This window comes from Hevea brasiliensis, chromosome 1, assembly GCF_030052815.1.
Source record: "Hevea brasiliensis isolate MT/VB/25A 57/8 chromosome 1, ASM3005281v1, whole genome shotgun sequence".
Lineage (NCBI taxonomy): Eukaryota > Viridiplantae > Streptophyta > Magnoliopsida > Malpighiales > Euphorbiaceae > Hevea > Hevea brasiliensis.
In genome coordinates this window covers 36,458,494-36,521,084 of record NC_079493.1, presented here as the reverse complement: position 1 = coordinate 36,521,084, position 62,591 = coordinate 36,458,494, and the positions used below count along the sequence as shown (strand labels likewise).

At 34.0% G+C, this 62,591-nt stretch overlaps 1 protein-coding gene and 1 non-coding gene across 2 annotated transcripts; both read right to left on the bottom strand.

Annotated features, from left to right (window-relative positions):
• Positions 1 to 1,880: 1,880 nt before the first annotated feature.
• Positions 1,881 to 26,929, bottom strand: LOC131183143 (serine/threonine-protein kinase TOUSLED-like). The gene is made up of 9 exons (XM_058153235.1): positions 26,176 to 26,929; positions 25,115 to 25,204; positions 24,593 to 24,808; positions 23,096 to 23,146; positions 22,823 to 22,930; positions 22,708 to 22,752; positions 21,912 to 22,024; positions 11,226 to 11,292; positions 1,881 to 2,066 (listed from the first exon to the last, which is right to left on the bottom strand). Exons 1-9 carry the CDS (start codon positions 26,419 to 26,421, stop codon positions 1,881 to 1,883), a joined length of 1,122 nt encoding a protein of 373 aa, XP_058009218.1. The 5' UTR covers positions 26,422 to 26,929.
• Positions 26,930 to 33,181: 6,252 nt separating this feature from the next.
• Positions 33,182 to 33,288, bottom strand: LOC131169581 (small nucleolar RNA R71). Its single transcript, XR_009140495.1, has one exon. It is a non-coding gene; the product is annotated as a small nucleolar RNA R71 (small nucleolar RNA).
• Positions 33,289 to 62,591: the final 29,303 nt, after the last annotated feature.

Genomic DNA, 62,591 nt, shown 5'->3' with positions numbered 1-62,591 from the left:
GGGCATTTGAATGTTGAATGTTTTTCGATGCCGATCAATTTGGATCTAAGGTTGATAGGAGGTCAACTCTGGATATTGCGTTTTTGTTGGAGGAAATTTGGTGTCTTGGAAAAGCAAGAAGCGAGTGTAGTTTCTCGATCTAGTGCTGAATCCGAATACAGAGCCATGGCACAATCGTATGTGAGGTAATGTGGATATTTCAATTACTAGATGAGACAGTTTTAAGACCCCCAACTGCGAAATTGTGGTGTGATAATCAAGCTCTCCATATTGCTTCTAATCCGTATTTCATGAGCGGACCAAACATATTGAGATTGATTGTCACTTTGTTCGTGAAAAGATTCAACAACAGATCATCTCAACAGACATATCAAAACCGGAGAGCGGTTAGGAGATATTTTCACAAAAGCTCTGAATGGAGCTAGGATTGACTACATTTATAACAAGTTGGGCATGATTAACATCTATGCTCCAACTTGAGGGGGAGTGTTATGGAAAGTCAATCATTATATTATTTCTGTGTATATTCTGTATTCTGTATTCCTATTTAGGATTTCTTATTTAGGATTTCTTCCTAATTAGTATAACACAATTATAGGAATCAATTGTATATAAATACCCATGTACAGATTAATTGAAATCAATGAGAATCATCTCTTTCTACATCTCTTTCTACAATAATTATCATAATCAAAGCTATTAAATAATAAACCCTTGGTCCTATTTATAGAGTTTACAACCATAATCACATTAGGATTTAGAAACGCTAATCTATAAATTTACATGAAAGTTGATACTCTAAAGAGCTTGTCATTTGGTTCAAAATACAAAGATTGCCATTTGGCTTAACTTGATAATGACAAATGTCATTATAAGATTATGGTTACTACGAATACAACTCTCTTTACCAATAAAGCATTTCAAAAAAATAAAGTTAAAATCTAAGTAAATGATTAGATTGTTTTTTGAAAGTTATCTACTTTAAATATAAAGTCATAACAGATTTATTTATCTTTAACATGTGCGTCCAATAAGAAAACATCTTATTTGCTATCTATTATCCATAACATATGTTTATGTATTCATTATTTGACTTGGTTTTATCAAGATATCAGTCATGAAGGGCTTTATGCTATTCTTAAGATTAGGCCATACGTATGTGCAAAATGTACTTATAAGAAATTAATTTTATTTGAAAAAAAAAATTAAATTCAATCACTTTTTATTTATGGTACATTGTTAAATTCCTTTTTCATTAATTTTTCTTCACTATTTTCATTTCAGAGGATTTCCAGTTTGGTTCCATAGTTTGTATTTTATCATTAAAAATAATAATATCATTTGTAGATAAACAACATTGATTTATTACAAATTTGATCTATAAGAAATCAATAATTTTCTATAATAAAAATTCATTCATGTGACTTTCGACAAAATAAATAAATAAATATTTCATCACATTATGCCACCATATATATAACAAAGCCAATATTATTTCAGTAAAAAATAAAAAAATAAATAAATAAATGAGAGGTACAACTATTCTAAACTTTATGACAAATTTTAATTACATTCAACATATAAAATTTAGAATTTTACAACTATAAAAATTTGTAGTATGATTTTGAAAATGTAAAATATAAAATTATAAATATTAAATTATATTTTAAAATAAAATAATAAATAATCCATACAAAGCATAGGTAAAATACCTAGTTTAATTCTAATTAGGAATACTCTATCAAAATAAAATAGAAAATAATAAACTAATAATAATATAATATTAAACCTAATAAAACTCTAATTTTCCTAATTTTACAATAAATAAAATTCCTAAAAATTTCATCCAATACTGCATCATAGTTTTAATGCTTTGCCAACTAAAGACCAGATGATACTAGATGGCTATATCCCTTAATCCCAAGTTCCAAACAGTCACAAATAATACCGCTTGAGTAGAAAATATGCATAGCCAAATAAAACAAAATTGATGTTTTACCAGATTGTCGTTTCTTCAATAACTTCCTCTGCCGCTCAATTGCCTCCTTTGTTTCTAGTAAATGTCTCTAAACAGCATTAAATCACAGAATAAAAATGTTATTGACATAGACAATAAAAGAACTCCATTTGGACTTAGATTATTTGGCAAGCAGGGACAGATTGAGGGAGGCCCACCGAAGTAAAAAATAAATAAATAAATAAAATATAACATGCAAGTGTTATCCCATTAAAAATATAGAAAGCAATTTATCTTTTCTCAAAACTGCCCCACCCTGCCCCAAGCCAAGAATCTCTAAGTTTTGTTCCCACCACAGTAATCAACAAGTCACACTAGTAATTTTAAAAATAATACTTTAGAAACCACGCATTAGTACATCAGAAACCATGTAATTTGACTTTTAACTTTTGGTAACTCAATGCAAGAGGTAACTTCAATATTTCCTATTCAAAACTGCTTAAAAATAGGCTTAGAAATAAGAGGAATATTTTTTTTTTTTTTTTTTTGCAAATTGCTTGATTAATTTTATTGGGAGAACAATTAATGAAAAAACTGACATAAATTCAATTATAGATGAACATTACGATATTAAAGATCATCAAGCACAACTTCAATAAAATTTGCATAATTGTTGACACTAGGAGTGCAAATGGGCACGGGCTGCCAAAGTATGCACGAGATCTCAAGAGCTGGTCGCAGTATCATGAGGAAACCCCAGCTGATTTCTAAAAAGAGGGATGGTCGCTGACTGATTCCTATACCAAAGCAGTGTTATCAATAGGCTGTGCATGGTTTATGAGGGTCCCAAACCGAACTGAAGAACCGTACCGAACCGAACAGAAGCCGAAAAAGAACCGTTACTATAGGAACCGAACTGACCTTAATTTACTGTTTTGGTTTGGTTCTGATTCTTCGTGAAGAACAGTACCGGAACTAAACCGAAGAACCGATTTTATATATATATATATATAACTTAATTTATAAAACTAATGAAAATGTGCAGCAACTAAATGCTAATGAAACTAATGAAGGTAATATAACACAATTTACTGCACATCCTAAGTTGAAATCTAGGAGTGTGGTTTGGGTTCACTTTGAGAATTTGATTAATTCTAAGGGTAGTGAGATTGGTAGGGCTCGATTTGTATGGTGTAAAAAAGATCTAAGCTGTAAGAGTGAAAGTGGCACTTCGGGAATGTGGAAGCATTTGAGGGAATCTTGTAAAAAGTACCCATATAAAAAAAATTAAATAAAGAAAAGTCTCAAAGAGCATTGTCTTTTCATAAGTGTCCTGGGGGTGAGGATGTTAAGTTGACTTCCTGGCAATTTGATCAAGATGCTTGTAGGGAGGCTTTAGTTAAGATGATAATCAAAGAAGAACTTCCTTTTAGGTTTGTTGAGAAGGAAGGGTTTATAGAGTTCTTACAAGTTGCTATGCCACAATTCAAAATTCCATCTAGATATACAATAGCAAGAGATTGCTATTAGTTGTTTATTTCTGAGAAAAAGAAGTTGTCTGCATTCATTGCATCTCAATGTCAAAGGGTTTCTTTAACCACAGACACATGGACTAGTGTTCAAAACTTATCGTACTTATGTTTGACTGCTCATTTTATTGATTTTCAATGGAAAATGCAAAAACGCATCCTGAATTTCACTGTTATTAAGAGTCATAAAGGGGTTAATATTGGTAATGCCATTGATTTTTGCATGGAGGAGTGGGGTTTGTCTAAGGTTATGTGCATCACTGTTGATAATGCATCTTCTAATGATTCTGCTGTTTCACAATTGAAGAAAAGGCTACTTAAGAAAAATGCATTTGTATTAAGTGGGGATACATTTCATATAAGATGTTGTGCTCATATCATTCAATTAGTTGTGAGGGATGGACTTGATGCTGTGCAAGGTTCTATTAAAAGGATTAGGGATGTGGTGAAATATATAAGGAGCAGTCCACAACACTTTAAAATGTTTAAGAAGTGTTGTCAATTGGCAGGACTCAAGTCTAAATGCTCTTTGCAATTAGATTGTCCAACTAGATGAAATTCGACATATTTAATGTTGGAATCTACACTGACACATCAGAAAGCCTCTGATAGATTAGACAATATAGACAATCGACTTCAAGTTGAATTTGGGGATGAGTTGCCTAGTGAATTTGATTGGCATAATGCTAGGATTCTTTGCAAATTCCTTAAGAAATTTTATGATGTCACTTGCAAGTTGTCTAGGTGTTTGTATTCCACATCTAGCATTTACTTTCCTGAGATAATGAAAATTTTAAAAGAATTGCATAATTGAGAAAATAATGGAGCTGAGAGAATAATTGAAATGGGCAAGCAAATGAAGGCAAAGTTCGACAAATATTGGGGTTCATTAAACAAGATGAATGTGATGCTATTTGTAGCAGTTGTCTTAGACCCTAGATACAAGTTGAATTACATTAAAGCCAAATATATTATTTATTATTCTGAAAGTGAGGCCAAACTCTTTGTTGATAGAGTGGTAAATGCTTTAAAAGAAATGCGGAATGAATATATTAGTTCAAATGATCAAGCATGTATGGGTGATAATAGTTCTGGTCAAAATGCTAATGTTGAAAAATGTGATAATGCAATGATAGACGAAGGTGAAGAGATTGATGATTACTTTATTCAAATGGAGGAGCAAAAGTTGGCTTCTGAATCTGAGTTGGACAGGCATTTAGAAGAACTTCCTGAGAAGTTTACTTTGGATTTTGATTTATTATTATGGTGAAAGGTGAATTCAGTGAAGTATCCAGTTTTATCTAAGGTTGCCAAGGATGTTCTGGCTATTCAGTGTTCAACCGTGGCCTCTGAATCTGCATTTAGCACTGGAGGGAGAACTTTGGATCAATTTAGGTGTTCTTTGTTTCCAACTACTATAGAGGTCTTGATTTGCTGTCAAGATTGGTTGAGAAATGAAAAAAAGAACCCATCCAACTTGAAGAATCCATTGAAGAGCTCGAAAATTGGGAGTTAGGTATAACTATTGCAATAAATATTATATTATCTTAATTATTCATTGTTTGCAAATATTTTTTTCTTTTGACTTACTTTATTTTTTATGTAATGAAATTTAGAGATTATTCAAGATCCTGATGTTATGGAGATTATTATTTCAAGAACTAGAGTGGATTGCTAGGTATTGTGAGTTGTGAATTGACTTGATATTTTTTTTACCTTTAATTAATTAAAATTATTCATTTATTAACATATTTATTGTGTGAAAATGAAGGTGACATCATATTGAAGGAAGGCTTGAAAAAGTTCATTTTATGTGGAAAATGTAGCTAAAAGGAATGTGGAGGCTAGTTGTTGTTGTTGTCATTTTTTTTTTAACGAAATGTCAGAGTGAAACTTTATATTATGGTTTTTTTTTTATTATTTTGATACTAATTTGCTATTATTTTGTAATTTGGAATATGAAAAATATTAATGGGACGTATTATAGATTTTGGTATTATCATGTGTTTCTATGTAAGAATTATTAGTTCTATTTTATGTTACTTTATTGATATTTTATTTGGATATTAGTATTATTATTTTAAGATTAATATTATTATTTTTATTGGTGCTTTGATGTAATTATTCTTAAATATAAAATTTGAATGTAGGAATTGGAACCAGAATTGGAACCATAACCAAAATCGGAACTGAAAATAGAACCGAATCAGAACCGAATGCACTAAGAACGGAACCTAAATTCGATTCTGGTTTTGGTTCCTAAAAATCAAAAGAACCGAACTTTGGTTCCAGTTCCAGTTCCGGTTCCGGTTCCTGGTAGGAACCGAACTGGAACTGGAACCGAACACCCTTAGTTATCAAGGCGAAAAGCAACACTAAGGCGAAAGGGTATCCTATGGCCTTAGGCGCGAGTCGAGGCGAGGGCCTTTTTGAAGCAAGGCACCCATAGCCTAAATTGCCCAAATTATATATGTGTGTGTGTGTACTTCTAACATAAAAAATTCACACTTTTAAATAATTTAGCCTAAACCAAGAGAAGCCACATATGTTCATTTAGCTTAAACAATTAGGAAAAATTAAACAACAAATTAAAATAGGAAAAATTAACAATATCCATAACACAATTAACAATACCCATAATCCCACATATCACAATTTCACAATACCCATATATATCACAATATATAACAAACAATTAAAATAAAAGAAAATTAAAAAAAAATAAATAAACTGTTGTCTTTTAAAATATGGCGTGAGAGTGAGAAGTGCAGTAGGAATAGAAGAAGAGAGGAGGAAAGAAAAGAAGGAAAAAAGTAAAAACCAAAAAAAAAAAAAAAGGAAAACCATAGGTGGGTGTTGTCTTGTATGCTGTGTTGATATTCTTGAGAATGGAAGAAGGGGAGAAAAAAGAGAGGAAAGAATAAGGACAAAAGGGGGGAGAGTGAGAGAAAGAGAAAGGTTGACCATACCTTACTAGGAGAGACTGTTGGTTTTTGCGAGAAAGAGAAAGAGAGAAGCTATTGTGAGAATGAGAGAGAGGTCTTTTTCGATAGTGAGAGAGAAGTAGTGTGAGTGCGTGACAAAATAAAAGTGGTGACTTAGGGTTCTTAATTTGTTGTGTAAAAAAATTAAAAGAGGAAAAAAAATAGCATTACCTTCACTGAAGTGTCACTTCAGCGCCTTGTCGCTCAGCGCCTCTCTCGCTAGGGCGGCCACCACCTACCATAAGCAAGGCTAGGTAGTGACATGCGAGGCACTAGAGGAGCATCTCGCCTGGGCGCTAGAGGGGCGCCTCACCTCGATGCCTTCAACAACACTGTACAAAGGGAGCTTTTGGATGTCATCTTGCCATATGTTCAATGTTCACGGAGAAAAGAATCCAATTTCATAGAGTCTTGAGCCTCGGAGACCAGGAGGCAACCTAGAGCATCCAATGAGGCACCAAAGGGACTCTTGACCGATTGCGTATGACTGATAGGAGGCAAAGGGTCTCTTGGCTGATTCTTGTCTCTTTAGTGTCCCAAGCCCATATTACAACATGAGGTATAAGTTAGTTTGAGGCAATCAAAAATCAGAGCGAGGAGGGACAGAGTCTCAAAACCCTTAGATGTGCATTGGATGACTGGTGAGGGGCCTATAAAGACCTTGGAAAATTCCCATGAAGAGGGAATCACTCCTAGCCAATTTACACTGTTAAAGGTATCTTTGGTCATGTCGAGCCATGGTTTAAAGTTTCAAAACAAATGGATTTCAGCACGGCAAGATTCCAAATTCTTGAGCCTTCACATGTTTTTTGAGCAATCAAGAATGCAAAAGAGAAGCCTTTGGCCAATTGGAAAAAAAGAGGGGATACTTGGCCGATCATGACATTGAGAGCTCTATTTGGACAAGATTGAGACACCACACAAAGTTTTAGAAAAATTTGAGTCCAGTGCAATGGAATTTCAAGATTCAGTACCTAAGAAAGTTCCTTGGGGCAACCAATGAAGCTTAATCAAGGTACTTGAGCTGACTAAAATAAAGAAGGAAGCGTTTCTAAATTACTACAATGTAAGCAGCTCTATTTTAATGTTTTGAGCCATGGTATAGAAGTTGAGAGGGCCCTACAGCGACCTCCAAAGCATGAAAAGGACTTATGGTCAATTAGATAGGATAAACACCCCTACCTGGCTGATTGACATTTCCTTCAATGAGGAATAAGCCAAGATGATGGTTTGACAAAGCTTCTCGCCTGTCAGTTGAAGTTGTTACTAAGCTAGCTTCCGCATTGAACTATCTAAGTAAAACAACTTCATGGAGACCTCTTAAAGAACAAATGGTTCTGTGAAGACCTTTCAAAGAGCAAAACGTCTTCACAAAGATCTTATCTTTGAGTAAAGGGTTTTGCACCATGTTTGGGCGTGAGATAGTAAAAATGTGCAAAGGTTTGAAAGCCTTAGAATGAACACAAAAAGCTGTAAAGGATCCGAAGTCGATTTACAAAAGTCAAAAGGCAAATAATCCCTAGAGCGATTCTAAAAGGGGAGGAGAGACCGACATTAGCCAATTAGCCCCCTTGGTATATTCTAGATATCCAAGCTTCCTCCTTATTAATGTAGGGACATTCAAGAGACGTAAACCAAATGAACTTGCATCACAAAAGAACCCTAAAGCTACAAGAGTTCTACAAGAAAAACAACTAATTCACTAAGTATAATCAACTAATTCATTCCAGGAGAGGCTTTAACAAATCAACATCGGTTGGTGGTCTTAGATGTCAAATTTATGAACAATTCAAGTAAGGTCAGAAGAAATAGTGTAGCTCGAACAAAGTGGTAGGAGTTCAAAGGAGTAAAGCAAGTGATGTTAAAAAATGAGCTTCTCGAGTCCGAAGTATGGAAGCTGGATATGGAGGCCAATGATATGTGGATACAGATGGCATCAAAGATTAGAGAAGTAGCTAGAAAAGTACTCGGAGAGTCTAAAGGACATGGACCACCCTCAAAAGAGAGATGGTGGTGGAATGAGGAAGTACAAAAGGCAGTGAAGAGAAAAAGAGAATAGTATAAGAAATTACCTAAATGTGATAATAATGAGGCATATGAACAACACAAGATAGCAAAGAAAGAGGCAAAAAAGGCAGTTAGTCAACCAAGAGCACAGGCCTTTGAAAAGTTATATGAGAAACTTGGAACTAAAGAAGGGGAGAAAGATATTTATAAATTAGCAAGGAGGAGAGAAAGGAAATGTCAAGATCTGAATTAAGTTAGGTATATTAAGGATAAAGAAGGAAAAGTGTTGGTAAAAGATGAGGACATTAAAGAAATGTGGAGAAATTATTTTAATGATCTCTTTAATAATAGTCAAAATGGTAATAGCGTGAATATAGACTATAGAACAATAGAAAAGAATGTGAATTATACTAGAAAGATTAGATCTTTAGAAGTAAAGGAAGCACTTAAGAGAATGAAAGTGGGCAAAGCCTATGGACCTGATGAAATACCAATTGAAGTATGGTAGTGTTTGGTAGATATGGGAGTGGCATGGTTAACTAAATTATTTAATAAGATTCTAAACTCAAAGAAAATGCCTGATGAATGGAGAAGGAGTATTTTAGTACCTATTTTTAAAAATAAGGGAGACATACAGAGTTGCTCAAACTATAGGGGAATTAAACTCATGAGCCATACTATGAAGTTGTGGGAGAGAGTTGTGGAGCATCGACTACGTCATGATACTTCTATCTCTCTCAATCAATTTGGTTTCATGCCCGGTCGTTCAACTATGGAAGCGATCTTTCTTATTAGAAGCTTGATGAAAAAATATAGAGATGTGAAGAAAAATCTATACATGGTTTTTATTGATTTGGAGAAAGCTTATGATAGTGTTCCAAGAGATGTCTTATGGAATGTGTTAGAACAAAAGAGGGTATCTATTAGATACATACAAGTATTGAAAGATATGTACGAAGGAGCAACTACTATTGTGCGCACAGTGGGAGGGGACACGAGATTTTCCGATCTCAATTGGATTACACCAAGGATCAGCCATAAGCCCTTATCTTTTTACATTAGTTTTAGATGAATTGACGAAACATATACAAGAGAGTATTCCTTGGTGCATGTTGTTTGCGGATGATATTGTTCTGATAGATGAGACACGAGAAGGAGTCAATAGAAAGCTAGAGCTTTGGAGAAGTACTCTAGAGTCAAAGGGTTTTAAGTTAAGTAGAACGAAGACAGAATACATGCATTGCAAGTTCAGTGAAGGCCAAACTGGTGATAGGGAAGAAATTAGTTTGAATGGAGTGGTACTGTCCCAAAGTAATCACTTTAAATATCTAGGCTCAGTCCTTCAAGTAGATGGGGGATGTGAGGAGGATGTTAGTCATAGGATTAAAGCCGGATGGTTGAAGTGGAGACGTGCCACGGGAGTTTTATGTGATCGTAAAATTTCCAATAAGTTGAAAGGAAAATTTTACCGCATGACCATACGACCAGGCTATGTTATATGGTAGTGAGTGTTGGGCCTTTGAAAGAGTCGTATCGTCTAAGATAAGAGTTGCAGAGATGAGAATATTAATGTGGATGAGTGGCCATACTAGACTAAATAAAGTCCATAATGAGAGTATTAGAGAAAAGGTAGAAGTGGTGTCAATTAAAGATAAGTTGAGAGAAGAGAGATTGAAATGGTTTGATCATGTGAAGCGTAAACATACGGAGGCTCCAGTTAGACAAGTAGAGCACATTAGGTTAGAAGATAGAAAGAAAGAAAAATGGTAGACCTAAATTGACTTGGAAGAGAGTAGTACAACATGACCTAGAAGCATTACACATTTCTAAGGATTTAACCCAAAATCGTTTAGAGTGGAGAAAGCGAATCCATATAGCCGACCCCAAATCTTTGGGATAAAGGCTTAGTTGCCAAAGAAGAACTTCACATAACAAAATTTTTTTAAAAAAGTGGAAAGCTAGCTTAGGATCATTATGGCTTATCAACAAATTGAAAATATAGAACAGAAAGTGATTAAGAAACCAATTTGTACAAGAATTAAATTATGCAACTTGCAAACTACAAAGAATGGAACTCCTAAAAATTTTCAGCTCAAAGTGCTAGATCAATTATGAGAAAGTATCGCAGCCTATGTAGATATCACACAGAAACCTGACATTTTCTAATATCTGAGAAAACCACCTGAGGTTTTGGTATTAAAAACTTCAATCAAGTTAAGTTTGAAGTTTCTGTTCATGGTAAAAAAAAAAAAAAAAAAACCCTTATAGAGGTGATGAAATGATCAATATTGATACAAGTTAAATAGGAAATTATCCAATACAACTAGTTACCAAAAAGTAATAACATGCAAGTGGTAATTGAGCTTGAGCAAGTATAAGATACGCACATAAGAAAATTTGATAAGGAAAGAATTTTATCTGCAACAACATTGTCATAACGTCATAAACCATTTTAAACAGTATCCATTATATGAAGCAAGTCTACCAGAGCATTAACCAGCATGGACGGTGGATACCTAGAACAATTTCCCTAAAGATCACTATTTGAGATCCAAGGATTTAACCCCTATATATCATCAATCTTCTTCCTTTTTTTTTAATACCACAATTCTATTTCATGCATTTTAAAATTGTCCATAATTAAATTACAATTAAAAAAATCAAAAGTTAATAAAATTTGGAAAAATAGAGTTTAAAAGAAGAATAAATTATTTGGATTTTGGAGAGAGATATCTATCCATGACATACCAGATGAGTATTTAGATCTTTCAGCACTTGCCCATCCTCCCATGTCTCAGATATGACAGTTCCAGCTCTGCGATGGACAAGAAAACATGACCCACCCAAATAATCAACAAAAGAAATAACATGAATGGAAAGCTTAATGAAGATTTAAAAACCTACAAATCGAAAAGTCAAGGTTGAAAAGAAAAATGCCAGTTAAAACAGCAATGGTTGCAAGAAACGCGTGTGTGTGTGTGTGTGTGTGTGTGTGTGTGTGTGTGTGTGTGAGAGAGAGAGAGAGAGAGAGAGAGAGAGAGAGAGAGAGAACTTTTCAAAATAGGAATGCTGAGTGATTAGTTTGGTCGACGCTAAAGTAACTAGCTAATTCTTTTTCGGTCTCTACCAATTTTAGTTTTCAGGAAGAGAGTGATTAGCCTTTCAAGCTAACTTGATCACTTCTATTTTATGAGTAAGGAGTAGATATTAGGGGGCTAGTCCAGCAGTTAAATAGGGAGATTCTATTGTACTAGTCTATTGTAATTGCTCTCCAATAAGTTGTAACTGTAGAGGGTAGTTATAGGATCCAAAGAAGTATAAGTAGGAGCTTACTTGTAAAGAGAAGACTATCCAAGATCATTAATAATCAAAAGATATCTCTCGTCTCTAAAATATTCTATTTCTCTTCTCATCCAATCTATTTCTCTTCTCATCTACCCTCTCTTCTCCTTTCTCATCTACTTCTATTCTTTTCTCATCTATTTCTATCTCTCTCTCCCTATTCCTTTGTTTTAGTAAGTATGCAGGTTAATATGTAACAAATTGGTATCAGAGCTTGGTTCTGGATTGCTTCCAAACTTTCTTACTGAAGTCGCAATTACATGCAGATAAACGGGAGTCTCCTCAATTCTAGGTTTTTCCTTATATTCTCCTCTATTCTTCTTTCTTTCTTTCTTTCTTGAAATTCTTGAATCAAATTTCTTTATTCTTCTGCTGATTTCCAGAGTGGTTTTCTATTTTACTTCTTTAATTTTTCACTTCCCACATTTCAAGAAACTGCTGTTCAGTTTTCTTTTCTGTTCTTCTTCCTTTTCCCTTAATTTCTCTTTCTCGTATATTCTTCTTTTCTTGCGACTCTATCTTCAAAAATTTTTTCTACAATCACTTCTAAATTCTTCCATTCCCAATTTTCCAATTCTTAGGCTCTGTTAGGGTTTTTTTCTATTCTTTTTTGAAATTTTTGAAATTGTTATTTCTACCTCAACTTTTTTTCCCCTATCCCAATAAATTTTCTTCTCTAAGAAACAAAATTTTCCAACATCCTACTCAGCCTCCTACACGAGGATCATGAAAGACCAATCTTGAGAACAAAAGTTACTTAATAGGATTATGGAAATTGTCGACAGAGGACTAAAAAGGCAAAAAGAATTGTTGTTGCAAAAATTAGAGAAATATGAGAAGTCATTTCAAGAGAGAATGGACAAATTGGTTGAAGTAATTCAAGTGGCAAAGGAGAATGTTGCAGTCTTTAATAATAAGGATCCAATTCTTGAAAAGTCAAGCGAAGAACAAAATGCCCTTGATGAAACTTCCAATAACGAAGACAAGTGCACTGATGTGGAGCAGGAGCAGGATTTTGTTTTTAATTTGTCTAGTGCAAGAGAGGAATATGAGGAAGATGAAGATGGTGATGATAGGAAACTAGAGTTTGCTATGGGGAATGCAGAAGCTAAACCTAAAATTCTTGCTACAGAGACTTTTGGGAATGTTCTTGAAAACAAGAAAGATAAAGGAGCTACAAAAGTATGGTAATATATGCAAGTGACAAAATTTTAGGAGCCAAGATGGTGAATTCAGCTGTTGTAATCCTATAAGCCTCATGGAAGATGAATGGAAAATATCAAAAAGGGAAAGGAAGAAAGTTAAGCCATCAAATGGTATTGTAATCTTGAAGGAACAAGCATGGAAAATTTGGAAAAAGAAAAAGAAAAAGAAAAAAAAATAGTTATTTGTTCATTAATGGTTCATACTATTATCTGCAACTTTTAGCCAATTCTATGGGACATTTCAACTGAAGCATATGATGGAAGTTAGTATTTGGTATTCCAAAATTCAGGAAATTAACTGACCAGCAGAAGATGCTATGGGAGATTCTCACATTATGTCAGCTAATGTGTAGACCGTAATTTTTGTGACCTTGTGAGCATGTGCATTGAGGCCGTGAGGAACCCGATAATAAAAAATTTGTATGACTATGAGATATATTTAGAGACATTAAAAATGGATAAACATATTTATAGCATGTTTCTTAGAGAAAATAATTTTGAAGAGTAAAAAATGTTTAATTAAATTTAAATGAAATTTATTTTTTGTTTAAATTTAACTTTGGAAATTTGTTTTATTAAAAAATATAATTGGACCTAATTGAGCTCTCTAAGGTCAATAAGACCCAATAGGGAACTTTGATTAAATAAATGAAAGCTCACAATTCTTTTTTATTTTTAAAGGAAAATGAAAATTAAATAAAAAGTTTTCCTCTTTAACACTCCTTAAATCTTCTTATTTAGAGATTATATAAACTTTCTATATAATTTTTTGACCTAAACCCTATAAATACCTCACAGAAAAGAAGAAAAAAAAAAAAGAAGGGAGAAGAGAAAAGAACAACACAACACATGGAAAAACTCACTCCATCTCTCCAATTCAGTAAGCTTTCCTCATCTCCTTCTTTCTTTCTTCTTCTTCCTTTCTTCCTTTTTCTTCAGGAAACCATCAAGATTTTTTTAAAGTATATATTCTAAATTATGAATATTCAAGAAATATATCATACATCTATTCTTTCATGTTTATGTGCCTTTAGATGGCCTCATATAATCATAACATTCATGTATATGTGATAAATTTGAGGGTGATAACAACTCTGCACATGTTCTTATTTTTATTATTTCATTTTTAATTAATTTTCATATACTTTTATTTCTGTTAAAATTGTATAAAAATTATATTTATAATCTTCATGAAATTCTAATAATTTTAGCCTCAAGAATCATGAAAAAAGCTATTAAATTGGGTAAGTTATGGCTGTCCAAAATTAGATATCTGCATATCGTGATTTACAGTGCAGCCGACTTTCAATGCTCATCTCTCTCAATTCTTCATCTTTTTCTGCAATTCTTGAGTCTAAAATTAAATTCAAGATCTTGACTAACTTTTTCCATTGGTTTTACGAAAAAATCTTTGTAATTTAAGAGATATCACAGTTTTAAAAAAATATTGCAAATCTATCATTGTTAAAAGTTTCGATTTTTATAAATTATTTGGTAATGATTTTGACCTGATTATTAATTTTATAATTTAATATGATGTTTTATCTTGCTCCTATAATTTTTTTAAAATTTTTATACTTATTCAGATATTTTTAGAAATTCAAATACAAAGATAAAGTAAATCTACCAAATTTGGAAATTTCATTTTGTTTATATTTTTTTTTTTTTGTGTTCAACTTTAAATTGTATCTTGATCTAATTTTAATGATATGTATGATGTGATATAGCGTATAAAGTGTTAGAATTATGTTAGATGAACTCATGGTCATTGTATAGTTTTGGACCATCAAAGCTCATATTGCAAGTAATTAAATTTTTAATTGTAATGTTTATTTTAATTTAAAAAATAAATTAATAGGTAACCCTAAGATAAGCCCCAAAAAAGCCAATAATTGCGTGGAGCTTACATAAAGCTTAACTGGAGTAAGACATGAATTAACTTGCCATATTAAAAGAGAAGATTAAAAGAGAAGGCCCTTCTTTAAGGGTAGCTTGCTCTAATAGCAACTACAATAATTAAAAGGTAAGTACTACTTAAACTTTTTTGAAATAACAATTTTGTATGTAATATGTAGTAATAATAAGAATTTATTCAGTAAATACTAAAATTATTTTTGTTTGTATTTTAACCCATGTTTGAGATATAAATTAAATTTAATTAAATACTTGATAAATTGTAAAATAAATTGGCATATTAAAAACAATTTTTTTTAGATTGTAATTATTTGGAACCTTTGGATGTTTATTAGAATAAATGACATATGTACATAATTTATTTAGTTTAATTATCTTTAGGGTAACTTGATAAATAAATAAAATAGGTTAATTAAAAACTTAGGATTGCTTATAAATTGAATTTTCTTGTAAATTAAATTGTCAATAATAAATTAATTTTAGTTATCCAATAAATTTCAGTTAATTTAATTTAGCAACCCCATAGATAAGGAATACTTGTACATGAAAATTATTTGTAAACAATAACTATGTTTAAATTACTTGCGTGTGTAAGTTTAGAAATTGCATTTTTAAGTAAGAAGTTTCATAAAGGAATAATAAACTAGATTTTTAAAAATATTAGGAGAAGACTGACACTCGAATTAACGAGGTTAGACCAGGCGTAAAGGGTGCCTAACACCTTCTCCTTACGTACCTACTATCCAAACCTAGACATTAGACTATAGTGATGACGATTGTCCAATATCTGCAAAGATTAAGTTGTCATCCACGATCCTATCGGAAATTTGAGTGCATCAATCAAGTCCCTCGGTTGTCCCTCAGAAAATTGATGCCTCAATCCAGTGTTAGGCAAAAAAGGCGCCCAGGCGAGGGGCCCAGGCGAGGCGCCTAGCCTCGCTTGGCACCCTTTTGCCACCTCGACTGGAATGCTTGGCTGCGCTTTCGAGAGGCGACACCTCAGGCCGACGAGGGGAGAGGCGAAGTAAGCGAGAGGTGATGCCTCATCAATGCAACGGTAAGTTTTTTTTATTATTTTTTAAAAGAAAAACCAATAAAACCTACCACTTACCTCACCTAAAAAGCGTGACACCACTCTTCCTTATCACGAGACGACACCCTCTCTTCCTCACGATAGAACAGGTTATCTCTCTCTCTCTCTCTCTCTCTCTCTCTCTCTCTCATCTTCTTCTTCTTTCCTCTCTTCGACTCTATTTTCTTGGCTCTCTCCCTCTCCTCTTCTTCTTTCCTCGGTACAGCAGCAGTTCTTTTCCCTTTTTTTTCCCTCTCCTCCTCTCTTCTTGGGTATTATTAATTAGTTATTTATTTGTTGTTAATATAATTATTTTACTTTTTATTCTTGTTAATTAATTGTTTAAATTTTATGGGTACTGTTAAATTGATTATTTTACTTTGTATTCTTGTTTAATTAGTTCATTAATTAACATGGTTATTGTTAATTTATTGGTAATTAGTTTAATTTTTACTTATTCTTGTTAATTTGATTAGCTTTACTTTTTGTCTTGTTAATTAGACATCAATTGTTAATTAGTTGTTTATTTTATATAGGTATTATTAATTTATTGTTAACTTGATTATTTTACTTTTTGTTCTTGTTAATTAATTGTGTAAATTTATATGGGAATTGTTAATTTATTGTTAATTAGTTTACTTTTTACTTGTTATTATTGTTAATTAGTTGTTAGTTTGATTAGTTTTACTTTTTGTCTTGTTAATTAGACATTAGTTGTTAATTCGTTGTTTATTTTATATGGGTATTATTAATTTATTATTAATTTGATTATTTTCCTTTTTATTCTTGTTAATTAATTGTTTAATTTATATGGACATTGTTAATTTGTTGTTAATTTATTTATTTTTTATTCTTGTCAATTTTTTTGTTAGATTAGATGGGTAATGAGGGTAATACATCTGGATCTTACGCTGTGATGAAAAAGCAGACTAAAGATGAGCACATGTAATTCAAATTAGTGAAAATAATACCAATGATCTTCAATGCATGTACTGTATGAAATTTTATAAAGAGGGAGTTAATAGAATCAAGCAACACCTTGCTGGAGGTTAAAAAAATGTAGTTCAGTGTCCAACATGTCCAGAAGATGTAAGGAATCAAATGCAGGAATTCATTGCTAAAAAAAGAGAGCAGAAATCAATTATGAATATGGAAAGACCACCTGAATTTTATGATGTTGAAGTACTGGCATTAGATGAAAATGAAGAAAAGGAAGAGTTGATGCAAGAAATTGATAGTTAAAAAGGACGGCAAATAATTAATGTCAGTGGCACTGGTACTAGTGCTTCAAAAAAACCAAAAGTTCTACCACCACAAAGCAGTAGAGGGCCTATAAACAGTTATTTTTCTCCTAAACCGACTATTATGAAAAAAAAATATGAGACAAACTACTATTGATAAAAATAGTCCAGCTAAGGAGTTAAGGAAGCGTGCTTGTGTTGCCATAGCACGATGGATGTATGACGTGGGAATAGCTTTTAATGCTGTGAATTATGATAGCTTCAGGGAAATGATTCGAGCAATTGGAAATTACGAGAGGGAAATGGAACCTCCAAGTTTTCATGAGGTTAGAGTTCAGTTACTTAACAAGAAAATGCAGACCATATATGATCTTCTTGAGTCTCATAAAAAAGAATGGGAGAATTATGAATGTTCATTAATGTGTGATGGATGGACGGATAGAAAAGGGAGAACCTTGATTAATTTCTTAATTAATAGTCCAAAGAGAAGCGTATTTATTAAATCAGTTGATGCAAGTGATAAATCAATGACAACAGCATTATTGGCTAATTTGATTGAAAAAGAATTGATGAAAATTAGTTCTAAAAAAGTGGTTTAAGTGGTTACAGATAATGCATCAAATAGTATTACAACAGGTAAAATTTTTATCTAATATTTTCTATTAATGAAAAAAATATATCATTTTATTTTTATTATCAAAGAAATGAATTATCTACTTGTTTATGATAGGAAGAATATTGGAAGTAAATTTTCCTCATTTATACTGGACTCCATGTGCAACCCATTGTATAGATTTTATGTTGGAGGACATTTTTAAGATTCGTGTTTTCAAAGAAACATTCCGCAAAGCTATTAAGCTTACTGGTTTCATATACGACTCTTCAGGAGTTCTAAATATGCTGCGGAAGTTTACTAAAGGAGTAGAATTGCTAAGGCCTGAGCAAACTAGATTTGCTACTGCTTTTATTACACTGGGAAGGATTCACCTTCAAAAGGCCAACATTAGAAAAATGTTTACTTTGGAAAGCTAGACAACTAGTAAATGAGCTGAAGAGGTGAAAGACAAAAAGTGTAAAAGGACGATTTTGAGTCCTGCCTTCTAAAATCATGTTGTTTATGCTCTTAAAGTTTCTGGTCCTCTTGCCCGTGTGCTTCAACTGGTTGATAATGAAAAAAAAAAGCCATTGGATAAATTTATAAAGCCATGGATAAGGCTAAAGAAGCCATTGCCAACTCACTCGATGGTAATGAAGAGAAATACAAGAATATTTTTGAGATTATTGATGCGAGATGGTCACTTCAATTGCATTGTCCTTTGCATGCTGCCGGATACTTTCTGAATCCTAAACTTTTTTATCCAAATAAGATGAGAATTGAGTCTGATGAAGAGGTTAATACCGGATTACTTTCGTGCAATCATAAAATGGAAAAAGATTCAGCAAAAGTTGACATTATTCTTGATGAAATTGGGAGATACAAGGTAGTTACGAGGACCTTTGGTTTTCCTTCTGCTGTTAGAGGAAGAACAATCAAATCTTCAGGTTATTAATTTAAATTCTTATTAATTTTTCATCTTGCTCATTTATTAAATTATATTATGAATTTAATAATCATTGGTTATATATTTTAATAGCTGCTTGGTGGAAAACATATGGTTCTTCAACTCCAAACCTACGAAAGTTTGCTATAAAGGTTCTGAGTCTCACATATAGTGTAAGTGGTTGTGAGAGAAATTGGAGTGTATTTGAGCATGTAAGTAATATATATATATATATATATATATATATATATATATATATATATATATAATATTCTTCCTTTGTTATTTTATTTTAAATCTTTTGAGTTTGAAGTTTAACTTATTTGTTATTATAAAATTAATGACAGCTTCATAATAAGATTAAAGCCAAATAGTTGAAGTGGAGACGTGCCACGGGAGTTTTATGCGATCGCAAGATTCCCAATAAGTTAAAAGGAAAATATTACCGTACAGCCATACGACCAGCTATGTTATATGGTAGTGAGTGTTGATCACTGAAAGAGTCGTATGCGTCTAAGATAAGAGTTGCAGAGATGAGAATGTTAAGGTGGATGAGTGGCCATACTAGACTAGATAAAGTCCGTAATGAGAGTATTAAAGAAAAGGTAAGAGTGGTGCCAATTGAAGATAAGTTGAGAGAAGGAAGATTAAGGTGGTTTGGTCATGTGAAGCATAGACATACGGAGGCTCCAGTTAGACAAGTAGAGCACATTAGGTTAGAGGATAGAAAGAAAAAAAGGGGTAGACATAAATTGACTTGGAGGAGAGTAGTACAACATGACCTAGAAGCATTACATATTTCTGAGGATTTAACCCAAAATCGTTTAGAGTGGAGAAAACGAATCCATATAGCCGGCCCCAAATTTTTGGGATAAAGGCTTAGTTGAGTTGAGTTGAGTTTCATAATAAGAAAAGAAATCGGTTATTTCACGAATGCTTGGACAATTTGGTATATATGAAGTACAATAGAGCATTGCTACGCCGACACACTTTTGAGGATATCACAACCTCTATTGATTTGGCAAATATTGATAAAAGTAATGAGTAATTGCTTGGTGAATTAGAAAAAGGCGATGGGGACGATGATGATGATTCTCTTGTTTTCATGGATGACGTGTTGACCTGGGATAATGTTAGTAGGGCAACTAAAGTTTTTGAATCTCGTTATGAATCGAGATCAGCTGCAAGATCAACACCAGTTGAAACTCCATCATTTCGAAGGCCTCGTCCAATGACAAGTGCATCTTCTTCGCAAGTTGATGATGATGAAGAGAAGAATTTGTGATGGCTGCTATAGAAAATGAAGATGATTTTGAAAATCTTGATGATGAGTAGTTTTAGTTGCAAGTTTTTTATGTACTTCTTGCATTTTGTTTGTAATGACTTGTAACTTATTTCTATTTATTAAAGTTTGAACTTTTATAATTTACATTTTTTATTCTATAACTTATGACTTATTTCTAATTTTCTATTTATTATGTATAATTTTATAGCATCACTTTTATCTTATACATAAGCTCAAAATGCAAATATGAACTATTTCTTTTTCTAACATCTCTTATTATTATTTGTGTTGTTACTTATGCTATAAATTTCAATTTTACAGTCTCACTTATATCTTATACTTCAGTTGGAAATACAAGTACGCACTATTTTCAATTTCTCTTATATTACATATAGACATAGTGCAAATAATTTTTTTTTCTTTTTAATATGCTTGTTTACTTATAAAACTAGTTAAAAGTATGAATTTTTATGTTACAATTACACACACACACACATATATATATAATTTAGGTAATTAAGGCTACGGCGCCTTGCTTTAAAAAGGCCCTCGCCTCTCTCTCTCTCTTCTCGCCTAAAACCATTGGGTACTCTACCACCTTTCGCCTTGATAACACTGCCTCAATCAGATGTCCCTAGGAAAAACAATGAATATGTTCCGATTATTACCCAGGTGGCAACTCCTATCTAACTATGCCTTTGTGGCATAAATTCTTAGTACCGTGGTAGTGTTATTGGAAAACGGTACTTACTAGTGGACTCAATTCTATAAAGATTGTATAAATTGCATGTCTAGAAAATTTTGTCTAAGGAAGTGATACTTAAGTGAAACCGATATGACTCCACTATCTTTCAGGGGCATTACCAGGTGCACTTTATGCGATCTTAATAGATGATCTTTCGCCTCACGCCACATGATCCACCCCACATGATGAGAAGGCATCACTTGAAATTCATTTCATTTCTAGCATTTTCTTCATTCTTAAGGACAAGAATGATTTCAAGGAATGAGGAATTTTTTGAGTAAGAAGCAAAGAATTAGGGGTTAGTGGGTTAGTCTAGCATTTAAATAGGGAGATTCTATTATACTAATCTATTGTAATTACTCTCCAGTTAGTTTTAACTGTAGAGTGCAGTTATAGGATCCAAAGAAGTATAAATAAGAGCTTAATTGTAAATAGGAGACTATCTAAAATCATTAATAATTAAAGCCATCTCTCATCTCTGAAATATTCTCTTTCTCTTCTCATCCAATCTATTTCTCCTCATCTATTCTCTCTTCTCTTTTCTCATCTACTTCTATTCTTTTCTCATCTATTTCTATCTCTTTCTCTCCTTATTTCTCTATTTTAGTAAGTGTGCAGGTTGATATGTAACATTCTAGTGCCAAGTTTTGTGGAATACACTATGAAAAGTCTTACAACTTAATCCATAAGATTAAGGATTCACACACATTTGCAAGATGGGCAATGATATATATGCACCATCTTGAGGGGGAGTACTGATAATATTCTCACTATTTAGGATTTTTTTTTTCTTTATTGTATATTTCCTAGTTAGCACTATAATTAGGGTACCTAATTAAGGCTGTAAAATAAGCATTTATATTTTTGAATATTCTAATTTCCTACTTTAGAATATTCCTATTTTAAAATTATTGTATAAATAGGCTGCCTTATAACTTTCAGAATTAAGACAATAAGAATTATTTAAATTCAATTTCTTGTCTTTTTTGTCTACAGCTTTTTTTTACCATTAAGCCTTCACCTTTCAAAAATTTTCTTTAATTTTTTTTCCCTCTTTCATCAACCAAAGAAGGCACCAAGAGACCATACCTGATCACACCCACATTGCCAAGTCTTAAAGAATCCTGTCGAACCTTCATCCTAGCTTCTTGTCTTTCTGCTTTTGAGACAGATATCAGCAGATCAGATATCATTTTCGTTCTCTACAACAAGAAAGAAAACATTAAAAATGATCAAAAATTATAAACTGAGTTAAGACCACATTCAAATAATGGATATCGAGCTTGATAGCCAATATTTTCCTAAAAGAGAATTAAGAGTGCACATGAATTGCATAGCCCTCTTTTGACACTAAAAAATAAAAAGCTATAACAAGATTCCAGCAGATAGAATAATTGATCAACAAGGTTCTTTGATACTTTAATTAAAACAAACAAGGACAATAAAAATGCCATGCCCTTACAATAATGCCTTTGCAGACACCTATCAAAGAGCTAACTAAGCAAGCCTCTACCTAGAGTGGGTTTAACTTCTACCTTTTTAACTAAATATATACATTCCAGCTCACTTGCACCAAAACAACAATAAATCTTTAGTACTTTCCAAGTTTCATCGGTTCCATAATGAATCCAAATCATATGCCTGTTATTTAGGAAAAAATTTGAATACCCTTCTCATATTAAAATCTCATTTAATGTTTCTGTTGTCAGGTTCACAACACAAAACCCATGACCTACTTGTTAATGCATTTACATGAAGAATACAAGCACAAGGGCACGTCAAAATTCCTTAAAAAGATTAGCAGTGACTACAATAATAAAGTAAATATTACATCAACCAAAGCAAAAATAAGCAACAAAGCAATAGGGCATGTCAGAAAGCATACCTTTGGCTTCATTTGCTGTTCATAATCTTTTAGTTCCTTCAGTTCCTGCAAAAATAATTTTAATACAATGTGGATAACCAAAGGCCATAAAGATAAAGTAATCGCAAAAGTATACCTTCTCTAATTGGTGACAGAGATTATGTTTATCAGAGGCCTCTTGGCGAGATTTACGAAGCTCCTCCTCTAGAGCTGCAACTTTTGCACACAGAGAAGCAACCTCCTCCTAATTCAAGTTAGCAGAAGATGGATTAGAGCTGTATAATGTCAAAGCATGCTGTACCTTGAGTAATGCAAGGAATCCCAAGGAAAACATAAAAATTTAACAATTGCAATGGAACTTATTCTTTTGTGATAAAAAGAAAGAGAAACAAAAGCACCAAACTGATACCTCTGCTGAAGTGCGATCATCATTGCGTAAGTTGTCTTTATGCCTATTATCCTGCAAAAAATAATATATCAAATAGTCATTTCAAATAAATTTCATATAAAACGGTTCACCATTTGGATGCACAGTACAAAGATGGCATAAAAAGAAAAGGATGTTAGAAGTAACTTTTTTCAAGACCTTCACATACACTCTAAATGGACCTAGGCTATAAATTTTAATCTGCAATGGTTAATAGCAAAAATAATTGCCCCAGAAATAATAATTATGTCCCGAAAGTACAGCTCCACCTTGCACAGGTGAACCACAGCAATACTATAAAAAATAACCTTCCAGTCAGTCCCAATGCAGGTATGCATATTAAGCTTCCATGATTGCATTTTTATTATATTTATTTCATAATTATGCATTTGCAAATCACAGCAAACGCCAAAAATGTGATGGTGACCATAATATTTACTGAATAAATCAAAGAGATTGGAAAAGCAAATTAGACTTCATGGATCTGTTTAATCGACTTGGAAGAAGACATTTCTATATCCATGCATTCATTGCAACATAGGAATCCATTACAAAATATCACTTCAATCAGAAAGATGACCTTGAGAATTTAAAACTACAGGTAATTTTCCCAAACATCTTTAAGCCTCTGCTTAGTAAACAATCTGTTGTTCGCCAGATACCAGCCCCACCAACCTACTGCTACAGGCAACCATCACAGCATGCCATCACCCACCAAACATTAAATAAAGCCCATATTTCCAGGGGGCTAGAAATTATAAGAGGAAACATTACAGTTGCTTTTCTATAATAGTGTTTTATTTGAAGATCTCTGAAGGCTTGAAACTTTACCATATTTATCATTATCATTGTTGGCATATGATTTGCCCATACATTTTCCAGCTATGTTATCCAGAGCTTTTGCAAAATTTTAGTGAATCTCCTCATTTTCCATTCAAAATAGGATGTGGCATATGGCACAGCAGAAACACCAGGCCAGCTGCAAACCTTAACACTCCCTAATACAACTAATTCCTAACAACATACTTTTAAGGAAAACTGAACGTTATAAACATGAAAAAATTAAATCGACAAATTATGACATACAGCATATGTAACATTGGGTCAACCAATCAAGAAAAGCAGCATATGCCACAACAAGAGTATGAGCTCCTAAGTAGTTTGGCCATTCGAAAATGAAACAGCCCACAGAATTACATTACAGAATTTTGCAAAACCACCCATAGAATTGAGCAACCCATTCTGTCTTTCTTATGGCGCCACTTATGGTAGGGACATAGTTTCACCCTAAGCAAAATTAGTAGACTTGGTAACTAAAAAAGGAACTAACCCCTTCTTTTAGTATAATACTATATATTATTTGATCATAATAATAACAATAATAGTAACTAAAAACAGGTGAGAAACTATGGTGACAACTGCAATTGCAAAAAAAAGATGACAATGAATTAGCAGACTTATATGCAAGGAACAAGATACCTTGTGGCATGAGTTCTCAAGCTGACCATTTGAAGCTGATGCTGCTGAAGAAGAAATTTGTGATCTCATCTGATCATTGCCCCTGGAACCACGACCTCTACCTGAAACAGAATGCCCTCTACCACGCCCTTGTTTTCTCCTATTTGCATCAGCACTGGTTTTTGTGTCCACAGGTTCCCCAGTCTTTTGCCTTCCATCAGCTACTGCCTGTGTCATCTTTTTCAATATAAAATAAATCAAAATATGTTTCCAAAATGAAGTTAAAAGGAGAATTTATGGTAAAGAAAATATAAAGGAGAAGCTCAACAGCATAAGTTGAAGACCACCAAGTGTAAGGAAATTAACATAAGAATAATAACAGTTTGTTTATGAATCAATCATCAAATTAACTGAGAGCAACAAAGAGCAAAATTGAAGGGGTGGACTAATAAAGATTAAGTAAAAGACATGGTTAAAAAATTTCACATAAAAATCAATAACATTAGATTTCCAACCAAATAAAATAACCAATCATCAATCCACCTCAAGATGTTCAAAAACTGATGACTTATTATCTTCTTGTATCCTTTGGCGCTTCTGAGTGTTCGCCTGTATAAGAAACTCTCCTCCATTCTGGAAAAATGGGGAAAAATGTCAGTGTATCTCCAATAGGAAATTGAAGAAAACCAAGTTCCTTCCGAAAAACCAGGCAAATAATGATTACCAATTGCAACATAACAGAAAATAAAAACCTTTATTTTATTAAACATATTGATCGACTTCCTAAAATGCAAAATACAAATGTCCACACAAGCAAACATGCACACGTAGACATTTAAAAGTTGCACATGCATCATTTCTACAAAAGTGCGATCCACTAAAATTAATTGCATGCGCACCATTCCCTCGAAGTATGGAAACCACCTAATCAACAAAATTTCCATAAATGCAAATGTTTATGCCAGCCGAACTGCCAAATTCAGGTCCATCCATGCCACCACTCATTATTTAACAAGTCCTTTAATTTCATCGAAGTTCCTCATAACAGGAGCCGGCTTTTTTTGTCCAGCATTATTAATCAACCTCTCTAACTGTTTGCACCAATGTTCCTTATTAGACATCTTAAACATTATAGCCTCCACTGGAATTCAATGTGAGATTGATATTTAAAAAAAAAAAATCTTGGAAATTACATGGTCCAAACAGAGGGAGACCAAGCAAACCATTTTAACTTTTAAACATAATTTCATGACAGAGATTGAATCAGGATTTAGCTGCAAATCAAGATATCCTATGTGTGTGCTTGATGCTATTTGAGCACACAAAGAAAATGATCCTAGCAAATGTACTCTGATATATGAAGATTATAAGTCCCATAAACTTGTTTACAAGGTAAAGATCACAATTTGATTCATTCACAATCAAGTAAACAATACAGAAGTTCAATAGTAAACTAAGAAATTCTAGTATCTGAATCAAACAGTCCCAACAGACTATAACTCCAATTCAAACACTTAATCAATCCTTGATTGAATGCAAAAAAGTCAATGCACACATTACTCAGGTACATGTAGACATTGATATAAGGATAAAGAAAAGCTTACGTCATCATCAGAATCACTGGAAGTTATATGCTCAGTCAAGTCCTCGGCGGGCCCAAATTTCACTGCAGAAGAGACAGAGGTCCAGGTGGCTTGCTGCTGCAGTTGCTGTGGTTGGGCAGGGGTGGAGGAGACAGAAGAGGTCTTACCCACCATGCGAGCTTCGAGTTTGGCAATCTTGGTGGGCAACGACTGGTCTGACTGATTGGAAGAGTTGGAGGAGAAATGTATCAACATATCATCAGACATTGTTCAAGAATACCAGACTGTTTGGCAACGAAAAAAAAAAAGACTTTCAGATCATTCAGGTGGAATCACAACTAAGCAGAAAGAAATTGGTTCAGTCTTGCAATTTGAGAAAAAACCCTAAAATGCTGGTCTTTTGATAAGAAAAGAAGAGCCTTTTGCAGCTTTTAATTTGTACAAAATAAAGGCATGGTCAGGCAAAAGAACTGAGACCCTATAGTATATTCCTAGGAGATTTTGGCAAGACCAGAGAGAGGAAGAGTGTGTGAGAGAGAGAGAGTGTGTGTGTGTTTTTAGGGTTTTGAATTTTGGCAAAGGCAAAGGGAAGAGAGAATCAAAGAGAAGAAAGAATTGGAGGAAGAGAAGGAAAGAGGAAGAGGCAGATAAGAAAGATGAGATGGGAGCTTATTGATTGCTTATGCTTGTGCACTTTGGGCAGGGAAAAGGAAAGCATGTTCCAATTGGTGTGAGTTAAAAGAGTACTTTTTGGGTTTGAATTGGCGAGGCGGACGGGTGTGCTCAAAAAAGGAAGAAAATCAAGAAGGTTCATCGATAAATTTTAACAACCTCTTTAAATTTATATAGATGTAGCGCTGCAGTTTTTTAATTAAAAAATATAATATAAAATTTTCTCAATTTTTAAATTTTATATAGTAAAATTTCTCCGGCCTCTAATTATTAGTTTTCAGTTAGATATTGAGCTGGATAGTTCCAGTGTAATGTTTAGTTATCATTTCTTTTTTTCTTTCTTAACCCACATATAAATTGAATCCTTCTACTTTCTATACAGAAAATAATTTTTATGTGTAAAAAGAATAATTTTATATTTTGTATGAGAGAGAAGAAAAAAATATTGACTAAGTACCACACTAATCTGTTCACGTCAGCGTCTAACTGGAAAATCGGTAATTAGAAGTCAGAGTGATTTTACTGTATAAAATTTAAAAGTTGAGAGGGTCTTATGTTATATTTTAAAGTTGAAAAGCTATAATATTACAATCATATAAGTTCATGAATAATTATTAAAATTTATCTGAAGGTTGATAGATGGGTTGTAGGGCATAAAATATGAATACTCGGCTACTTATACTGGCACTTGCCAGACTATTCAACATGCCCCCAACTTCTATTTGGCAGGGTACGACTATTTCATTGAGTGTTGGGCATGTACAACAAAAGGGATTAAGAGAGCCAGGTGAGATCTTTCCTACTACGCAATCTGATGCTTAAGGTAATAAAGGCATAAGGGGCAAAATAAACACAAAGTAAATGAACTCAGAGAAATATGGGAGTCAAGGAATATCAATACCTAATACATGTAGTATATATATAGTTATGGCCTCCCAATCAGGCTAAGTCACGTGTTATTAATCTTTGACTCATGCTCTGCCAGCATGACATGCGATGTTCCACCATATGATATAATTAATTTAAAACTTTTAAAATAGTAGTTACTAGAAGCCCAAAGTAGGTAAACTTATAGGTTCCTAGACCTATAGGGCTATAGCGCATTAAATGTGGGCAATTAGGTCATATAAAGCCTATCGACTAAAGGTAACTTGCTGCGTAAGATGCCAATTGTGTGAGCTATAAGGTTCTCATTAAATAAGCCTAGGTGCTTTTTCACGTTACTTAAACTTGCTTCTACCATGAAGGAGCCGAGTGGTTCTTGTCCTAACTGGTAGAGGGTTGTTCCCAACTCCTTAGGTCATCAAGGACGACCTTTAAGTCGTAAAGACGACCACCTTTTTACACTTAAGATCCTTTAGTTAAGAAGCCTTCTGCGTATATGGTTTCTTATAGTCTTCCAGTCGCATACCCTTATACTGTTAATCTCATATAACTCAAATTTCCTCATAGACACGTGTCAATCATTTAGGGGTTGATTTATTTTAGATTATATTACTATGTAAGACATTTAACTTGAACCCATGTGTTTTTTTTTTTTTTTACTCAAAGCATTTTTTAGCCATTGACCTTTACATGAAAAATCACTTGGTACTCTTGCTTCTAATTGCATCATATTTAATATCTAAATTTTATAAAAGTATAATTATCAAACCTTTGAACATGTAAAAATGTAACTATTGAACTCATAAACTTTATAAAAGTGTAATAAAAAGTCAGAGCATATGAAAGTCACATCTATTTATTCACCGATCACAAGATTAAATAATTACACTTTTATAAACTTTAGATATTAAATAGGATGCAATTAGAAGTGACTTTTCAAAAAAAGTCAAGAATAAAATGATGCTTTCGGCCCTTTTTTTAATTTACTCTTCAAATAGTGATAAAATTTCATTGTTGGACGAGGCTAAAAGCCTAACTTGAAACATTTTATATATACATATATACATTAGTATTTGAAGCACATTAAACTATGGAATAAGATATAATATTAGGAAATGCATAGTTAATTATTATTATTATTATTATTATTATTATTATTATTATTGAAAGTTAAGGACTCAAAAATCTTTAACAAAAAACTGACACTTGAGTTCGCCAATAATTGACGCTTGGCACAATTAAAAGTAATAATTTTATTAATAAATTTCACTTTAGTTTATCTTTTTCTAAATATAAATTAATTATTAATATTAGATAATTTTAACAAAATAATTTTATTAGAAAATATATAATTATTTCAATTTCAAATATAAGATAAATTATATATATATATATATATATATATATATATATATATATATATATATATATATATATGTTACAAAAATTTTTGAATTTTTGTCATTTTTTAATTTATAAAAATATGTATAAAACAGATGTTAATATAATATTAAATAAATATTATATAAAAGAATATGGCACAAACATTTTACCAAAAATAAAAATATGAGTTTTTATAGTTCTTAACACTTGAATAAAAGTAAATTTTAGTTTTTTTTTAAAACGAATTAGTTTATAATTGACATTGATGTATAAAATATGAATGTATAATTAAATAATTAATAATATTTAAAAAAAGGCCATTTATATAAATATGTTTGTTTGAAATAAACTAAAATTATAGTTAAATTGAATATATTCCCTTATATTTTATCTAATATTTCAAATTTAAAAGTTATATATTTTAAGATAAAATTATTTAGTCAAACATTATCCAATACTAATAATTAAATTTATAATTAGAAAAAGATAAGTTAAAGTCAATTTTTTATAATTATGCCAAGTGTCAATTAATGATGAACTCAAATATCAAATTTTGGTAAAAGATTTTGAGTGTTTAGCTTATATGCATGTGTGTGTATAATATATATATATATATATATATATATATATATATATATATATATATATATATATATATATATATATATATATAAGCATAATTCATTTAAAAAAAAACTAAAATTTATAAGTCTGCATGTAGTATGTGTGTATTCAATTGTCAAGAACTATAAAATACTTTTATTTTTATTTTTAATTTAAATTTTTGTGTCGGTTTTTATATAATATTTATTTGATTTGTGGTATGGAGCGAGTTGAAGGAAAAAGTAGTCTGATTAAGAGAAGGAAGGAGAAAAAATAGAAGACTGGTAGTTTTATTAAAAAAAAAAAAAAGAAAGAAGGAGATAAAGGGCACATTTGTAATTAGAAGGAGAAGCAAGGGTTAATTTGCTGCCATTATTCTATTTTCCTCTACCTCTCAAAGAATCTTATTTCCGTTCCTCCCTCTTCCATTTCCAAACTCTAGAGAGAAACATATACAATTACAGAGTTTCAAAGAGAGAATGAGAGTGAAACTAATAAGAATTGAAATTCATTTCAAATTTGAAAGAAAAATCAATCGAATCAATAAAAAAAGAGAGAAAATTTATCATATTTGCAATGCAAATTTCTTTTTCCCATTTCAGTACCCATTTTATCTCATAAATTTAGCTTTTACTTGATTTGCACATTAAGGAAAAGGAAAAAAAAGAACCCATCACATGACTTGAATCCAGATCTCATCTCTATGCTTGCATTGCAAAAGGACACAAAATCTTTTCAGAGTTTTCAGCTTTGATATCCCACAAGAATGGTGGGTATTGTAACACCCCTTACCCAATCTACAGTGTAGCTAAGCAAGGAATGTTATACTCTATACCGGAGCACCTTATCTTATCTTGTTTTATCCATTATTAATTTCAATCTCATTATTAATTAAATCAAAATATTCAAATGGGGAAACTGATGGAGTCTCCCCTGTTTTATTAAGATTTGTCCTGTTTTATCAGTCATGTATAATCTCAATTTCATTTTCATCTATTCTATAATATCAAATCATAAAATCATTTCCATATCAAATTTCAACTCATATTATACATAGAATTTACAAATTTATTAATTTACATCATGTACAAATTAATTACACAAATTTATAATTTACATTACAAAATTAATGCTTAATTGTAATATACAAAAATAACTATTATGGCCTAGCAGACCCTACTAAAATGCCCTTCATCGGTGATAAATGCATAATTTATTAATTTTACTTCTATCACATTTAGTGTTTCTAAGGTATCTTTATGCCTAATTCAGTTGATTAAAATATAACTATCTATTAGGCATATGTTTAGAGAGTTGTTAAAATAATTGTGTTAAATGGAGAAATTTTCAGCATTTGCATTAATTTGACTCTTGCTGCATTTTTTAGGGTTTTGGTAAGTCCCAGAGCATAAAAGTGTGGAAGAAAGCTTGGAAAGGTCAAAGGATTAAGAAGCGTTATTGATACAAAGTACACGGGTTAGGTAAGCACAACCACAGACCTGTATAACATTCTGCCAGAAGAAATCTAGAGAACTGAGGAAGAAACAAAGTACACGGGCGGTGTAAGTTGACCCGTGTAAATCCTGGAGACCCGTGTAACCTTCTGTGCCAATGCAAGACATACCCATTCAGCTCCAGTAAGTTTCACGGCCCTGGGCTGTGTAGAGATACACGGGTCGTGTATTCGTCAACAATTATTTTCCTGATTTTGCTCCAGTTGCAGTTTTTGATAGAGAGAAAAACTGTTAAACCTAACCCTAGGCCATTTATTATAAATAGAAGAGGCAGCAGCCGTCACAAAAAAAAAAAAAAAAATCAGACCTTCATTCTCCATTCACATTCTAGATTTCTTTAATTTTCTTCTTTATTTTTCTGTAAGCCATGAACATAAGTGGCTAACTTTTTAATTCAGTTCAAGGGATTCAAGTTCTTTTGCTTGATTTGTGAGACCAGGTTCTTAATTTAATTTATGTCTTTTGAATATCTATTATTTTCTAATTTCATTGTCTTTGATATATTGAATGATTTGCTAAAAAGGCCTATTAGTTAATTGTTTGATGTGATTAATTGCTAGTTCATCTTCATAATCCGTAATTGTTGTGTAAGATTGAACATGAGTAGCAATTAGGTTTTATTGATTATGATTCCAGTTTTCGATAATAACCTAGGGAAACAATAGGGTGGATTAAATGATTTATGCTTCATAAATTATTGTTCAGCTTAACTATTTCTAATTCTTAAAGCAGTTATTAATTTGATAAGGATTGCTTAATACCAATTCAGTTAATAATTAGAGTCAACAACAGTGCTGGGCTCGAATTGATGAGTATAGGGAAGTTAGGGATTTTACCTCGCTGTTTGGTAAATCTACGTTAAGTATTTAATAAGAGATAATTGTATTTCTTTTGTCTATGATCAAATCAATGCATTGGAATGCGAATTACCTTGGACTAAAGTTTGTTTAATTTGAGAGTTTATTATTTAATTTTAGTTCTTAATTTCTGATTTTTGATTTCTTCTTTGGATTGTGAATTACCCCCCCCCCCCCCAAACCTTTGTTTCCTTTTCTATTACACAAGTGCATGAAATTTAATAATTTAGTCTCTAGGGTTCGACTTGGATTTACCACTTACTATAGAAAATATTTCATAATTGGTAATTTCAGTTAAATTAATTTCTGGTGAATTTTACAGCCATCAAGAATTTTGGCGCCGTTGCTGGGGATTAAAATTTATTGGATTTTGTGTTTTTAGTGTTAGGATATTTTGTTATTAATTTTGTTTGTGAGTTGTTGCTGTTTTTAGGTTTTTGAAAAAATTACGGTGTTACCATTCATTAAGAAGTTTGGTTGAATTTGGAGGGCGGCCCATACCTATTTTGAAGGCCAAATTCCATCGTTTTCTAGGGTTTTGAGGTATTTTTCTATTTTTACTTTGATTTCTTTTTGTATATGACAAGAACTTCCCAATCTGGTGAGTTGATCTTTGATCCAGAAGTAGAGAAAACAACTAAACAGTTGAGAAAATTGGCTAAGCAGATTCAGAGTACATCTGAAGGAGTCCAATCTCCAAGGGAGTTAAGTTCGGATTCAGATTTGGATTCAAATTCTGAAAATGAACCCATTGCGGCTAGGACTTTGAAAGAGTTGGCTGTTCCTGATCTAAACCAGTAGCCTTTGTGTATTCAATACCTTACTTTAAATGTTACTTTTGAGTTGAAATCTGGACTAATCCATTTGTTGCCTAAGTTTCATGGTCTTGCAGGTGAGGATCCACATAAGCATTTAAAAGAATTTCATGTTGTGTGTTCCAGCATGAAACCTCAAGGAGTTTCAGAGGATCAAATCAAGCTTCGAGCTTTCCCTTTCTCACTGGAAGGCACAACTAAGGATTGGTTGTATTACTTTCCGTCCAGATCTGTCAACTCATGGAATGGTATGAAGCAAATATTTTTGGAGAAGTATTTTCCTGCTTCCTGTGCTGCTAACATAAGAAAAGAAATTTATGGCATCCGGCAGTATAATGGAGAGAGTTTGTATGAGTATTGGGAGAGATTTAAGAAGCTGTGTGCAAACTGTCCCCATCATCAAATAAGTGAGCAGCTTCTGATTCAGTATTTCTATGAAGGACTTCTACCAATGGACCGCAGTATGATAGATGCTGCTAGTGGAGGAGCTTTGGTTGACAAGACACCAGATGAAGCAAGGAGGCTGATTGCTAACATGACAGTAAATTCTCAGCAGTTTGGAATGAGAATGGATCACACACCTATGAAGGTTAATGAGGTAAGTACATCTAACCTTAAGAAACCGATTTCTGATTTAACTTCTTTGGTGAGGCAGTTGGCTGTAGGGAACATGCAAACTGTTAAGTTATGTGGAATTTGTTCGGTTTCAGGTCATGCTACTAACATGTATCCTGCATTACAAGAGGATGAATCAATGCAACATGCTAATGCAGTAGGACATTATGGACAGCCACAATGCAGGTATGATCCATTTTCTAGTACTTATAATCCAGGATGGTGAGATCATCCCAATTTGAGTTATGGGAATCAACCGGTGCAAAACTGATACCATCAGCAGAGACCACAAGTGAATCAACCACCTCCACCTCCGCTTCCCCCAAATCAAGGTATGTCACTTGATGAAATTGTTAAGGCTTTGGCTAACAATACACAACAATTTTAATAGGAGACCAGAAATAACATTCAAAATATAGAGAGGCAGATTGGTTAGTTAGCCTCATCTATGAGTAAGCTGGAAGCTCAAGGTTCTGGAAAGCTTCCATCACAAACAGTCATGAACCCCAGAGAAAATGCGAGTGCTATAATGTTGTGAAGTGGGAAAGAAGTTGATAACCAGACTCCACATGAGCCAATGAAAAAGAAGAAGCAAGGAGCAAAAGAGTCTGAAGTTCCTGAAGTAGAGGTAAATACTGAACCTAAACTAAATAAGGTTAATAATTCCGTTCTTCCTCCATTCCCATGCAGGTTGGCTAAAAATAAGAAAGAAGAACAAGAGAAAGAAATTTTGGAGACTTTTAGGAAGGTGGAGGTGAATATACCTTTACTTGATGAGATCAAACAAGTTCCCAAGTATGCTAAATTCCTTAAGGAACTATGCACTACAAAGCGTAAGTTGAGGAATAATGAGAAAATCAGTGTGGGGGAAAATGTGTCGGCATTAATTCAGCAAAAATTAATCCCTAAGTGTAAGGATCCAGGTTCATTTTCAATTCCCTGCAGAATAGGTGATTCTAAATTTGAACGTGCAATGGCAAATTTAGGAGCATCTATTAATGTTATGTCAAATTCAGTTTTTCAAACTTTAAATTTGGGTCCTTTGAAAGAAACCAGTGTCATTATTCAGTTAGCTGATCATTCTAATGCTTACCCATTGGGAGTAGTTGAGGATGTGTTGGTGCAGGTTGGAAAATTGGTTTTTCCTGCAGATTTTTACATTTTGGATATGGAGGATAGTGTTCCCACATTAAAGTCATCTTTGATTTTGTTTGAAAGACCTTTTTCTAAAAACTGCAAAGACAAAAATTGATGTGGATGATGGTACCCTAACTATGGAGTTTGATGGAGAGACTGTCAAATTTAATATCTTTGATGCCATGAAGTATCCTGCTGATGACCATTCTATTTTTTTTATTGATGTTGCTGATACATTTGTGCAGGATGTTTTTGAGTTAAGCATGGAGGATGAGTTAGAAGTGGTGATTAATCAAGGAATTCAAGAAATTAGTACCAATCCACCACTAAGTGTAGAGGTTCAAGATGCAGTAATGGCATTGTAGTTATTACCTCCTGTTCTAAAAAGGTATGGAGTATCAAAGATAGACTTACCTGTATCTCACACAAAATTATTACCTTATGTGGTGCAGGCACAAGTTCTTGAACTCAAGCCTTTACCTAAGCATTTGAAGTATGTTTGCTTGGGAGACAATGAGACACTTCCAGTTATCATCTCAAGTAATTTAACAAAGATTCAAGAAGACAGATTGACTAGGGTTTTGAGGGTACACAAGGAAGTAATTGGATGGACAATAGCTAACATTAAAGGTATAAGTCCATCACTAGTATATTCCTGTGTATCTAGCATTATAGTCTGTTATAGGTTACTTGGGCATTGATATAATTTTAAGGAGACTGAAAATGAAATATATGCATAGATAAGATCCTGACAAGTAAATTATTCCCAAAGTGCAATAAAATATATAATTGACCTAGAAGTGTAAAATTATACATAGAGCTGTTACTTTTAATTATTCAGTTATTATTCTTTTAAAATTATGCACCACTAAGCAATTTGCTTAGCGCGTTGGTTTTTCCATCGCGTAGGTACTGGAGATTAGTAGCCGCCATAGCAGCAGCCACCACAGTAGTGTTCTAACTGTAGTTGACCAGATCTGCATAAAGTCTAGAGTTCATCTCATCAATCTTTTGTATTTTGGTAAGGCCCATATATAGACTAGTATTTTGGTTCATTGTGTATAAACATGATGTAATTAATAGTTTGTGTTGTAAATGAAAATTGTAATTATATATTTTGGATTGTAAATAAAGTTATGAATTTTTGTATATGAATTTCTATATGAGTGAATGAATGAACTTGAAATTGTATGAGTAGAAATGACATGATATGGCATGTAGAGATATGAAATTGTTTTTAACAGGTAACTAGTGGAACCTGCTAGATGTTAATAAAATAGAGGAGGTTCTACCCGGATATCCACAGAAATAAATTGTAACTTTAAAACAAGTACATATATATATATATAAAATTTCACCACATGTTTTCTATAAAGTTTAAAATTAACAATGGACATGACCGGATAAGAAAAGGTGCTCCGGCACCGAATGTGGCACTCCTCGCTCAGTTATACTGTAGACGGGTGAGGGGTGTTATAGGTTTTGTGGCATGTTGATCAATTGATGCTTATAATGCTTAATTATGGTCATTTGGTATGTTTTAGATTGAGAATTGATGTGAATTATGGAATGGAATTGATGGATGAGTGGTTGTTGGATTGCTGGAAATTCTGGACCTCTGAGTCCAGTGAGCTTTCATAGTTATAAGAAGAGCTAGACAGCTCCAATTAGTGTAAGACCAATTGGATATGAAACATAAGACCAAATGACACAATTTTCATGAAGAAACCTTGCCCAAAAACTGGCTATAAGTTGGTCTAAAATTAGCTTGAATTCGGAATTGGTGTTCTGAACCTAGCCAGATTTGACCAAATGAACAGTACATCTTCAATTAGGCATAACTTACACTCGAAAACTCCAAATTAGGTGATTCTTGAACCAATGGAAACCTAAAACATAGTATAACAATTCTTATAAAAATCATGAACCCAAATAATGACCCAAGTTGGTTAAATTGCCAAGAAAATTTTGTCTAACAAATCTGCCAGAACCAAACTTGACCTAGAAATCATGGACAAATGGCCATCCAATCAGTTTTGGCAAAAATATCATAACTTGGGCTAAAAAACTGAAAATGCAGTGATTCAAAGTCAAAATCTTCATAAGACCTAGAACTACAACTTTGATATTTTGACTAGAACCCAGATCCTAAAGTAACTTGGGAAAATTGTTAGGAGAAATTAGGACTTCTCAATCTGGAATTCCTACATTAGAAATTTAGTCATCTGCTCCAACACAAGCAGACAGACCTGCTTCTGCACCACAGAGGGGTAGGAAATCTGGCAAATCTGAGGTAGTGGGACCATCTCAGAGGCTCAGATCCGAGCCACAGAGAGGCCGGATAATGCACCACCGCGAGCTTATACCTTGAGAGCTCAGGAGGAGCAAGATGCCCCAGACGTCATCAGGGGTACGTTCTCCCTCTACAATATACCTGTGCATGCATTGGTGGATCCAGGATCCACTCATTCATACATCTGCATCAACTTACCCGTAGAAAGGGGGATACTAGTAGGGGAGAGTGACCAAAACATTCTGGTCACTAATCCATTAGGCCACAGTGTAGTGGTGAACAAAGTGTACAAGGGTTGCCCGTTAAGGATTCAGGGGTATGAATTCTTGGCAGACCTAATTGAGTTGCCTTTCCATGAGTTTGACGTGATTTTGGGAATGGACTGGTTGTCACGTCATCAGGCAATAGTTGATTGCAAATTGAAGAGAATTTCTCTGAAAACTTCGAGGGTAATGAGATCACGATTGTGGGGAAAGGACAGATTTCTTGTCCAATGTTATCTCACCACGATTGCAAGAAGAATGATGAGAAAGGCTGTGAAGCCTACCTAGCACATGTGGTGGATACTAGGCGTGCTAAGCCAAACTGAATGATATACCTACAGAAGAGACTTCCTGCAGGTATTTCTGAAGAGTTGCCAGTTTGCCACGAGAAAGGGAAGTCGAATTTGCTATTGAGACACCGCCGGCACAAAGACCCATTTCCATTGCTCCTTATAGGATGGCACCCATCAATTGAGGGAGTTGAAAACTCGTTGCAAGAGTTGCTTGATAAGGGGTTCATACGCCCGATGTGTCACCATGGGGAGCTCCAGGTTGTTGTGAAAAAGAAGGATGGGACTTTGAGGCTTTGCATTGATTACTGCAGCTTGAATAAAGTGACTGTGAAGAACAAATATCCATTGCCTAGAATTGATGATCTGTTTGATTAGTTGAAGGGAGCAGGAGTATTTTCTAAGATTGATCTCAGATCAGGGTATCATCAGTTGAGGGTGAAGGATGCAGATGTGCCAAAGACTGCATTCAGGACCCGATATGGGCATTATGAGTTTCTAGTGATGCCCTTTGGCCTAACAAATGCACCAGTGGCATTCATGGACCTTATGAACCGTATCTTCCATCCATACTTAGATCGGTTCGTAGTGGTCTTTATTGATGATATTTTGGTGTATTCCAAGACCAGGGAAGAACATGATGAACATTTGAGGATTGTTACGCAAACCCCGAGAGAAAAGAAGTCAGATGCTAAGTTGTCCAAGTGTGACTTCGGTTGAATGAGATTGCATTCCTTGGACACATAGTGTCACCGATGGGATTAGAGTGGATCCCAAGAAAATAGAAGCGATGATGGAATGGAAGCCTCCCAGAATACAATCGAGGTCGAAGCTTCTGGGGCTAGCCGGGTATTACGTAAGATTTGTGAAGGGATTTTCCTTAATAGCCGCTCCAATGACCAAGTTGTTACACAAGAATGTCGATTTGACTGGAATGACAAGTGTCGACCAGCTTTGAGAAGTTGAAGGCTATGTTGACAGAGGCACCAGCAGCACATGGTGTCGTGAAAGGACTTTTGTGGTCTACGGTGATGCCTCTCATAATGGGTTAGGGTGTGTATTGATGCAAGAGGGAAAGGTGGTCGCTTATGCTTCCAGCACTAAGGCCACATGAATGTAATTACCCTACCCATGATCTAGAGCTTGCGGAATTATCTTCGCGATCAAGATATGGAGGCATTACTTGTATGGTGAAAAGTGCTACATTTACACGCACCACAAGAGCACAAATATTTGCCAACCCGAAGGAGCTCAACCTTAGACAGAGACGATGGATTGAGCTCTCAAGGACTATGATTGTGTAATTGACTACCATCCCGGGAAGACAAATGTAGTTCTTGATGCTTTGAGCAGAAAATCCATGACACCTTGAGATCATTGAATGCCCGTCATCTTTGGTTCGAGATGGAGCTATTTTGGCCGAGTTGCAAGTGAGGCCAAACTCACAGCAGATTTTAGATGGGCAAAAGGCGATGAAAAGTTAATGGCTATTATGAGCAAAATCTCGAGGGAAAAGCAATCGACTATGAGGTGAAAGCAGATGGGTGTCTCAGACTATAAAGGAAGACTGCTTGTACGGATGATGGGGAATTGAAGGATGATTCTAAAAGAGGCACACACTAGTGTATATGCTATGCACCCGGGAAGTACAAAGATGTATCATGATCCAAGCTTCGTATTGGTGCCTGGTATGAAGAAGGACATAGCCGACTATGTGACTAAATGCTTGACATGTCGCAAGTCAAGGCGAACATCAAGTTCCATCAGTTTGCTACAACCTATACGCATACCCGAATGGAAATGGGATCAGTCACCATGGATTTTGTAAGTGGTCTACCTCTCACCCGTAAGAAACATGATGCAGATGGGTGATAGTTGATAGATTGACAAAGTCAAGACACTTTCTGCCGATTAGGACCGACTACTCACTAGAGAAGTTAGCGATTGTATATCGCTGAGATAGTTAGATCGCATGGAATTCCACTTTCCATCATATCCGATCGAGACCTAAGGTTTACATCGAGATTTTGGAAGAAGTTGCATGAATCCTTGGGTACACAACTCCACTTCAAGATGACCTTCCATCCTCGACGGATGGGCAATGTAAAGAGTAATCTGTAAACAATTGAAACCAATTAAACAAATACACATATTGAACTGAAATGATAATAATAACATGAAATATATGTCGTCCTTGAGGATATCTTTGAGGAGTTGTGTCATTGAGTTTGAGGGAAGTTGGGATAGATACCTCCCATCGCGTAATTTGCATACAACAATAGCTACCAAGCTAGCATCCAAATGGCCCCATATGAAGCAATCGTATGGGAGAAAATGTAGAACTCAGCAGTCTGGACTGAATTGGGCGAAGACAAACCGGTAGGGCTGCACCTAGTGAAACAGATCGAGGAGAAAGTAAAACTAATCAAAGCCAATCAAGGTTGCCTCGCATGCATGTAAATCTTATGCCGACCTGAAGAGAAAAGAAATAGAATATGTGGTTGGCGATAAAGTGTTCCTCAAGGTGTCACCGTGGAAGAAAGTACTGAGGTTTGGAAGAAAAGGTAAGTTGAGCCCTAGGTTTATTGGCCCATATGAAGTCATTGAACGTGTGGGACCAGTGGCCTACAGGCTAGCTTTACCACCAGAGCTGGACAAGATCTACAATGTGTTCCACGTGTCCATGCTTAGAAGATACCGCTCAGATCCTTCACATGTCATCTCCAGGGAAGAAATTGAAATACAACCGGATTTGACATATGAAGAAGAACCTCTACGGATCCTGGCTCGGGAAGTAAAAGAATTGAGGAACAAGCAGATTCCACTGGTGAAAGTGCTTTGGAGGCACCACAACACCGAGGAGGCAACTTGGGAAAGTGAAGAGACGATGAGGCAACAGTTTCCTCAATTGTTTGCATCAGGTAAATTTCGAGGACGAAATTTAAATTAGAGGGGAAGAGTTGTAACACCCTCCCGGTAGCAACTCCGTACATTCTACTGCTAGTGATCGGTCGGTCCCATACCTAGAACGTCCGGAAAAATATTTAAACTAAAGTCAGGAACCATAATTAACTCAAATATTAACAAGAAAAATTTAGCAAAAATTTTAGAAATAAAATACAACCAAGTCAAATGAGCCGGTGCCCAAGTGATGGGTAACCTAGAGGGAAGTTGCGGTTCTCGCAACTAGGAGCCCTAGACCCGGGGAAAAATTTATAAAATAATTTTTGGGACTTCAGAGAAGGGTCATTGAGGTTCCTATGGCATTAGAATGCCAAGAAAATATTTAGAAAAATTTTTCAATCGGTACAGACAATTTTGACCCGTTAAGCCAAACGGAGGGCATTTTGGTCATTTCGCTTTCAGAGACGATTTTTGGCCGACTTGTCCAGTTGAGTAAATAATTATTATGACATAAAATATGAATTAATATTTATGAGAAAATAATTAAAAATGAGTGAAAGAAATAAAGAAAAGAAAAGAAATAAGATTAATATATATATGATGTCATGATGACCTCAATTAAAATTTTTAAACCAATGGGAGATTAACAAGTTTTATTAAGGGATAAGAAAGATATAAAATAAGGCCAAATAATAGAAAAAAATTTGCATCTTCTTCTTTGTTTTCCCATGGCCGGCACCCTTCCCACATCTTCTTCCTCCATTGTTGCTTAAATTGAGCTTGAAATCTCCCAAAAACCAACCTTAAAATCCTAATAGTCTTTCACAAAAATTCATCCCCACATCACAAGGCAACTCTAGGCAGCCACAAAGAGGAGAAATTCTAGAGTTTTCACAAGTTCAATATTTATCACCATGATGTCATAAATAAGTCTTTTTCCTCATTTTCTTTTCTTTTCTCCACTACTCATTTCCAATTTAATTTCTAGTAATGTTTATTCATATTTTATGTCATATTAATTATTTACTCAACTAGACAAGTCGGCCAAAAATTGCCTCTGAAGGCGAAATGACCAAAATGCCCTCCGTTTGGCTTAACGGGTCAAAATTGTCTGTACTGATTGAAAAATTTTTCTAAATATTTTCTTGGCATTCTAATGCCATAGGAACCTCAATGACCCTTCTCTGGAGTCCCAAAAATTATTTTATGAATTTTTCCCCGGGTCTAGGGCTCCTCGTTGCGAGAACCGCAACTTCCCTCTGGTTACCCATCGCTTGGGCACCGGCTCGTTTAACTTTGTTGTATTTTATTTCTAAAATTTTTCCTAAATTTTTCTTATTAATATTTGAGTTAATTATGGTTCTTGACTTTAGTTTAAATATTTTTTCGAACGTTCTAGCTGTCCGGACCGACACCTGTAAGAGAATGTACTGAGTTGCTACACGGAGGGTGTTACAACTCTTCCTCTAATTTAAATTTCGTCCTCAAATTTACTCCGACTTAAGTAATCGGGGAGTTACGACCTCCTTGTATCTTCACTTCCTTGTATCGCCTCATCAGTGTCCGGGTTTGGCTCTTCCTGAGCTTCCATAGCATATACTTATGGTGCCACCCTGACTTCGGGCTTTTCAACTGTCTCAGAAACAATCTTCTGTGAAATGTCAGCCATTTCTGCTCTATCTGATCTTTTACCCCTTTGAACTATAGGGGAAGGTCTATCAACTTGCACCGGAGCTATTGAACCACTCCTCTGAGGGCAATCTCTTATGAAATGATTCGTAGCCCCATACTTAAAACACTCTCCGATTAAGAGCCCAGACTTCTCCGTGTCTTCTACCACAATGCATACATTCAGGCACTGGGGTTGATCCCCTTGTTATTGTGCCCGGGGAACTAGCTATAGATATTGCAATCTGGCCTCTGTGGCCTTGTGTCTGATCTTGTGAACCAGAACCCTTAAACTTCTTACTATCAGTCGGTATACTTGACTGTCCTGGTCCAAATTCCCTCTTACGCTGCCTATCTTTCCTATTTTGTTCATTTATTCTCACTTTCTCCACTTTTAATGCAGCTTCCACTAACTTGGTGAAGTCTGTGATTCCCAAGGCAGTGATCATGAGCTTTATATTGTCGTTCAATCCCTCTTCAAATCTCTTGCACCTTTTGGCTTCATTAGGGACTATCTCCCTTCCATAACGGCTTAATCGGACAAATTCCTTCTCATACTCACCATCGATACCGTCGCCTCGATTTATGAACTCTCTTCTTCTCTCTTCCAGGTATACAGTACCCACATATTTCTTCTTGAATTCTGAGAGAAAGAAGTCCCAAGTTACTATTTCTGGCTGCACTTCACTGGACACAGTATCCCACCACTCATATGCATCGTCTTGCAACAGGGATATGGCAGCCTCTAGGTTTTGTTCAGGAGTGCAGTGGAGTTGTTTTAAGACTCTGCTTGTTCTGTTCAACCAATTTTCGGCTGCAACAGAATCATCTTCTCTCTTGCCATAGAAGTCCACTGCTCCAAACTTCCTCAGTTTTTCCAAATGTGATTTCGGTTGTGGAGGTGGTGGTGGTGGTCTTCCGGCATTACCTCACCATTTGTCCAAGAAATCGGCCATTTGTTGAAACATGGCCTGTGGAGGCTGAGCAGGCTCTGCTTGAGCTGGCGGAGTAGGTTCTCCCATACCCCCAGTCTCAGCTGCTGCAGGTGGAGCATGACTCTCCACTTCCTCCTCAATGGCTCTCTGTGATGTAGGGTCCATATCCTATTCAAAATAACAAAGACAAACAGATCTGCATTAGTGTCACCTCGACTCTTACAAATGCAATGCATGGTATGGACTCAATCTAGGCCCAGAAACGCCTAAACCGTGCTCTGATACCAATAAATGTGACACCCCTTACCCGACTACAGTGTAGCCGAGCAAGTTATGCCACTCAGTGTGCCGAGCACTCTATTTTATCTTAATTCATTTTTATTCTTCCTTTTGAATATAACTTGTGAAATATAATTTATTTAAGCCTTTTATTGAAATTATAATTTATTTGAGGTTAGAATTTTATAGAAAATCCCAGAGTACCCTTAAAAATAGAGAAAACAGTTCTTCGGAACCTGTGAAAAACACTTCCTATGATCATATTCAATCATCTCATCACTCTCAAACTTCAATATCAAAATCTCAACATTTTTCACCATTCATTTCTCAATCATTCATCTCATGTGATAATCATGTACAAGTCACAGTTATGTATTCACTTTTCCTTTCACAAACACAATTTTCTTAACAATTCCTCTATTTGTCATTCATTCATTTCACATCATCATTAGACTCAAATCATAAATAAATTCTCACATGTGATTTATAATCACAAATTACAAGTACTTACATTAATACAAAATTATATTACATTTGTTTCAAATACATATGATAAAATAAGAGTTTAATTACAAAATTTACAAAAATCTCAAAATACAAAATGGGACCTAGTGTCCTACCAATGCACTGTGGATGGTGAGGTGACATGGACACTATGCAGAACTGTGAACTGCCTTACCGAATCTGTGATCTACTGGGCCCTCTGTCCAAATCTTCAGTACCTACGCGTTGCAAAAGCGACGCGCTAAGCATAAAGCTTAGTGGTGTCAATAATACAAGAAAATATAATATGCAAATAAAAATAATAATTTCCTTGCTATTGTGTTCATAAGAAATGAATAATTACTAACTTATTGTTTAGTCGAGGGCTAATCATGTTTTATGATATTAATTTCTTCATGCATTTCATTAATTATTTTCTTCATGATCTTGAGCTTCTTTGTATTTTTGTAATCATTCCTGATACTTAATTTTCGTATTTTCTTTAATAATCAATTCAATCACAGTTATACTTTTCCATGCCCAAGTAACCTATCTTCGACGATCGGATGGATAACGGGTCGTTGGCACCGACACCGCGGTGCCTCAAAGTCATACCATGGGACGCAGAACGCCAACCATGTATGCATCGAGATGGCTAAAAAGCCATGATATCACATAATCGGGCATAAAATCCATGAATACGTGAATAAAAGCCATGAATACGGGCATAAAGCCATGAATACTGGCATAAAGCCTTTCGCAGTACTGCTAAAACAATACCCTATTGGCATGCCAAACTATCCAAACCAATCTTGTTAGGTATACTAGGGCATTTGATACTTTAAAATTCTTCAATCTTTGAATTTCAACTTTTGGTGTCACTATTCATTTCATTGGTCAACAAAAAAGTTGACTTTTGCATAGAAAGTAGGTACATTGACTTTGGCACTTCAAACATACCACATTTTTCATTTAAAACTTGTTGGAAGTGATCACCAATACCATTTCTAGGCTTAAACCAAGGAAAACAAAATTTTCAGTTTTTGAAACTTAACTTTACTGTTCCATTAAGCACTGTTGCAGTGGGAATTTGAGGAAATGGTAAACATGAAAGTTGTTCCTTATTTTGTCTAGTTGAATTTCCTTTTTTGAATCACTCCATTTGGAGTTTTGTAGCTCAAGTTATGGCCAAAATAAGTTTACTGTTCACGCAATCGCTCATGCTGAGATTTTGGGTCTGGCAGATTTTTGGTCCAACTTTGGTCAGTAATTTGATCAAGTTAAGTTCATAATTTGGTTTAACTTTCTTCATATGAAATGTTCTACCATACCTTAGGTTTCCATCGGTTCAAGAATCGCCTAAATCTGAGTTTTCTAGAGAGAGTTATAGCCATCCAAACATTACTGCTCAAGTTAAAATTTACAGAGTTGCAGGTTTGATAACTTAACTTTGCCCAATAATTTGAATGGGTTAATGGCATAATTTGAGGTGATGTTCTTCATGAAAGTTGTTTTTCTATATTCTATCTTATTGCTGTAAAAATTTCAGGTCAATTTGACCATTCTACAGTGAGTTATGGCCAAATGAACAGTTGGTCATTTCTGCAGGTGCTGGTTGCAGGGTATCCGGATTGGGGCCAACTTTTGGTCATCTTGCTTTGGTCTTTTGGGCATGGTTTCTTCAGAAAAAATATGTCATTATAAGCCTAGTTTCATGTCCAATTGGCCAAACACCAATTGGACCAACACAGCCCAAGATATGGCAGTCCAAGTGGACTGAAATTTCAGTCACTCTGCTGCTGTCCTTAGGCAGCCTACACATTCACTTTGCCATGCTATATTTCAATCCAAATTATGGTCAACTTACCTAAAATGGTCACTAATTGACCATTAAAATGTTCTCTAACAATTTCCTAAGCCAAGTCAAATTTTCACTTTTCAAAACCCTAATTTCCATTTCAATTCACCCATACACCTAGTTAAACACTTTCATTCATTATATATGTGTATATACACCTTAAGCATAATCTTTAATTCATTCTAAGTCCATTAAAACCATCAAAAACACTCCACCTTTGTTCCTTCCTTAGGGCAGCCGAAATTTATGGCATACATACACATAGTTTTTATTCATTTTAGTTACAATTCCTTACTAAATTCAAGTCCCTAATCATGAAATTAAAGAGTTTTAAGTAGATAGGTGCACTAACCTCTTGTAGGCAGATTTTTCCCAACTCAAAACTTCACTTTCTTTCCTCTTCTTGGCTGCCAAAAGCTTCCCCAAGAGATATGGTCAAGTTTTAATGAAAGGGGTTAGGGTTTAGTAGTGTAACAAAGGGAGAAAGGGAGCTTACTTGAAGCTTTAATGGAGGTTGGGATGGGTCAAGGGTTTTGGCTGGTTTTTGGGGAGGGAGATGGCTGCTGTATTTTGGTTATTTTGGTCTTCATTTAGTCTCTTTTATTAGTTAGTCAAATGGTTGCTTAATTGTGATTGGTTATAGTTTTTAATGACATCACCATGATGTCATAAATAAGTCTTTTTCCTCATTTTCTTTTCTTTTCTCCACTACTCATTTCCAATTTAATTTCTAGTAATGTTTATTCATATTTTATGTCATATTAATTATTTACTCAACTAGACAAGTCGGCCAAAAATTGCCTCTGAAGGCAAAATGACCAAAATGCCCTCCGTTTGGCTTAACGGGTCAAAATTGTCTGTACTGATTGAAAAATTTTTCTAAATATTTTCTTGGTATTCTAATGCCATAGGAACCTCAATGACCCTTCTCTGGAGTCCCAAAAATTATTTTATGAATTTTTCCCCGAGTCTAGGGCTCCTCGTTGCGAGAACCGCAACTTCCCTCTGGTTACCCATCGCTTGGGCACCTACTGCTTAACTTGGTTGTATTTTATTTCTAAAATTTTTCCTAAATTTTTCTTATTAATATTTGAGTTAATTATGGTTCCTGACTTTAGTTTAAATATTTTTCCGGACGTTCTAGCTGTCCGGATCGACACCGGTCACCGGAACAGTAGAATGTACAGAGTTGCTACCGGGAGGGTGTTACAGTGAGCTACTTGTAGTAGGGATTAGAGCTAGATTTTTACTATTCCCGAGTATATCAGTTATACCCTTTGTAATTTTCTTTTTGATATAAATTGACCTATATGCATATTAAGATAGATGAGCAGCTGTGTAAAAAGCCTTGTATAACATTTGAGTTTGTGAATATTGAAATCTTATTTCTATATAAGTGTTGATTGCTTTGAAATGAAAATGGAGAATGAATTATGAAATGTTGAAAATGTTGAGATTGAACTTGGGTATTATTATAAATTACTTTTTTAGGTAAATTGAAGAACTTTTTTCTTATAATTACAGTCGTTACTCTGCCAAAATTTGTGTAACATTTTATAAGTACCAAATTAATTCAAATTACAAAAAAAAAAAAAATTTATGACATCTCCCCAAATTTAAAAGGATACTTTAACCACTATTTTATGGTCATGTGAAATTCTCAAATGTATTAGAAATGTTTTAAAATCCCTTGTAGTGTATTTAATGAGTTATCGGTAGGCAAAGTTAGGTAATTTATTAGGCATACTACGGAATCATGTCATGCTTTACAGAGGAATAAGGTGTGACATAATTTGTCCAGAAAAACCGGTGATCAAGACCCATTTGACACTTAAATTGCAACCTTGAAGTACCCCTCTCTCTTTTCATCGACCAAAGGTATAAGTGAGGTTTTGGTTCTCTTTGTTTTACCTTGGGTAATTGAAGAAACAATTTCTTCAATCTCTAATTCAAGAGTAGTAACTCTAATGTCTCTTGAATTAGTTAAGGAAGAAATGCTTAAGGTTCATTAATGGAGGTTTGAGAGAAAGCTAGAAGAAGATGAAGTTAGAAATCTCTATTTTTTTTTCAATGTTGCATATGGGTTTCTCTTCATATACTTTAAGGATATGGAAATCCCTAAAGTGGGGAGAAATCCTTAATGTTCAGGGATTTCTAATCCCTAAAGTGAATAAGTGGGTGGATAATATTCTCCACTTTAAAGACAAGTGTGACACTGGTCATATAAGTTCATTCTTTATCTCCCACTTACATCACTTCATGTCATCTCACATCACATGTTAAGAGTCAATAAAAAACCCACTCACACTTTCTTCCTCTCAATTACATGCCCCGTGCACCTTTTGGCATGCCCTATGTTGCCTTACATTGGGCTGTGACATGCACCAAGTTGAGCAACACTAGGTAGAAAATGCCCTATGTCACATCCCATGCAACTTTTAGTTAGCATTGCTTTTCTTCTTTTTCTACCCAATTCTTTGAATCTAGTTTCAATTCATACTAGGGACTTTTGTAATCTTATTGCAAAACTAAATTCATTAATTTAATTAATTAATTAAACTAAATCATTCAAGTCTTGATCACTTAAGTTCTACTGTGTATGACTTCTTAGGTTCATAACTAATTGACAATGAGAATAATATTAACTATTTGATATCAATGGAACTCCTTCCATACCTAGAGTGAAATTCTCTTTTCTCCATTGGTTGTCATAAATCATGATTGATACCTAGCATAGTGTATCATGATTATCCAATTAGTGATGAATTGAATTCATCCCTTAGAACCTTGATCATACATACTATGCACTAATGTCTCTCCATTTCAAAGTCCCAATCCTAGGTGAGCCCATGATACATGCCAAACCCAATTATTTTTAATCATCATCTAAATTCTAATTTTTGATTAATGAGAGTATCTATTGAAACCTTTTCTGACTAAGTCTTTTTGCCCTGGCTAGGAACTTTGCTTATCAAGAAAAATTTAGATAGCATAGGACTTTATCCCTATTTACTTAGGATAATGGATCCTATCTTGACTAAACGTCAATCTCTATATACAACTAGTTAGAGCCAACACACACCCGCATACCCGTATATTGTATAAGTATGTAAGTAGTATCAAACTCAAACCACCTTATACGAGATAACCATGTCATCTTAAGTCAATGGACTGTATGTACTATTATAATCTAGATAACAATATATTGACAAGAGTAAATTCCATGCATATGTCATCAATGCACCATTTGTTCATCCTACTTGTCGTATAAATGCACATTGTATTTGTCTCGACATCATAATGTCAAATGGCATGAGACTCACATATTAATCCATGGGAACAAATAGAGGTGATAGTCTAACAGGATAGATCATGTCTAATAAAATATCCTCGATTATGAATCATTATTTATAACACTTGTATAGGATAGTTCCGTCACTCATATCTCAACTATTTGAGAATGGAACTTCCAATGAGAAGTTAATGGGCATGTTGAAAATAAACATAAAGATTTTAAGTTAAATTAAACATTAATGCCATTTAAGAGAAATAGGTTTATAATACAAAACATAAAGGTATTACTCTAGGGCATAACACTAACAATCTTCATCCAGAATAGCTAGTTAAAAATCTCATATCTAGCATTCCTGCTATGCTCATCATACAACTCTTCCAGCTGTTCTAGGATTTTAGATGCCATGTGCATCTTCTCATGATACTTGTGCAACTCGTTGGTCATGGAAGTAAGCATATAGCACTTTGCTTGCATATTGTCATATTTGCTCTTTTTCAAAGTGTCATGTTCCTTTTGAGAGGCCTTTCAGGTTAGGAAACAGGAACTTTTGAGTCCAACACATATCCTATATGCTCGAAATTTATGAAAATCTTGAGATTTCTAAACCAATATGAGAATTTAGGTCTGATGAGTCTGCTGGTATCAAGTATACCATCAAGAACGTTGGTTCATTATTATTAGATTTAACTACAAAAAATAAAAAAATTCAAATTAGTATATTGTATCATGTAATTTACCAGAATGATCATGGTCTTTTAATAAAATTGATCCTCTCACAAAATTGGTTAATCATACACTTCCAAAGTAGGGAATGGAAATCCTAGTTGGGACAGATTTCTAATGGGTGATTGGATTGTTATAAACTATTAATCATCCTCAAGTACATATTTTCTTGGATTCATAACAATTTATAAGTGAGTAATTCTTTATTCATCACATCTTATATAAGACTCAATCAATTATTTAGCTCTTAATGCCCAAAACCTCAGGTATGTCTATTCTTGTTATATCTTACATTAGTGAAGTTACACCCACTAAGTCCTTAAGCATACAAATTTGAACCTTAATGACCTCAAGTACATCCATCCTTAGCCATTAAAATATTTACTGACTCATAATGTCTTATGCCTAATAATTAACTTAAGAAGATCTCTTAAACCAAATACACCATCCTTAAATATCCATAGTCGACAATGTAAATGTTTAAAACTTGAGTAGATTGGGCAACTTAAACGTTTTAGGTAGGTCCCTTTCTATACAGATGTTGAAGTCCTCAAAGTTAAACAAACCCAATGTGACCAGCTTAACTTGCTTCTTTACTTAGAGCTTTCCAAAGTTCTCAAATATCAGCTAAAATTCCTTGCTAGGATTCTTCTTAGTTTTTACCCTTTTGGTTTAGGTAGTCCTCATCCCAAAAGTTAGTATCCAAGATGTCATGGGCCTTCCCTTGGACCTTATTGACAATTATCTCAATTGGCTTGGGCACCTTAATCCCACTACTTCCCTCTTCTTGCTATTTCCTAAGGGATTTCAAAATCTGCCCCATCATCTCCTTTATTTTACTATTTAAAGTCTCATCTAACATGTCCTTTAGCATAGCCTTAGTCTTTTCTCTCTCAACCATTAGAGTAAGTGTGCTAATCCCTTCCACAGTAATTAACCTAACTAGGCTTTGGATCACTACTAGTCTTACTTTTTTAAAAAATCGACAAGCCTCCCTAGTCCAACTAGTGGTAACAGCAACACTATTTATTTGTTTTGGAGCTACGATGGTTGTACAATACATGGGGTTAGTATGCTATGCTATTTATGTGTTTGATGCATGAATAAGCCTTTTAACTTATTAGGTTGCATATTAATAAACTTAATCATGACACGACCATTGAGCTAACACTAATAGGAGCAAAAGAGATGGACAAATGGATTTCAAAGTAAAGAAATCATTGTTTTATTAATAATAAAATAACATGTTAGGCCTTATTATAGAAGATAGTCTTATTTTTCATAATTTTCCTATTTCTAGATCTCCTACCCCATATGCTAACGTCCTTAAAAGGAGTATCGGTATGATGAGGTTAGGGCTAGTACACTTTGAGGTCAAACTTTCTAGAAGGTCCCCTAATAGTCCTACTGTGTCTTCCTCCACAACCTTTTGAAGGGTTCTAAATTCACATTCTCCTTGGGTTGAGCAGCAACATGGATTAGGCCCATCATCTTGAATCTTTCAAATTCTGATTATATGTCTTATACTTCAGCTAAGATATCTTATTCCTCCCTCATAAGAGTTGGGATGTGTTCGTTTTGAATTTCATTGATATGGACCTCAAACTCTTCCATTTTTCCCTTAATTGGCGGATTTAAGCTAAAGCCTCACTTGCTTTTTACAAAAGCCCATCCTCCTCCTTTATCAACTAATTGTACTTTACAAATGGCATGTTTGCGCTTATCAATATATAACTTGTTAAACTAAAGGCTTTTGAACATGATGAATGTATACATGGATGCCTGAATGCATGAATGCATTACTTATAGTTCCTTGGAGTACTAAAAAGGAAATACCAAGCAACATTTTACCTCCTTATAGCTCCCTAAAAACTCGTGTTTATTGGTGAAGTCAAAAGATGTACTATCCCTAGGTGTTTGTACATTAGGCTTATCAATAGAGGTTTGAGCCTAATATGGTCCTTCCTTTATAAATAAGGAACTTGTAAACCTAAAACTAATATATAAGTGAGCATCCATTTTCCCCTATGGGTGAATGAAATGTCTTTGGGCTTATTTTTCTGAATAGACAACTAATGGACTCTTTTTTTTTTTTTTTTACCCAAATCCACTTCTTTAACCCTTAAAACTCAAATGTCTAACACATAGGTTCACAAATTCAACACATCATACCCGTGTATGCTTTAAGGATGTTTTGCTATTGACTGACTTATAAGTTATAGTTAGGCAAGATTTTCAGTCCCAAAATCCTTTTTTCCATATTCCTCATGAAACACCATGCAATTTTCATATATATCTCATCTTAATTTGATTTGTAGTTTTTGAGATATGATTATCAAGGTTTGGCACCCGATTGCACGAGATTCTGCATATACCCAAAATTTTCAAGGGCATAATTGAATGAATATTTCCCCGTTTAGGCAATTCTTGTGCCTAAAATTGATTTTATAATGTCCTCAATATCTTCTATGTTTTGATTTTCTCTTAATTTTGTGTGGTTTGGAATGTAAACTCTTTATAGAAATGGTGGACAGAATTTGGGTACATCACATAAATAAAACTTTTAAAATTAGCGTTTAATTTTTTTTTATTATTCTTTTTACTTGCTTCTTTTTTCTAAATTCATATATGATGTCTCAGAAGCATTTGTATCATCCATTTTTAAGCATGTTTCATATTTGTTTATGTATTTTTATTTGTTGTTACCTTTGAAATAGCAAAGATAAAATATTTGTGCTTTAGTTGGTTAATTTCATTTTTGTTATTATTTACTTCAAAACTAACACATTTTTTTTTGCCTTTTGGTGTTTTGGGACCTTAAAAAACCATAGCTTAGATAAAAGAAGAAGGTGGCTAGGGTTGATTCACAACCCTACTCGAAATGGTGTGCGGTTTAGGGTTTAGTTTCCTTTCCTTTCTTAATTGCTTTAGTTTCCTTTCCTTTCTTAATTGCTTTCTTCCTTATTTGTATCCTTTAAAAATGGTAAGCACAAACATGGTAAGCTTGAATATGGCAAGTAGCATTACTTTCTTTCCTAATTCAAATATGGTAAATGCCTATTTGGCCTTGAGGTTTCAAGACCAAAACTGCTTTTTATGGAAAAAAAAACACCATTTTAGATATATTTTAAAAAGCAGTTTAAAAAAGTTGTTTGCTATTTTAGTGTTTTAATAACTAAAAGTTATCAAATGTAATTTTAAATCATTTTTTATTGCTTTCTATCTAATATATTTAAAAAAAGTACTTTTCTTAATAGCAATTTCTATTAGTAGTATGCCTTAGAGTAATGCTTGTAATATTGTATCTTACAAATGTTTATTCCATTCCCTTTCATATAAATTAAATTGCTAAAGTGTATTTGAATAAGTCTTTTACTAGCTAGTTAGATGTTCTATTGTTAAAATGTTAAGAATATGAGTGATGGAATAATATGACACAAATACTATAGATATTAGTTCACAGTCGAGGATACCTCATTGGACATGATTTATTAGGCTAGAATTTCACCCCTATTTATTTCCATAGATTAGTACGAGACACTAATAAAAGTGGAATGGTAAGTCTCATGCCATCTAATATTATGATGTTGGAATAAATATAATAGGCACTTATAAGATAAGTAGGCCGAACTAGTGGTGAATGGATGACATATACATGAAGTTTACTCTTATCAATATATTGTCATTTAGATTATAATAGTGCATATAATCCCTTAAATTGAGATGACACAATTATCTCATATATAGGTGGTTTAAGTTTGATACCGTTTACATGCTTATACCAAGTATGGGTATATCGACTTGTGTTAGCTCCAACTAGTTATATATGGAGATAGGTGTTCAGTTAATATGGGATCTATTACCCAAAGTAAATAGGGAGAAAGTGCTATGCAGTCTAAATTGCATTTGATAAATAAAATTTATAGTCGGGACAGATAGACTTAGTCAGAAAAGAGTTTCTGATGGAAAATCTCATTAATCAAGAATGACAATTCAGATGAAGACATATGATTTGAAGCAATTAGGGTTTGACATAAACCATAAGCTTAGTTAGAATCAGGACTTTGTAATGGAGTGACCTTAGTGTATAGTAAGTATGATCAAGGTTCTATGTAAGGGATGAAGTCATTCATCACTAGTTGGGTAGTCATGACACATTACACTAGGTGTCAATTATGATTTATGAGAACTAATAATGGAAAGGGAATTTCATTATAGGCATGGAAGGAGTTTGTAACGCCCTCACTTTAGATAGTTCATACATTCTATTGTTTCGGTAAATAATGTTTGTCCGGACGGCCAGAATATCTGGAACTATATTTAAACTAGAGTGAGGGGTCATAAATAATTCAAATAATGGTAAGAAAAATTAAGGAAAAATTTTAGCAATGAAATACAATGAAGTTAAATGAGCCTGTGCCCCAGCAATGGGTGACCATAATAGGAAGCTACTGTGAAGATAGTTAGTAATCCTAAACCCTAGGGAAATTTTGTGAAATAATATTTGAAACTCCAGGGAAGAGTTATTGAGGGTTCAATGATAATAAATTACTAAGAAAAGCCAAGAAAAATTAAAACAATCGGTACAGATGATTTTAGCTCGTTAAGTTAAACGGAGCGTATTTTGGTCAATTTTGCCTTCAAAGATATTTTTGAGCAACTTGTCCAATTAAGTAAATAAATCATATAATATAAAATGTGAATAAATATTCTAAATATTTAATTAAAAATAAATAGAAAGAAGAACAAAACAAAAATGAAATAAATAGATTTATCGCATAAGTATGACATCATAATGATATCATTAAAAAGGCCTCCACCAATCAAATTTCAACAAGCAATTAAAAATCTATTAAAAAGGAGATAAATGAGGAAAGAATTAATGAAAAAATTCTGCCTTCTTCTTCCTGGAAACCAACCGAACCTATCACTCTCTCTCTTCCTCCATTAACTCTTCATTCAAGCTCTATTCTCCCACTCAATTCCACCATAAAACCTTTAGTCTTCTTTACTAAAACTTGTCCACTCATCTTGGGAAGGTGTTTGGCAGCCAAGAAAACCAAGGAAAGTGAAGAAAATTGAAGGGAGAAAATCTCTCCAAAGAGGTTAGTGTCCAAATTTCTCTCTCTTTCTCTTCATTCATGTTTGTGGACTTGATTGGAGTTGAAAATTGTGAGAAATTGAAATGAAAACCCCTTGTATGCATACCCCCAATTTTGGCAGCCTCGTTTAAGATAGGTTTTGATGAATTGATTGAATTAGAATGGGAATTGATGACATCTTAACATGAATTTATGAATTAGAACATTAATTTGTATATGAGATGCAAGAATTGAAACTTTGACAATTTAGGTTTGAGTAAAATTAGGGTTTTGCTCATGTGATGATTGATGAACATTTTAAAGGTCAATTAGTGACCATTTGGTAGGGTTTGACCATAAAATGAGACAAATTGTGGCTTTGGATATTGAAATGTGTAGGCTGCCCTATGTGATGAATTCTAGACCATTGGAGTCCAGTGTGTTTGAACAGTCTTAATTGGATTTGTTTAGCTTCAATTGGTGCAAGGCTAATTGGACGTTAAAATAGACATATAATGCAACATTTTTGGTGGAGAAACCATGCCCAGAAAACTAACCTAAGTTGATCTAAAAATCGCCTCAATCCGGGTGACCAATATGTTATCCTTGGAAAATGGCCAAATGAACAGTGTCTGTTCAAATGGTTATAACTCAGTGTAGAAATGTCCAATTGACCTGAATTTTATATCAATGGAAAGCTTAGACAATTTAGGACAACTTTGATGAAGAACACAAGTCCAAATTTTGATCATAACCCATCTGAAATGCTAGCTAAAGTCAGGACACTAAAACTGCCAGAACCAAATGGTGCCCAGAAATTCTGGGTACTGACCAATCCGACCAGTTATGGTTAAAAGGCCATAACTTGAGCTACAAAACTCCAAATGGAGTGATTTAAAAAGGGAATTAAAGAAGACACAACAAGGAACAAATTTGATGAAGAGAGTTTACCAAATTCTTACTGTAAAAATGTCTAATGGAATAGTAAACATGGACCATGAAATCTGGAAATTTGAAATAACCCTCAATGGGCTATGAATTGAGTTTGGCAACTAATATCAACAAGTATAAAGTTTAAAATGAGGTATCTTGGTGACATTAGAATTTAAAAATCTATTATGTATTGAAAAGTCAATATTTGTGTAGGAATAGTCAAGTAAATAGTAACTACCAAACTACAAATACAAGTAATTAAATAATTAATTGTATAAAATGCCCTAGTATGCCTAGAATGATTGATTTGGATAGGTTGGCATGTTAATAGGGTTCTATTAGCAGTACTGCATATAGCATTATGCCATTCTGTGATTTATGATATTTCATGTCATTTTGTGATATTATGGCCTAAGGCCATTCTGCTATACTTGATACACTTAGCCTTATGCCTAATGATTATTATAGTTCATTCGCTGTTTTGTTGCACACCTGGAGACACTTTGTTATCGATGATGTGATGGCTCGAGGTACTTGGTACCCAGTACTAGTTTACCCATTTATCCAGTCTGGTCAGTTTGTATAGGTTACTTGGGCAACTAAAATAAGTCTAAATACATTATTATCAAATAATGATCATAAAAGTACTAAATACATAAAAATATTAATAATTACCAAAAATCTTAGTTTGCATAAAATAACAATATAATATCTGCATGTTTAATTATTTCAGTTTATTTTTATTTTATATTGGCACCACTAAGCTTTATACTTAGCGCGTCACTATTTGCAACGCGTAGGTACTGGAGATTTGGCCAGAGAACCTAGTAGACTATAGACTGGGAGTTAGAAGTTTTGATCTGCATTTAGGTCCCGAGTGTCACCTCCTCAACAGTGCATATTTTGGTAGGGTCCACCAGCTTGTATTTTATTTTTGATCATTGTAATTAAATTTTGGATATGTAATATAAATTATGTATTTTTGTACATTTAATGTGCACATGATGTAAATTAATACAGTTTGAAAATTCATATTTGAATTGTGTATGTATGGAAATGATTTGAATTTCTTATGTATTTATATGAGTGAAACTTATTGATGTTCTAAATGAGAAAATGAATTTGAGAATATATATAAAAATAATTATTTCACACAGGTAGGAAATCATAAAATTATTAAGAAATGAGGGAAAAATCCGTTAGTTTTTCTGACAAAATAATTAGATCTAAATTTAAATAAAATTAAATGTGATAACCAAGAATATAATGAAATAAGTTAAGACGCTGTGGCATGCCTTACTTGGCTACACTGTAGACGGGTAAAGAGTTTCACAGAGTTACATTGATATTAAAGAGTTAATATAATCCTCATTGCCAATTAGTTGTGAATATAAAAAGTCACACACAAATAATGTAACACCCTCACTGTAGCAATTCCGTACATTCTACTGTTCTAGTGACCGGTGTTAGTCCAGATAGCTAGAACGTCTGGAAAAATATTTAGACTAAAGTGAGGAGCCATAATTAACTCAAATATTAATAAGAAAAATTAAGAAAAAATTTTAGAAATAAAATACAACTAAGTTAAATGAGCCGTTGCCCTAGCGATGGGTAACCCAGTGGGAAGTTGCGGTCTTCGCAGTTAGAAGTCCTAAACCCAGGGAAAAATTTATGAAATAATTTTTAAGACTCCAGAGAAGATTCATTGCGATTTCTATGGCATTAGAATGCCAAGAAACGGCTTAGAAAAAATTTTCAATTGGTACAGACGATTTTGGCTCAATAAGCCAAACGGAGGGCATTTTGGTCATTTTGTCTTCAAAAATGATTTTTGACCGACTTGTCCAGTTAAGTAAATAATTATTATGACATAAAATATGAATAAATATTACTACAAATTAAATTGTAATTGTAAGGGGTGTCACATTTAGTGGTATCATAGCAAGGTTTAGGCGTTTCTGGATTTAGATCGAGTCTATACCATGCATTGTAATTGTAAGAGTTGAGGTAACACTAATGCAGATTTTTTTGTCTTTCTTATTTTAATTAGGATATGGACCCCATGTCTCAGAGGGCAGTTGAGGAGAAAGTGGAGAGTCGTGCTCCACCTGCAGCTGAGTCTGGTGGCCAGGGAGAACCTGCTCCACTAGCACCAGCAATGCCTACACAGCCTCCGCCGGCTATGTTTCAGCAAATGGCTAAATTTTTCAGACAGATGGCTGGGGTTATGCCACCACACCCACCTCCACAGCAGAAATCCCATCTAGGAAAACTGAGAAAATTTGGGGCTGTGGACTTCATGGGTAAGAAAGAAGATGACTCGGTGGCGGCTGAGAATTGGCTAGACCACACCATAAGGGTATAGAAGCAACTGTATTGCATCCCAGAGCAGAACTTAGAGGGTGCTGTGTCCCTACTTTAAGATAATGCCTATCAGTGGTGGGACACTGTATCTAGTAAAGTCTGGCTAAGACTGATAACTTGGGATTTCTTCCTTGCTGAATTTAAGAAGAAGTATGTGGGAAGTGTGTACCTAGAAGACAGAAGAAGAGAGTTTATTAGTTTGAGGTAGAAGCAACTATCAGTAAAGGAGTATGAGAAAGAGTTTGTCAGACTAAGCCGCTACAGAAGGGAGATAGTCCCCACTGAAGCAGAAAGGTGTAGAAGGTTTGAAGAAGGGCTCAATGATAACATTAAGATAATGATTACTGCCTTGGGCATTACGGACTTCACAAAATTAGTTGAAGCCGCACTGAAAGTGGAAAGGGTCAGAGTAAGTGAACCGAATAGGAAAGATAGGCAGCGTAAGAGGGAATTTGGACTAGGGCAGTCAAGTATACCGACTGATAGTAAGAAGCTTAAGGGTTTTGGTTCTCAAGATCAGACACAGGGCCAGAGAGGCCAGATTGGGATATCTATAGCTAGCTCTCCGGGCACAATAACAAAGGGATTAGCCCCAGTGCCTGAATGTATGCACTGTGGCAAGAGACACAGAGGGGAGTGTCGACTGTTAACTAGAGAGTATTTCAAGTATGGGGCTACGGATCATTTCATAAGAGATTGCCCTTAGAGGAGTGGTTCAATAGCTCCTGTACAAGTTGATAGACCTGCCCCTACAGTTCAAAGGGGTAAAAGATTGGGTAGAGCAGAGACAGCTGACATTTCACAAAAGATTATTTCTAAGACAGTTGAAAGGCCCAAAGTCAAGGTGGCACCACGGGTATATGCTATGGAAGCTCAGGAGGAGCCAAATCCAAACATTGATGAGGCGATACAAGGAAGTGAAGAAGCAAGGAGTTAGCTACTCCACGATTACTTAAGTCAGGTAAATTTTGAGGACGAAATTTAAATTAGAGGGGAAGAGTTATAACACCCTCACTGTAGCAATTCCGTACATTCTACTGTTTCAGTGACCGGTGTCGATCCGAACAGCTAGAACTTCTGGAAAAATATTTAGACTAAAGTGAGGAGCCATAATTAACTCAAATATTAATAAAAGAAATTAACGAAAAATTTTAGAAATAAAATACAACTAAGTTAAATGAGTTGTTGCCCTAGCGATGAGTAACCTAGTGGGAAGTTGCGGTCTTCGCAGCTAGAAGCCCTAAACCCAGGAGAAAATTTATGAAATAATTTTTGAGACTCCAGAGAAGAGTTATTGAGGTTTCTATGGCATTAGAATGCCAAGAAAAGGCTTAGAAAATTTTTTCGATCGGTACAGACGATTTTGGCTCAATAAGCCAAATGGAGAGCATTTTGATCATTTCGTCTTCAGAGATGATTTTTAACCTACTTGTCCAGTTAAGTAAATAATTATTATGATATAAAATATGAATAAATATTGCTACAAATTAAATTGAAATTGAGTAGAAAAGAAAAGGAAAGAAAAATGGAAGAAATTGAGAATTATGACATCACATGATGTCACTAAAGCACTTCCACCTAATCACCATTTGACAACTAATAAAAAGGGATAAAAAATGAACTTAAAATGAGATAAAAAAAACAAAAAAAATCAGCAGCTTCTTCTTCATATGAGCTGAACCAAGAGAGAGAGAGAGAGAGAGAGAGAGAAAATAAAAGACCTCCATTAAAGCTCTTGCTCAAGCTTGATTTTCCCTAGGCTTTCCACTCCAAAACCCAAAACTTCCTTCACAAAAAATTATCCGTAAACCTTGAGGATGCATAAGGCAGCAGAAAATTGAGGAAAATTTGAAGTTGGGCAAGTCCAAGTTAGGTCACAAGAGAGGTTAGTGCTTATTTTCACATCTCTCTCTTTCTTTTCATGTTAGGGACTTAAATTGAGTAAGAAAATTGTAAGAAATTGAATAAAACATTTGTGTAGAGGTATGGATGGAATTCAGCAGCTATGAGTGTAGTAGTTTTGATGGATTCAAAATGGGTTAGAAATGGTGTTTGAGGTGTTGATATAAAATTGATAGTGAATTAGTATGTTTAATTGATGTATGTGCATGAATTGAAATTTGAGAATTAGGGCTCTTGAACTAAATTGAGAGATTTATGCTTTGAGGGTGAATTAGTGTTTTAATGGTCAATTAGTGACCATTTATGGTGAAATGAATTTAAATTGGAGTGAGTTGTGGTATTAAGAAGTGTATTGGTATGCTGCCTCTCAAGGTACCAGAATACTGGACTTGAGTCCAGTGTGCTCTTAGGATTATAACTCAAGCTAGGTAACTCCAATTGGTGCAAGGCCAATTGAAGGTTAGACTAGACATAAAATGCAACAACTTTGATGAAGGAAACTCTCCCAGAAAACCAACCTAAGTGGCTCTAAAAATTAACCTAATCCAGGTGACCAATATACAGTCCCTGGAAAATGACCAAATGAATAGTATTCATTCATTTGATCATAACTTTGTGTAGAAAGGTCCAATTAACCTGAATTTTTACCAGTAGAAATCTGAGACATAGCCCTTTAACTTTCATGAAGAAATAAACTCAAATTTTGACCATAACATGTCCAAAAACTGACTTACAAGTAGCGTACAAAAACTGCAGAATTAATTCTCCCTAGAAATTCTGGAAAAATTGCAATCCGGCCAGTTATGGTGTTTAGGCTATAACTTGAGCTACAAAACTCCAAATGGAGTGATTCAAACAAGAAAAAGAAATGTAACTAAACACAATAAGGAACAACTTTGATGAAGAACATTTGGCCAAATTCTCACTGTAGAATAGCCTAATGGAACAGTGAACTCTAGCACCCAAAACTGAAAATTTTGATTTATTCACCATTGGTTAGGAGTATGGATTGGAATCTAATGTCAACACTTTTGGGAACCAAAATGTGGTAAATTTATGTGATTAAAACTCATGCAACTATCATATATAAGAAAGTCAATATTTTGACTTAAATGACCAAATGAATAGTAACCTTACATGTTAAGTATAATTATTCAAGAAATAACTTTGTAATATGCCCTAGTAGGCCTAATGTGATTGGTTTGGATAGGTTGGCATACCAATAGGGTTCTGATAGCAGTACTGCGTATGATGTATGGCTCCATACTATTCTGTGATATGATAGCCTATGGCTATATTGATTATGATGTTATACTTGGCTTTATGCCTGTATGGCTTATTAGCCATTCTGTTTGCAAACCGGGAGACAAATTGTGACCGATGGTGTGATGGCCTGAGGTACCTGGTACCCAGTGCTAGTTTATCCTTTTATCCAGTCCGGTCAATTTGTATAGGCTACTTGGGTATGGAAAAGTATAATTATAATTGAATTGATTTTTAAAGGGCGTAAGGAAATTAAATATTAAAATAAAGAATAAGAATGATTACAATGAAAAGAGGCTAAAAAATTATCAAGAAAACGATCAATAAAATGCTAGAAAGAGTTAATATCATAAAATGTAATTAGTCTTCGACTAAACAATAAGTTAGTAATTATTTATTTCTTATAAACACAATAACTAGGAAATTTTTTACTTTTATTTGCATATTATATTTTCTTGTTTTATTGGCACCACTAAGCTTTATGCTTAGCGCGTCGCTTTTGCAACGCATAGATATTAAAGATTTGGACAAAGAGCCCAGTAGACCACAGACTGGGTGAGGCCGTTCACAGTTCTGCATAGTGTTTATGTCACCTCACAGGCTACAGTGCATTTGTAGGACACTAGGTCCCATTTTGGTATTTTATACTATTTGTACTGTTTGTAATCAAACTTTTATTTTTTCATGTATAAATTGAAACTTATGTAACATAATTTGGTATGAATGTCAGTATTTGTAAATTTTTGTTTGTAAATGAAATGTATATGATTATGATGTTAAAATGAATGAATGGCAAATGGAAGAATTTTGAGAATTGATATGAAGATTGGGGAGTTGTGGAATATAATGACTATTGGAAGTATTTTTCACAGGTTCTGAAGAACTATTTTCTTTATTTTTAGCCGGTACTCTGTCGAATTTTCTATTAAAAAAAAAAGAAAGATAAAAATAATTGAGATAAAATATAGTGTTCCGGTACACTGTCTGACACATTTTACTCGGCTACACTATAGACAGATAAGGGGTGTCACAAATAAGAACAATGTGATCATATACTTAATTAATTTAATTGATTGGTTAAATGGTTTAATTGATCAATTAAATTAATAAATTTAATTTACAATAAGATTGCAAAGTCCCTAGCATGACATAAAACTAGATTTAAAGAATTGGTAAAATACAAGAAAAGGTTTGAAGTTACCAAGATTTGCATACCCTATGGCATGGGGCATTTCCTAGGTCATTCAAGTATAACATGGGGCGTGTAGTGGTAGCATGAGGCATGTTATGCCTAGGTAAAAGTTTCATGAGGTGTGCAGCTCTAGCATAGGGCAAGCAAGAGTTGCGTGGGCATATTGGTATGGCATGAGGCAAGTCATACATTTTGACTTGAGAGAAAGAAGAAGGCTTATTGGGTTTTAA

Excerpts from the sequence above, each read along its gene's own strand:
- LOC131183143 (XM_058153235.1), bottom strand. The coding sequence starts at position 26,421 with ATGTCTGATGATATGTTGATACATTTCTCCTCCAACTCTTCCAATCAG. Across the intron at positions 22,025-22,707 it reads AACAGCAAATGAAGCCAAAG|AGAACGAAAATGATATCTGA; the intron begins GTATGCTTTCTG and ends TTCTTGTTGTAG. Across the intron at positions 2,067-11,225 it reads AAGATCTAAATACTCATCTG|AGACATTTACTAGAAACAAA; the intron begins GTATGTCATGGA and ends AATGCTGTTTAG.